At 38.8% G+C, this 72,089-nt stretch overlaps 1 protein-coding gene and 2 long non-coding RNA genes across 3 annotated transcripts; 1 reads left to right on the forward strand and 2 right to left on the reverse strand.

The window, feature by feature from the left end:
- Positions 1-5,418: 5,418 nt before the first annotated feature.
- Positions 5,419-25,317, reverse strand: RIOK2 (RIO kinase 2). The gene is made up of 10 exons (XM_081498855.1): positions 25,180-25,317; positions 20,835-20,973; positions 19,765-19,881; positions 17,547-17,722; positions 14,313-14,401; positions 12,050-12,241; positions 10,447-10,539; positions 9,146-9,670; positions 8,010-8,106; positions 5,419-5,705 (listed from the first exon to the last, which is right to left on the reverse strand). Exons 1-10 carry the CDS (start codon positions 25,243-25,245, stop codon positions 5,541-5,543), a joined length of 1,659 nt encoding a protein of 552 aa, XP_081354981.1. The 5' UTR covers positions 25,246-25,317; the 3' UTR covers positions 5,419-5,540.
- Positions 25,318-25,347: 30 nt separating this feature from the next.
- Positions 25,348-30,514, forward strand: LOC145509635 (uncharacterized). The gene is made up of 2 exons (XR_014056253.1): positions 25,348-26,031; positions 30,232-30,514. It is a non-coding gene; the product is annotated as an uncharacterized LOC145509635 (long non-coding RNA).
- Positions 30,515-37,125: 6,611 nt separating this feature from the next.
- Positions 37,126-48,533, reverse strand: LOC145509636 (uncharacterized). Its single transcript, XR_014056254.1, has 2 exons — positions 48,456-48,533; positions 37,126-39,723 (listed from the first exon to the last, which is right to left on the reverse strand). It is a non-coding gene; the product is annotated as an uncharacterized LOC145509636 (long non-coding RNA).
- Between the last annotated feature and the right edge of the window lie 23,556 nt (positions 48,534-72,089).

The following is a 72,089-nucleotide window of genomic DNA, read 5'->3' on the forward strand; positions in this document are numbered from 1 at the left end:
CCTCTCAAGGTGCCACAGCAGACTTGAGCTCAAGGAAAAAGAACTACTCCTTCAGTATTACCCTGCTTCCCTTCCACCTCCTCCACTCAGAAATTCCACTCAGGGCTTCAGTCTACTGACATGGGTTTTCTTGGGCCTGTGAGAAGATGCAAAGGCTTGTTATGGAAAAATGAACAATGAAAAAACCCCAACCACTTTCTAAAAATGGAGGAACTTTGTGAAAGACAGGACTCAAAGCCTGGATCTGGCTGTGGGGACTGTCTTTTCTCATATCTCCACAGCACCAGGAAGACAAATCACAGTCTGTGGAGCTTAATCATGTGTAGAATTGAGACCCCTGGGCTGGAAACAAAGCTCTAAACCACCCGAGTACACTGCTTCTCCTACCATTGGCCTTGCTGTTAGCATGAATTCGATCTTTTCTCTCACTTCCAACCTTATCCAGTCAATGTGACTTTGGGGAAGTAAGTTTACACCAAAAGATGTTTTCTTAACTCTAAAATAAGAATAAGACAATAAAGACTCCAAAACTCTCGTATGATAGGATTCTATTTCAGATTGTCTTAGTTGGAATACTTAGGCTGAGAACAGGATTAACACTTTAGATTTTAGTTTTCCTTCAATTCACTTTCTAACTTTGACAAAGTTCCCTTAGTTCTACGCACTTCTCTCTTTAAAATCAAATAACTGCACTGCTTAAAAATCTAAAATCACTCATTTTCCTAATACATCAAGCTGAAACTTCAATACTTTGGCCACCTCATGCGAAGAGTTGACTCATTGGCAAAGACCCTGATGCTGGGAAAGATTGAGGGCAGGAGGAGAAGGGGATGACAGAGGATGAGGTGGTTGGATGATATCAACGACTCAATGGACATGGGTTTGGGTGGACTCAAACTTTTTTTTTTTCATATATACAATGGCTGAACAAGGTGCCTACTGTATAGTATTATATTCAATATAAACCAGAATGGGAAAGAATATGAAAAAGAAAAAATATATATAACTGAGTCATTTTGCTGTACAGCAATTAACACAACATTGCAAATCAACTATACTTCAATAAAATTAAAAAAATTTTTCGAAATAATCTTTAATTTGAACTTTTGGCACACAACACCTCTCTCCATGTACATTGTAACAAGCTTACTACATTAATTTCTGTTGTCTGAATTTTCTGCATGATTTCCTCTTCAGTTCAGTCGCTCAGTCATGTCCGATTCTTTGCGACCCCATGGACTGCAGCACGCCAGGCCTCCCTGTCCATCACCAACTCCCGGAGTTTACCCAAACCCACGTCCATCGAGTCGGTGGTGCCATCCAGCCATCTCATCCTCTGTCTTCCCCTTCTCCTCCTGCCCCCAATCCTTCCCAGCATCAGAGTCTTTCCAATGAGTCAGCTCTTCGCATGAGGTGGCCAAAGTATTGGAGTTTCAGCTTCAACATCAGTCCTTCCAATGAATATTCAGGACTGATTTCCTTTAGGATGGACTGGTTGGATCTCCTTGCAGTCCAAGGGACTCTCAAGAGTCTTCTCCAACACCACAGTTCAAAAGCATCAATTCTTCGCTGCTCAGCTTTCTTTATAGTCCAACTCTCACATCCATACGTGACCACTGGAAAAACCATAACCTTGACCAGACGGACCTTTGTTGACAAAGTAATGTCTCTGCTTTTTAATGCTGTCTAGGTTGGTCATACTTTCCTTCCAAGGAGTAAGGGTCTTTTAATTTCATGGCTGCAGTCACCATCTGCAGTGATTCTGGACTTAGCAAGCTCTCTCAGTCTACCTAATCCCCCTTGCCCAAGACAGCTCACCGAAACATTCTGGCGTTTCACTGATCTATTGTCCTTAGAATCTCCTCAGCACTAGACCGATGGTATCAGGCTCTTTAGTATAGTCTACTTGGAGACCTTCAGTAAACAAAAATTTCATAAAAGAGCCCTGTGTACCCCTTCCCCGGATGTCACTTTACACACACCAAACACTCGTAAAACTGAAGTGGATGCTTTCTTTTTCCTAATGTAGGACTCTTAGGTAGAAAACTCTTCTACCAACAGCACAGTTACAGTAAGCAGCGTTTTTTGTTTTTGTTTTTGATTCATTTATTCCAAGTGGTTATATATTTTTTCTAAATGGAAGCACACAATACTGTTGCAAATGTCCTAAATAACACATTTATGAGGTATGCTATTTATGACATTAAAACTATAATGATTTGATTCCAGATGTTATACAGTTACTTAATGTCATCATTATTTATAATATTAACAGAAAAACATAAGATCTTTAAAATATATCAGTATTAGTCTTTTGAGTACTATAGGCTTTGGTTATTCCCACTCCTTTCTGGTTATTATGCAACTGCGCAGCCCGTGACTACTCTGAACTGTACCTCATCCCCAGCCTTATACAGTTGCGAAAGATGGTTCCAATACTTCATAAAGCACGTCAAGGTCAAACTAAGATGGCCCCATGCTCTCTCGGGAGTCGTTCTGAGGAAGGATGAAGAACAAAGGTGGTGAACCTTAGCCCACCCCGAGCACTCAATCTGCAACATTAAACAAACCTACAGCTCAGTGAAATGCTCTCCCTGAGAACCTGAACTCAACCCTCTATCCTGTGGAAGCGGCTGATAAACCTACGAGGCAGCAGCTTTACCTGCGGAGTTTTTAAATTAGGAAACTATGTGTTTTGTCAGAAGATTTACTGAGCACTTAACTAAAAGAATGATTATCTTGAGCTACACTAATCTTCCAGTTAGTACCTTTTAAAAGATCTTTATGGTTCTGGAGAAAGCTCAGCCAGCCATCTGTGCGCCGAAGAGCAGACCAACGGCTACCAGCACCACAAGCTTAGCACAGGTTACAAAACGTGTTATCTCACAGGAAAAGCTTATTTCAAGGGGACACCAAGTAGACAACTTAAGGCTGCAGGCAAAGCCTCTGTGCGCCTTGGTAAGATCAGCTGAAACACCGTGAAAAAAGATTCCTTTGGACTCTCCTTTTTGGTAACTTTAAGTCATTCGAGTAATACGTACTCTCAACACTCAGCCCTCCATATCTTTAGAGGCAGAAACCGCTGAGAGGCAGTCCACGTGTCTGCACATTTATGAGGGACTTAAACAAGAGAGGATTTTGATATCCACAGGTGGTCGTGGAACCAATCCCCAGAGGATACCGAGGGACAACCATAATGTATCAAGTCCTGTGCTAAGCTCCCGTCAAGTGTTGCCTCATTTTGTCTTCAGAACAACTTTAACACAGGCACCATTACATGTCTTCATTTACAAATCAAAAAAGTGAGGTTAGAGAGGGTATGGGAGGTACCTGAGGGAAGTGGCAGAACCAAGATTTATATCTCAAATTCCCAGGTTCAACAAGCATTTTGAATCACAATAGTTTCACTACATTAGTAGTAGCAGACTTAAAATTCTTCTTCTTATTTACTATGGATGCTTTAAAATGTGAGGGTTACATCTTGTCTGATAAGGCAGTCTCTAAATTCTAAATAAGTGTCACTTGAAAACATCTTTTAAGAATCATTATTGTGACTGAACCCAGAATCAATTTTATGTTTGTCTATTTGACTAATAGGAAATCTTAGGCTATTAAAAATAAGAACTATGTTTATTTGCCTTCTAAGTTCCTCAAATTGTAGATTGTTAGGTAACAGGCACCCAAAAGTAGACTGATCAACTGAATAAAGCTGAGTAGGGTGAAGTCATATAGTTTCATTCCCAATTTGTCTTTGAACCTTTTTAATATAATATGTATTCCAAACCAGTCTGTGGTTCTATTACATTGTCTTCAACTTTGTTATTAAAATGCTAGAGTAGATAGATTATAAAACAATGAATACCTGCACTTAAAAACATACCTAAAATTCAAAGCTACGTAAGTACTTTCAAAATTAGTATAATTATCAAGGGACTTGGATTTGACACTTTCTTGCATTTATATGATTATTAAAGTGAATTTATCAGATAGGTTTACTGTGAATGGACAGTAGAACTAGTTTTGCAAGGGTTAAAGGGAATCTGCTGCCTTTATCAAGCTTGGAAAAGAATCTGCTATATTATCTCCTGGCCAGTGGTAACTACAGATTCAAGTAATTCAAGGTCATCCCGGCTGGCGACTGTGGGGTGACACTGCCATCTAGTGGCCATCTCCACTGCAGGAGACACCTCTCTTCCTGGCCATGCTGATGCTGAAGAGACCGGATTATCATCATTGGAAAAGACCCTAAAGCTGGGTAGGATTGCGGGCGGGAGGAGAAGGGGACGACAGAGGATGAGATGGTTGGATGGCATCACCAACTCGATGGACATGGGTTTGGGTAGACTCCGGCAGTTGGTGATGGACAGAGAAGCCTGGTGTGCTGCAATTCATGGGGTCGCAGAGTCGGACACGACTGAGCAACTGAACTGAACTGAACTGAACATGTATCCAAGAACCCATTTTCACATCTCACAGGACAATAAAGTCTTTGAGGGAGAAACCATGCATTATGTATTTTTTTTTTCCTGGGGGAAACAACCCCCAAGACAGCGAAATATCCACCTGTAACTTTACAGTCATCCCTCCCACACCTGCAGATTCAGCCAGCCTCAGACCAAACAGGATCGTAGTATGTATTTACTGGGGAAAAAAAAAAAATTCATGTAGAAGTGGACCCTCGCAGCTCAAACCCATGTTGTTCAAGGGTTAACTACATTTGTTAACTTTGGTGTGAAATATGTTCTCGACTCACCCAGCTAAGGATATCAGGAAGAATTTTCCCTTCACATCCTTTCTATTCCTCCCCACCCTTAAGTCTACTTGTGCTCAGGCTGCATAAAATCCAGAAACAGTAAAAAATCACGGTGGGACTATCTCAAGTTTCTGGTCCCATTACCATGTTACCGATTTAAGTAATGGAAAACAGACAGACATTACTGGCTTATTATCCTTAATACTAGAGACTAAAAGAAACAGATGGCAGTGAATTCTTCCAGGGGCTAAATGAAACACAACCAAGTCATGAGCAACTTTTCTGAAAGACAATCATCATTATAATTGTCACTTGAAAGTGCTGGGCATTGTTCCAAGTGCTTTCTGTGTGTTCTCTCACACAGTCCTGAAAACAATGCTACAAAGCAGTTATAAACCCAATTTTAACAGTATGAAAACTGAGGCAGAGAAGAAAAAGAGGGAGAGAGAAATGGGACTCGCTTAAAAGTTCCCACCGGTAAACGGAAAAGCTGATGTGAAACCAAGCAACGTACTGGTAGAGAACAAAGAAACAAAAACGCTGTGATATTTAGATTTCAGAACATACCCAGATATTCCTAACAAAAATAACCTGGAAAACTGTGTTGCTTTAGCAGAGAATTACTCTTAACTATTTTTTAGAAAACATGTATTGAATGAGTCAAGTTTATCGATGAAAGAAGGTTTATTTACCTATTTATATATCTGCCTTGGTCCAAAAAATACTAAAGGTGGCTTAAAAAGGGATTATAGTAACTTTTTGCAGTATAGTCAAGGTCTTAAATATATTACTCTCCCCAAAAGCTAGCTGCTTCCAAACTTGATTTAATATTTTGCATGTTTTCTCGCCTTTGCTTGGTAAATACATTTGCTTCTCCCTTCTGTAATCGTCGTCTCACAGCTGATTTTTGTTGTTTTGTCAACTGACGTTTCACCTTCTGTTTCACCAATTCCTGGAAAGATATTATGAATTAGTATCACTGAAAACTGATCATTTTGATAAGGAGTAAACGGTCAATAAAACAAAGATTTACACTGCTAATATTTTAAAATTTTCTGTTAAAAGCTTGAGTTTAAAAAGTTCCAAATACTGACAGTAAACTATATTAACCAGCAATAAAACAAAACATTGAACTGCTACAAAATAGGAGGAATAAAGTCCTAACTGAAATACAGATTACAGCAAAAAAAAAGGGTATAGCAGCACAGCAGTGAACAGGCACAATTCTTTGAGCAACAAATCATTATAGTGCCTCCTAGTGTCACTAGGAAAACTGGGAAAAACCAAACCAGCCAAACCAACCCCCCAAACCCAAACCCAACAAAGTGGAAAACAAAACCACCACCACCACCACCAAAAAAACCCCAAGACAAAAAAAAATCTACTTATTCCTTTGCTTTCTAAGTAAAAGTAGGCATGGTTCTGTAGCAGAAAATTATGTTTGAAAGCATTTACTACTGGTCAAATACACACAAGAGTACCTTCATAACTTTAGGTACAGAATGGCAGTAGTTACTCATGGAAAAGTCCTCATACAGTTTCTGGGAGAAACAGTATGTTTTCACATGATGAATGATCATAAATTCAAATTATTTCTTTATCACTTAAGACACAGGCTGCCAATGCCAAATGACGTGCAAGATGAATATTGTGTTCACAGCAACCCTTTTCTTTCCCTCTGGAGTACTCAGCCTGTTATTTAATCATATATAATCTTACATCATCTAACCTCTCTCCTAAAAAAAGAAGTTGAATGGTGAAAGGATTGAAGCAAGGGGCTCTTCTCAATATGCCTCACCCTATGTTAGGCACAAAGAAGTATTTATTAAAAATCTGTCATTAAAAAAAAGATGAATGGACGTGAGAGGTAAAAAGGAGCTAGGAAAACTAGCCTTCCTAATGCACTGTTTCCTGGACTATGTGTATTAGTGTAAAAATCTAGACGAGTCGAGTTAAATGCAGACTTTGGATTACTTCACATAGTTAGGCAGACAGGCTTTAACAAGTTATCCCCGTTTATATCAGTCTGATGATTCTCAGTAGGAAGAAAAGTAAAAGAAGAGAAAGGGAAACAAGAATCAGAATGCACGTTCCTGCAGAGGCTGATACCCTATGAGCTGCAGTCTCAGGAAAGTCAGAGTTTCAGAACCACCTGGTTGGTACTGGAGAAGTTTCATGACTGAAAGCATTAGGACTGGCTGAAAGTTTAACATGGGAGTGACTTTTTTCTATCTCAGGAAACTACGCAACTGTTCCTCACCCCAGGAGACCAGAAACCTGAATCAGATCAGCATCATAAGATTGGTGTCTTAACTTATCACCAAGACAATTGAGCAACAACCTTCAGAATTCTGAAGGTCAGTTATTTCCAAATCACAACTCTAATACTTAAACTCTCAATCAGGTGTGAGAACAGGATAAAAAGACATTTCTAGTAATAAAAAGTCCTCCTCCCGCCTACCCAAATAACTACTCAAATAACTACTCAAGTCCGTAGTGTCCCATAAAAAAGTAAGCTTGGTACGAAAAAAGAGATAAAACTAGGAAAGAAAGCACTAAACAGACAGGAGACTGGGACAACTGTAGAACATGTACCATGTTTAAACTAGAGTTCAGACAGAGGCCTCCAACATAGCTCCAAGAAAAGAAAAAATCAATTTGTTTTCTAAATATTCTGCTTGAACTTCCCCTTGGTTCTTTACTTCAGCAAGACCATAAGATAATCATATCAAGCAGCTAAAGATAATAAGGAGATAATGAATTACTATGCATGCATGTCCTAATTTAGAACAATTTACAACTACAAATTTAACTTTTAAGTTAAAAATAAGTGGGGAAAAAATGGACATTAGTATATTTAAGAAAGAATGATGAAATGGGAAATAAAATACAGCTGACCCTTGAACAATGAGGCTGTTGTTAGGGGCATGGACCCACTTTACAGTCAAAAATCTGAGTATAACTTGAGAGTTAGCCGCCTGCATCAGAGGCGCCTCTGCAACTGCAGATTCAACCAACTGCAGACCGTGTGGTTCTGTGCGTGCTCAGTCGCTTCAGTCGTGTCCAACTCTTTGCGACCCTATAGACTGTAGCTTGCCAGGCTCCTGTCCATGGGGATTCTCCAGTTAAGAATACTAGAATGGACTGCCATTTATGTCTCCGGCATTGATAGGCAGGTTCTTTACCACCAGCACCACCTGGGAAGCCCACAACAGTGACCCAGTAAACATTCTGGAAATGTTGAACGAATGGTTACCGGAGGAATCGTTGAACAGCTTAAAACACTGCCCACAGAAGTGACACTCAGAGTTCTTGTTCTGTGTCGATTAGTATCTTCCACAGTTTCTTCATCTCTAAAAATAAAATAAAAATTTACCTAGTTAATTCTTAATAGGTAATTATGCTTGATTAATTTATAGATTACTATCAATATTCTGAAATAAAGCTATTTCATTAAACTACCCCAAATCTAAATGTTAAATTTTATATCTTTTGCTATCTAAGCCGAGGCTGATTCACGAATATGTGATATTTGTCCAAAAAAAGATCTTACAAGAAAAATAATGTAATGGTAATTTTAATTGTACATTAACAAATAAGTACAGAAGTTTCAAAGTACCAGAGAAATTCATTTTAAGTATGTATTTTGAGAGCACACTTACATTTTTATTAGACTATACATTAATCAAACATACATTAGATGAATAATTATTAAAAAATGCAAATAATTCATACATCTAAAACCTCATCAATTTATTATTTGAAAGTAATCATTTGAATTTTAAGACAGAACTGCTTAAAATGGAATACATGTGGCAGCATCAAGTCAATGGTAGATAAGAGTTATTTGAATTTTAACAATAAAAGTGATATTTGCTTTCATTCTGCGCATGAAAGTGAAAGTCGCTCAGTTGTGTCCGACTCTTTGCGACCCCATGGACTATACAGTCCATGGAATTCTCCAGGCCAGAACACTAGAGTGGGTAGCAGTTCCCTTCTCCAGGGGATCTTCCCAACCCAGGGATCGAACCCAGGTCTCCCACATTGCAGGCAGATTCTTTACTGGCTGAGCCACCAGGGAAGCCCAAGAATACTGGTAGCCTATCCCTTCTCCAGCGGATCTTCCCAATCCAGGAATTGAACTGGGGTCTCCTGCATTGCAGACGATTCTTCACCAGCTGAGCTACCAGGGAAGCCCCAAAGGAACGTTGCACCCGAACAGGGTCTTGAACCCTAGACACTGAGATTAAAAGGATGCTCTACTGACTGAGCTACCTGCACATACTGATGCAGAATATAACTGTCATGCCGTTTGAAAACAACACTCATTTACCAGAATCAAAGTATAGGTCGCCAGATTAAAGTAAAAAATCAATCAACAAAAATCTATACCTGAAAGGCCTGAATTCTTTGTTCAACAATGACGAGGCAATCAGATGAGGGCACTCATTTCCATCCTCCTCAGGGCCCACGAGGACCCCACGCTGCCCTGTCTCACCATCTTGCCTGGTGTCGTGTTCATGTCCGCTGTTCTCCCCAGAAAATTCAGTTACGGCGCTGTTTTCAACAACCTGCCCTTCTATTTCTCCTAAAGCTTGACCGAGCTCAGTCATTTCGACACTGTGTGCATCAGCACTGTCCTCTGACAGACTATCTTCCTTTATTTGCTCAAGGTTTTCAAATGATCTGCAACAGCAGTCAACTGATTCACCTACAGAGTTTCGTCCACTTTCATTTTCTGATCTACAATCCTTGGCTCTTTCTGACATCTCTTCATCAGAAAATGAGAATTCAGATCTCTCCTCTGTTTCAATATTTTTATCATCTGGACCTGCTGGATGAAGTAGTTCATCGTCTGCCTGCATTTCCTTTGTGTAGCCGCTGGCAGAAACCTCTACGTCAAGAGAGTCCTCCCTCCTAGGAAAAAAAAATGTTATGCATTTAGAGAGAGAAAAAAAAACCCACCTGACATGGGTAAGTATATTCAGTATGACTCTCAAATGAGTTTACAGTTCATAGATTTTAAAGGTTTTTCTCTGCCTAAAAGGCTAGTTGTCATTTAAGAATAAAAGGACTGTGAAGGGCAACAGATACTAAGAAAAGTTACAGAAATTTCAGTGCATACGGACTTAATAAATTAACTTCCAGAGGGGGCTAACAATTTTAAGTTAAGTCAATCATCCCAAATCAAAAAACAGTATCTTAACTGAGCATATAAAATGAGAAAATTTGGCTGTGAGAATTATATTCCATGAATCAAAAGATAGTTTCTATAGTGAATAAAGGAAAAACACAAATTCTAATAAACACTTGACTTTATTCCTTAAAAATGCGTTATTCACAGAGTATCCGCTATTGAATAAGAGTTAAAGGAAAAACACAAATTCTAATAAACACTTGACTTTATTCCTTAAAAATGCGTTATTCACAGAGTATCCGCTATTGAATAAGAGTTCTTGAATTTATAAGAAACTAAGTATGTTCCTCCTCCAAATTCAGTAAGGTTAATGGACCACAGGCAGGCATAGTTTTTAAGTTTCATTTGTATATTACCAGCAGTGATACTGAACAACAATTATAATGTACCAAAGGTCACTATTTGAAAAATTTTTAGATAAAAGTGTTAACTTTTGGGTAAATAAATCAGGTATTTTAACAGAATTCTCTCATTTTATGCAATACAGTGTACAAACCTTATATCACTAAAGGTTGGGAAAAGCTCACTTTCATAGCTGAAACGTTTCATGAAGAAATCTCTAATGCATTTCACATCTCTGTCAAAATACCTGCAAAAGCAAGAATCATTTTTTTTATACAGACTTTGTTGCTCATCTTTTTCCTTATTAGCCAATGACAACATCCCTGCTATTTGTTATGACACTCTTATCCTTACATGAAAGAGAAAAGGATGTTACTCAAAAGAAAAATTAAATCAGTTGCCAGTATGTGAAAAACTAAAACTAAAAGCAGAAGAACTAACAAGGACTGTAAGCTGTCAAGGGCATACAGTTCCTATGGTTAGAATAAACTCGAGGTTTTCCCATACTGTGACAGATACACATATGAAACCTGGAAAAGAAGATACGGGTCTGCAGTTTGGGGGCCGATTTCTACTTTTCAGTCTGTCTAATTATAGTTCCCATCAGCTACGTTCACTAGAACCTCTAGTCAACTGGGAAAGTTGAAGACAAAAACAGACTAGTGACTCATAAGAAAAAGTTTGGGGACTAATGAATGTTATGGTTATATTATCTTTAGTACCCATTAGCTAATATGCAGTAAACATCTATAAGAGGTTCATAATGCTATGGCTTATAAATAGTAACCTGAAGACATGTTCATCTGGGAGTAGAAGGACCTCTCGAGTATCAGGATGCTTTTTAGATAACCATAAAGTAGCAGGAACAGATTGAATTCTCTAGAAGGTGTCCAGAAAGGGAGAATTAAGAGACAGGATGACATGGAATTGAGAGAACAGGAGAGAAAAGTACTCAACCTTAATTTGATTATGCTCAGATGCATCATGGGACACAAACACATAAAGGAAAATGTTCTGTCATATTTCACAATTGGGCTTGTTCAGACGGTCAAGTAATATGAGAAATAAGATTATCACAGTATATAAATTGATTCTGCTCTGTGTCAGGATGAGGTTTTATGTGAATTCCTTTCTCTTAACAAAATAAAAGCTAAAAATGACAGGAGGTGGTATCATTATCTGTCTAGTAACTGAGGTTCAGTATAAAACCACAACTTTCATTAAGGCCATAAAAAATTATTAAATTATGCTTGGTGAAATCTCTTGGAGGCAACTATGCAACAGAGAGAAAAGCAGAAAAAGGCAGAGGATGGTGTCTAGGGTCCCCCCTTCTGTGTCCCTACTCCTTCTGGGCAGGCTTTTGTTTTAAAAATTGGGCTTCCACCTAAAAGTTTGTTTGAATAAAATAGTTCCATCACTAAGAAAGTGTGACTTTTCAAGTCTGTCAACTTACAAGAGTAATTCAAATTCTTTTGATGATTTACAAAAGTAGACAGTTTCTTCAGACTTCTAATAAACAGCATTATTTTAATGAATGAAGAAATCTTAAAAACTGGATAAATGTGCATTTTTTTTCCCTTTAAAATACTGAGAAGTAAGACAAGTTCTTAGGTAGAAAGATCCTAGCACTTTGATGTCCTTATCAGCCACTTCAAAACAGTTATTAACCCAAATGGCAGTATGACAAGGCTGAAAACTTAGTAATAAATTAAAAAATGACTGCAGCAGACATAAACACAGCCATGTCCAGTGTATACCATTCAGCATTGGGATGAGAAGTTGAAACCATTTGTGGAAAATCGATCATGGTAATGTGGTCATCTTTATCCAAAATGAGATTGAATTCATTGAAATCTCCATGAATCAGTCCATGATTTGCAAGTTTAACAATTAGTTCCATAGCTTCATCATATACTGATGCAGGATCTTCAACATGGTGTATCTGACATCTGAAAGTATGAAAATGGTTCATTTGTCCTCATTCATAATTTTAATGAAAGCAAGGATGGGTGTATTAACATATAAATATTATTTCCATTTCAAGCCTCTCTAGCCTCTCTTCACTCCTATCTGCATACAGACATGATATAATACTTATTAAAAAAAAAAAGCTACAACCCACTCCAATCTGCATCTTCTTTCCACTATAGCACATTCTTTGTTCCACATTCTTTATAACCAATCCCCTCTACTTTTGCTTTCTCCAATTTTTTTCCTCCCATTCTAATGAACCCATTTCACACAGGCTTTCACTCATCCTGCTCCAATAAAATAGCTCTTTGCTCTATCCAGTGGTCAGTTCTTGATTGTCATCATAATCTGGTCAATTAGCTAATCTCTTTCCAGTCCTTAAAGCAGATCCTTTCACTTGACCCTTGGCCTACTAACTCTTAAGGCTGTCCTCTTGCTGCACTGATCATTCCTCCTCAGTCTTTTTAGCTAGTTTTTCAGCTCTTCCCTGACCTACAAATTTTGGAGCTCCTCAAAGGTTAATCCTAAAACCTATTGTCTTAACCATTCTTGGTCTCATTCACAGACTTCAATATAGACTTCCCCTGAGCTTCTAGCCATCTCTAACTTACCATGTCCCCAAGTAAACCTCTGACTCTGCCCCACCCTCTAACTCCCAACTGTCTTCCTGCAGCCTTTCCCATTTCTGTAAATGGCAACTTTATCCCTCTAATTAATTCATTATTCAGGCCCCAGACCTCTCCTTGCCACTTCCTTCTTATCAATATCCAATCTCAAACAAATCATGCAGGCCCTGACTGTAAAACACACCCAGAATCTGACACCTTTCCCTCACCTTCACATCTACCACTCTGACTACATCATCTTTTGCAAGGATTATAATAATCTCCTAAATCTGCTTCCTAATCCTGTCCTAGTCTTCCTTTAGTCTATTTTCAATACAGCAGCCCGAGTTGATCCCATTGCAGCATTAGTCAGATCATGTCTCTTCTCAATTCAAAAATCCTCCAGTGAAATGGAGTTCCCTGGCAGTCGGTGATTACTACTGTCACTGCCACCAAAATAATCCTCCAATTGCTTCCTGTCTCAATCAAAATGGTCCCTGTAATACTGTCTCAATGGCAGTCATGTAAGGAAACCGAAGTGTATCAAATCAACCTTAAAAAGTTACTCAACGTTGGGCTTCCCTGGTAGCTCAGATGGTAAAGAATTCACCTGCAAGGGGAGAGACCCGGGTTTGATCCCAGTGTCAGGCAGATCTCCTGGAGAAGGGAATGGCAACCCGCTTCAGAATTCTTGCCTGGAGAATTCCATGGGCAGAGGAGCCTGGCAGGCTACAGTCCGTAGGACTGCAAAGAGTCCGACATAACTGAGCAACTAACACTTTCACTTTCTTTCATATTTAAATATATCCTCTACCAAAATAGTCTGCTGCCTCTGCCATCTCATCACTTACAATTTTTCCCCCGACTCACTCAGCTCCAGCCACAGTGGCCTTCTCACTGTTCCCTGAACATGAAGGTATGCTCCCATTTCAGGACTTACATTTGCTCTTTTCTCTGCCTAGAATATTCTTAGATATCTGCATCATTTCCACTCTCGCTTCTTTCAGGATTCTGCTGAAAAGTTCCTTTACCAATGAGAATTTTCCGGATCACCTCAGCCTCCTACATTTATCTCAGTATTTCTTGTCCCACTTATCCTACTTTATTTTTATCCATAGCATTCACCACTCTCTGATGTATCATATAATTCCTTGTTCAGCTATTTATTGCAAGTTTCCTTCCATTAGAACGTAAGCTCTGTGAGGACAGGGACTTTGTTTATTGGGGTGCCTTGAACAGTGCTTGGCATACAATAGATTGTTAATAAAAATCCACACTGTCAGAATGAAACTGAATTTTCAATTTGCCTTTAAGTCTACTGCTTTATGTTAATTTCTAACTTCCCCAAAGTCATACTCCACTCAATGTGAAAAACTTATTTAAAAAAACTGAACCTTACAACTATTTATTAGAACTCACGGTTTTAAGAACAATAAATACTTACAGAGGATAGCCATTTATGAGTTCCATGACCACTGCATGGCGATTATAATCAATTGGCTTTGGAACTGGAAATTTCCTTTCATACAATGCCTAAAATATAGCAAAACAGGTAAGAAGTAATGAAGAAGTCATTAATTTTTAGGGAACAATAAAGTTAAGTGTACTTGTCCAAAACCAGGAAAAAAAAAATCATAACCTTCACAAAATTACAATTAACACATGATTATGTATGGCTTATTCACAGTGCAGGATGAGCTGTACATAAAAATAAAATTGGAAATCAGTTATGTAATTCACTTTTTTTTTTTTTTTACTAAATATTCATTTATTGAACATTTACCAAATATACATTGTGCCAGGGTTACAAAAATGAGTGTGAAAATGTCTCTGCCTTCAAGTTTAGTCTCTTAGGATATGTATATCCTCTTCTATTTTGTAAGTTTCTGTCATTTACTGAGTGTGCTTAAAAAATTCAAATGGAAATAAATTGTGATTTAGAAAATACTGTCTTCTGGTATATCAGGAAATGAAATATTTCAGTATACTGGACATTTTATAGAGCACTGACTTTTTTCTTCAGACCACAATATCAATCTATTATGTGACAAAGAGTCACTGTAGTCATAACACTGGTAGTCTGAGTCAAATGTTACTACCCACCAACCATAAATTCATTTTTATCCCTATGCTTAACTTCTCCTATCCTACTGCTTTCAAAGTCGTGTTGTTATTACTTCCTTCAAAATATCTTAGTTTTCTGCCGTTTGGAATGCTGTCATCTCTAACAGGGCTTTGTCATCGTCACCCCAACCACATCAGCAATGGTTCTAGCTCTGCACACCAAACCTTTCTTCAGTGTACCAGTACCAACTAAGATGCTTGTGTCAATGCTCCATTTTAAAAAACCTACGATGCTGTAAATATTGATTTCAGTCTGAATAATTTTTCCTAGTTTTCAAAACTCTTTAATCCACTTATCCAGTCCTAGTTCTCTTCAATACTCTGTCCAATAAACACTCTAGAGTGTGATCCTAACAGCCACCTCAGTGACTGTTATCCGTACGTACAAGGCTCACACTCACATTCACGTCTTCGTCATTCTGGTTTCTTCGGAAAAGTATACTGTCTTGTCTTTTCCTTATAGACAAGTCATATGCAGCTCCCATTCAAGAAACCTCCTTCTACTCTATGTATTCTACTCTACAAAAGTTTCTCTAAATTCAACATGATTTGACATTTAAACTGTTTTTTACTTTATTTTTTAATTGAAGGGCAATTGCTTTATAGAATTTTGTTTTCTGTCAAACATCAAGAATCAGCCACAGGTACACCCATGTCCCCTCCCTCCCCATCCCACCTTTCTAGATTGTTACACAGCTGCTGTTTGAGTTCCCTGAGCCATACAGCAAATTCCCAATGGCTATCTACTTTACATATGGTAATGTAACTTTCCAAGTTACTCTCTTCATGCATCTCACCCTCTCCTTCCTCCCGTTCCCCTGAGTCTATAAGTCTGTTCTCTATGTCTATTTCTCCATTGCTGCCCTGCAAATAAATTCGTCAGTACCATCTTTCTGAGTCCATATATACGCATTAGTATATGACATTTATATTTCTCTTTCTGACTTACTTCACTCTATAATAGGCTCTAGGTGTGTGTTCACGTTACCTTCCTAATTTTCGGACAGACTGTTGTTCCTTCACTGTTCACTTCCACCCTCCCACTCCTGTGCTGCAAAACACTCAACAGAGAGGCAGGCACATAGCTGACATTCAGTGTATGCTTTAGCAGGGTTACTTTTATGAGGCTGTCTACTCTTTCCTACCTTCCTTAGACAGCAACTGAACTACTTCCCACTCCCGAATGACTGTCTGCTCCGTTGTATATTTTTCACTTTTAAATCCAAATGGTTTTGGATATGAGCCTTGGCAGCTCACGAATATATAATAACTTTAACTAATGTCACAGTGGTTTAGCCCTGTGCCACAACCCTTAAGTTATAGCTCAATCTTATTTTTACTTAGGAAAAGAGAGAATAAACTTATGAAGCATATTTATGTACAACCAGACTCTATTCCTGTATCTTCCTATAAACACACCAAGAAAACATTTAATATAGTTTGGGAGGAAATGTGTAGCAATTCCTCCCAAACTGCTTACTCACATTACTGATGAGTAATGGTTTGTGGTCACAGGACACAAACCATTGGTATAAGACAAAAAACACAGTATGTATGATATTAGTAGCACTTATTTATACTGTCTTGAGGAGTCTTCCCTTATGATTACTAAAAATTTAAGTACATGAAACTCCCAAGAAACAATAGGTCATACAACTGTTAATAATTCAAAATTTTAAAAAGTTATAACAAATAAATCCTACTGGCGAGAATAATAAAAATGCAGTTACTTTTTAATTTAATTTACTAGTGAAGACAATTAACTTGGTTATTTTTAAAGATACTTAATAAATCTATATAAACTTATTTTGAAAGGTAAAAGGTTAAAAACTAAGATTTTTACTGTTTCTAATATACATACAAATTCATAAATTAACATTTCTCCCATTATGGGGAAAAAAATTATAGTCAACTTATCTGAGACACTAAGGTTTCTAAAGAAGGTAACTATATGGTATTTTTAATTAGCTTCTGCTACTGCTGCTAAGTCCCTTCAGTCGTGTCCGACTCTGTGCGATCCCATAGATGGCAGCCCACCAGGCTCCCCAGTCCTTGGGATTCTCCAGGCAAGAACACTGGAGTGGGCTGCCATTTCCTTCTCCAACGCATGAAGGTGAAAAGTGAAAGTGAAGTCGCTCAGTTGTGTCCGACTCTTCGCAACCCCATGGACTGCAGCCTGCCAGGCTCCTCCGTCCATGGGATTTTTCAGGCAAGAGTACCGGAGTGGGGTGCCGTTGCATACATATATACACTGAACAGTTATACATGCACGCACACACACACATTTACATCATTAATTATTTCAGGCTACTCCACCTTGTTAACACTGCTGCATAAAAGTTGCCTTTATGCACATAGAAAAACTAAAAACACCTTTGCACAGAAGGAAACCACCAGAAAAATAACAGAAATAGTCAAACGAGTTAAAAGTGACTGCCTGCGAGGACTGGGACATGGAGTAGGGAGATATGGAGGCAACGGACTGATGCATGTCACTACAACCTTTTAACTACACATATTGTTTGGTTAATAATTTAAATTTAATTAAAAGTACCTTCATATAAGCAAATTCTTTCATGGCAGAGAGACGAGATAAATAAAGCCAAGACATGTTATGCCTGTGTTTATGGTAATCACGCTTGTTTTTCAGATTTCGAAAGGAGGTTCTTCCCAGTCTGTGAAGCTTTAATGCAAACTGCTGCCCTTCTTCATTTGCAACAATGTAAATATCTAAAGTCAAAATTTTAAAAGGATCATTATTATATTTTTATTGCAGTAAGTTTAATCAATTCTAATTTTCTAGCTTTGATTTTAGTTGTACCAAATTTTATCTTTCTCAATAACTCGAAATACTTATTCGGAAAAACTCTTTATTTTAGTTACAATTCAAAGTGATGACATGTATTAATATCTACTACAAAGAAAACAGGGGTGCAAAGGTGTCAAAAGTTATTGCTTCCAAAGGTGTTTAATGCTCAATTCAATTTAGTGAGAATACATCTAATTGTTCTTTAGTGTCCTACATGTATGAGAAGGGATTAACATCTTCCTTTACAACATGGGACTTCCCCAGTGGCCCAGTGGTTACGACTCTACACTTACACTGGCTAGGAGCTAGTCCTACATGCTGTGAGGCGAGGCCAAAAAAAAAAAAATTAAAAAACAAAACAAAACACCCCTTCCTTTTCAGCAATGTGAAGTTCAATTCTTTAACTGCTTCAATAAATAAATACTGAGTGTCAGAATATAATCCTATAGTAATCAGAATGGAGCAGATCTTCCCATAAATATTCTATTTTATTACTGACATTTAGAATATGTCCTAATTACTCATGAGACAAACAGCCTCTCTCTCAAGTTGGATAGATTATAAATTGACCAAAATTGGAGGAAATTTGGTAATACCAAAATTCTTAATGTACCTAATAATTTCTAAGAATGTAATAGTTGACAACTATGAGGAAGACATCTATGCTGATATGAAATGTCATGGATGCACCAAATGGAAAAAAAAATCAAGGTGTAGAATTGTTAAGGACTGCTTGCTTTCACCTATGATTAAAAAAGATACATACATCCTCAGTACATTACATACTTGTATTCACAGAGAATATTTCTAGGACATATAGGATATTAAATAAACAGTAATAGCTTTGGGAAGTAATAACAGGAGATGGAGACTTGGGTTAGGAGCTAAGATTCACTTTTCATTGTACTCTCTTCTATACTTCATCATTTTGCAAGTAATGAAGTTCTTAAAAATGAAAAAAAAAAAGCCACTTTTTTGATTGAAAAAATTGGGACATAAAAAACATTAAGAGGAAGTGTATCTCAAAGTGTTTCATTACAGCATTTTATACATGTCTACATACCTTCTCATATTTAGGAATCTAACACTACTTGTATGTGTGTGTGCTCAGTCACCTCTGACTCTTTGTAACCCCATGGACTGCAGCCCACCAGGCTCCTCTTTCCATGGAATTTTCCAGGCAAGAATACTGGAGTGGGTTGCCATTTCCTATTAGAGAGGATCTTCCTGGCCCAGGAATTGAACCTGAATCTCTTGCATTGGCAGGCAGATTCTTTACTGCTGAGCCACCAGAGAAGTTTGCACCACCTGGGAAGCCTTATTAAATATAAATAGTTTGGATAATAATATACTAGACATCCAAATCACATGAAGTAACCAAAACAACCTTCTTTCAAATAGGTTTTCTAATAGTTCTTTTGCTTCTAATTTTTTTGCTCTCTCAGTTTAAACTATGTAACTATACAGGATAAACTATGTAGGACAAAAAGCAGTGTATAAGAGAGCATGTCATAAAGAAAATCATCCCGTTCTTTATTTTTATCACACATAAAAAAACCAACGCTATTTCAGAATTTTTTTCTGTGTTCTATACATACTTAACTTTGCCTTGTTGCTCATACTGCTGTTATGAAAAAATGTGGTTTTTAGAACTTCCTTGTAGTATTTTAAAAAATTATTACAAATGTCCAGTTTTTCAGATATTAAAGCAAGAACAAAGTTTTTGCCAAAGACTTCAGTTAGTACAGGAAAACTAATTCTTGGTGTAACTGAACTTTCAGTGATAGACTTAGGAAAAAACAATTTACCAAACTAAGGGTAATTTCAAAATCCATATTGCTTCCAAACAACTTTTCAACTTATTGTTTAGTTGGAAAAACTGAAAATTAAAAAGATGAATCCTTTTCAAAAGGGAATATAAACTAAAGCAAATAATGCACTCAATAGTACTATTAGCACTTACCAGATTCTTTGCCAACACCCATCTGGTTTCCAACAGACTCAACCACCTGTCTAGAAGACAACGTTTTCAAGGCTAGGTAATCATAGCCTGCGTTTGTCAATCGATAGCCCTGGACAGCTAGACAAAATCAAATGAGAAAGATCATATTTTAGTTATATTGTGCTATCAAGTCCCATGTCGAGAGAAGAATTTAAACCTGGGAAGTCTTAGCTGGAAAAAGACTGGCTACCTAGTCTTATGAGTTTTGGCATTTCTTGTAATTTTTACTTCTTTTCTAGAGCAGCGTTACTCAAATGGAATTCTCCAGGCCAGAATACTAGAGTGGGTAGCCTTTCCCTTCTCCAGGGGATCTTCCCAACCCAGGGATCAAACCAAGGTCTCCCACATTGCAGGCGGATTCTTTACTAGCTGAGCCATCAGGGAAGCCCAAGAATACCGGAGTGGGTAGCCTATCCCTTCTCCAGCAGGTCTTCCCAACCCAGGAATTGAACCTGGGTCTCCTGCGTTGCAGCAGACAGATTCTTTACCAATTGAGCTAGCAGGGAAGCCCTATCTATACAAACTGAAATTAAGTGGTTAAGTTAAAATATTTTTGTATCAATGCTACAAAATTATTTTGTTTTTAATTCTAACAAGAAGGAATATGTGCCTGTATTTTGTCAATTCTTTATTTCATCTTTCTAGTATTTATATTATTTTATAAAGGTATGGACCCTTTATAAAGGTGGAAAAGAGAACTCATCCTTCACCATATTTGAGAGGTAACGCTCTAGAGTCCTTTGGCAGACTGTACTTTCCCAAGACAGAAGCAACAGTATCTCTACCTACTTGCTCTTCTGCACCTGGAACTTCCTAATCCCTTATCAGGAAGTTGAAGTTGTTTCTCTAACTTCTTTGATCTGGGTGGGCCCGGTGATTGCTCTGAGCAGCAGAACATAGTAAAAAGTGTGCTGTGTCAGTTCTAGGTCTAGTGCTTTCTTAGCCTGACAACTTCTACCTGCCTTTTGGAATACCTGCTCTAGGGGAAGCCAATTACATGGAAAATCACAAACGGTGTCTCAAATACTTACTTTTGGTTCGCTCCCAAGCTATGAGTTTATGTTTTACTAGTTCTCTTAAGACTTTATTACAACCACCATGTTTAAGGCTGGCTATAGAAGCAACCAAACTGCAGGGAACAATTTCATGGTTCTTCATGCCCATTTCAACCTGAAATTGAAGAAATCAAAATGTAATCATAATCAACATAGAGTTGCTGTCTATCAAAACCTTGTTAAAAACTTAACTTTTTCAAACTTCTCTGACCATGGAGTTCTGGAACCAATTGTGAGACACAATTATTACCTTCCCTAGTCATATTTTATACTGATGAAAGTCGGAAACTCATGAAGATGTTTAGTCAAGGGAAATACATGAAAACAGTTGTTTAAGAACATTAATTTAGCAGGAATATGCAAAACAGTTTAGGGAAGGCAAAAACTGGAGGTGGTATACTGGAGAACAAAGACAACAGTCTAAGTCAGAGAAGACAGAAGCCAGACTAGGGAAGAGGTGATGGGAATGGAGGGAAAGAATTGAAGAAATTAGTATGGGAGAGACTGGTACTTGATCAGTTCAGTTCACTCACTCAGTCATGTCCAACTCTTTGTGACCTCATGAATCACAGCACGCCAGGCCTCCCTGTCCATCACCAACTCCCAGAGTTTACCCAAACTCATGTCCATCAAGTCGGTGATGCCATCCAGCCATCTCATCCTGCCGTTCCCTTCTCCTCCTGCCCCCAATCCTTCCCAGCATCAGGGTCTTTTCCAGTGAGTGAACTCTTCACATGAGGTGGCCAAAGTATTGGAGTTTCAGCTTCAGCATCAGTCCTTCCAATGAACAACCAGGACTGATCTCCTTTAGGATGGACTGGTTGGATCTCCTTGCAGTCCAAGGGACTCTCAAGAGTCTTCTCCAACACCACAGTTCAAAAGCATCAATTCTTCGGCGCTCAGCTTTCTTCACCATCCAACTCTCACATCCATACATGACCACTGGAAAAACCATAGCCTTGACTAGACGGACTTTTGTTGGCAAAGTAATGTCTCCGCTTTTTAATATGCTATCTAGGTTGGTCATAACTTTCCTTCCAAGGAGTAAGCGTCTTTTAATTTCATGGCTGCAATCACCATCTGCAGTGATTTTGGAGTCCAAAAAAATAAAGTCTGAAACTGTTTCCCCATCTATTTCCCATGAAGTGATGGGACCAGATGCCATGATCTTAGTTTTCTGAATGGTGAGTTTAAGCCAACTTTTCACTCTCCTCTCTCAATTTCATCATGAGGCTTTTTAGTTCCTCTTCACTTTCTGCTATAAGGGTAGTGTCATCTGCATATCTGAGGTTATTGATATTTCTCCCGGTAATCTTGATTCCAGCTGGTGCTTCTTCCAGCCCAGCGTTTCTCATGATGTACTCTGCATAGAAGTTAAATAAGCAGGGTGACAATATACAGCCTTGATGTACTCCTTTTCCTATTTGGAACCAGTCTGTTGTTCCATGTACAGTTCTAACCGTTGCTTCCTGACCTGCATACAGGTTTATCAAGAGGCAGGTCAGGTGGTCTGGTATTCCCATCTCTTTCAGAATTTTCCACAGTTTATTGTGATCCACACAGTCAAAGGCTTTGGCATAGTCAATAAAGCAGAAATAGATGTTTTTCTGGAACTCTCTTGCTTTTTCGATGATCCAGTGGATGTTGGCAATTCGATTTCTGGTTCCTCTCCCTTTTCTAAAACCAGCTTGAACATCTGGAAGTTCACGGTTCACATATTGCTGAAGTCTGGCTTGGAGAATTTTGAGCATTACTTTACTAGTGTGTGAGATGAGTGCAATTTTGCGGTAGTTTGAGCCTTCTTTAGCATGGCCTTTCTTTGTGATTGGAATGAGAACTGACCTTTTCCAGTCCTGTGGCCACTGCTGATAGGGAAGGGTAAAGTGAATGAAGAGTGAAAGTTAAAGAAGAGGAAGGTTTATTAAGATAGTAATAATCATTTTAATGAAGTTTGGGAAAGGCGTGAGGAGGTAGACAAAGCTGCTTAATTCTGTTTGAGCACACTGAGTTTGAGGTGTTAGAAGGTCCTTCAAAGAAGATACTTCAAATGAAGATGTTAAGGAAAATTGGAAAAGGTGACCTGCACTTGGGAATGAAGTGGTAACTACAGGAAAAAATGTCAATTATTTGATGAAGAGATACAGTCATGAAAGGGTGTGATCGTTAATCAAGAATATAATGGGAGAAAAAGGAGGGATGAGGGACAGAACTTGGGTGGGAATTCACACCAAAAGGTTAAGGGCAGCCAGTCAAAGTATGATTATTGATATAGGAGGCACCAGAGAAATAAAGGGAAGAAGGTCAAGGAAAGGTGGTCACCTATATCAAGACTGGTAAGACTCAAGTGAGACTGAAATATTTTAACAAGTAGGCCGCTCCTTGGTGAGCTTCAAAAAGAACTTAAGAATTGCAAAAGTCAAGGTTTTGGAAGATAAATCTAGCATCGTTCTGATGTTCCAACCAGAACCTTACACTTTAAACTTAATTCACCTTCCATGCTTTGTTCTGTTTCTCTAACATTCTCTTGTCTCCCCTATTTCTGACAGATTCATTAAGGGGTGAGTTAATGTGCTGACCAAGTACAGAACGAAGGTATCTTTTGTCAGTAGGTATTTACAGGAAGTCTACCTGCATTTCAGAATCTATGGGAGGACAAAAAATTGTCTTCCAAATTTTTACAATGAATTTGCATTTCACAGTTTAGTCCTTAAGCAATGTCTATTTAAGCAAAAAGTAACAGCTCCTAAATAAATGTGTTTTATTCTGCAAATGCCTAATCTATGTGTTGATCTTTGTGCTCTAAGACTAAGACCATAAAATCAGTTTTTGTCACTTTTCTGTTTAAAAACATTCACGGGCTCCCCTATACTTAGAATTTATTCCAAATTCTTTACCAAGCCTGTATGGCTCTACATCTATAGCCTATCATCTGGCTCTAATCTTTTCCAGTTACATCTCCAACTCTTCAGCTTCTTACTTATTATGCTCCAGCCAACCTGGCCTTTCTAGTCTTCAAAAGTTGTTCCTGCCTCTGGGTCTTTGCACTTAACCACTGCAGTTTTCTCTCCCTTCAATTCTTTGCAAGGACTTGACTTGGCCAGTTCCTTTCTATTCAGCTATTATGTCCGCCTCGCATTCTTTCTTTTACTTAGCAAGTATTTATTCAGTACCAAGTGCCAGGAACTAAGATTCTTGCACTCAGGCAGTCTTGTCTAACTGAAGAGTTTAAAACCAGTATTCACGCCCCCTACCCCCATCATGCTGAGTTTCTATTTTATTATCCTCTTATCATCTTCATAGCACTTTTTACCTGATATCCCTCTTATTTATTCGTTTACTGGATGATTTCTCTCCTTCCTCTTATCTGTCCTGTACCCTCTGCAATTCCCTAAAACTGTTACTAAAAATCCATTAAGTATGTGTTGATTGAATGAAACTGAAGGAATGCTATGTGACTGAGTATGCTAATAGGAAATGCAGTTAAGTTCAGCCGCTCAGTCATGTCCGACTCTTTGCAACCCCATGGACTGCAGCACGCTAGGCCTCCCTGTCCATCACCAACTCCCGGAGCTTGCTCAAACTCATGTCCATTGAGTGGGTGATGCCATCCAACCATCTCATCCTCTGTTGTCCCTTTCTCCTCCTGCCCTCAATCTTTCCCAGCATCAGGGTCTTTTCAAATGAGTCAACTCTTTGCATCAGGTGGCCAAAGTATTGGAGTTTCAGCTTCAGCATCAGTCCTTTTCCAATGAACAACCAGGACTGATCTCCTTTAGGATGGACTGGTTGGATCTCCTTGCTGTCCAAGGGACTCTCAAGAGTTTTCTCCAACACCACAGTTCAAAAGCATCAATCTTTCCGCGTTCAGCTTTTTTTATAGTCCAACTCTCACATCCATATGTGACTACTGGAAAAACCATAGCCTTGACTAGTTGGACCTTTATTGGCAAAGTAATGTCTCTGCTTTTTAATATGCTGTTTAGGTTGGTCATAACTTTTCTTCAGCTACCAATTAATCCTCTTCAAGAAGCCCAGGGTCAGAGAAACTTCCCAGGCCACAGAGACTGGAATGTGGTTGTGGAGAAGGGGAGCAGAAAGGAAGGACAAGAGGGGGCCTTTGCTTTAAGTGGGGGAAAATAAAAGCTTGTGGACAAAGGCTTTTGAAAAACCCGACTCTCCGATCTTCTTTTCCTCAGTCCCAACATCGGCTGCGTTCCGGGGACGGAGGGCCCTGATCAGGTCCCAGCAAACTTGTATCAAGAGGAAGGGCACGCGCGGCGGAAAAAGACAGAGGGGGGCGGGGAAACGGGGTACTTCTTACCGCTGTCAGGACCCTGAAGTCATCCCGGCTCATGTAACGCAATTTGGCCACATTCACCTTCCCCATGGCGGACCGGAACTCAGCGAAACCAGGGAGACCAGGAGCGCAGTTAAGGAACCTTCTCACGCTTTTCACCCCGGCCGGGCGGCTCGCGCACGCGCAGTTTATGCCGCAGGTCCTTGTCACTAAATAGATGTTCCGTTCTCACTGACTTGGGGCAGTGAAACATCTTCTGAGTCTGATGAAGCACACAGTATGGAACAAAGCCGAGTACTTTTTGTAAAGTGATTTTGTTATGTCGCTGAAGTGGCTGACTCTTTAAATGGTCTCGAGATCATACGCCATATTTTTTTCATATCTGTCAGGACCGGCTAGCTAAAGGCCCTCGACCTGCCTCTTAAGACCAGAGTGGTAATTTAACGAGAAGACCAAGTTTTATCTCCAAACAGCAACTCCTTCTTTAGATGAAGTGAGTTACATCAAGAGAGGGACAAAAAGAACCTGAGCTGGACTCAGGAAAACCAAGGCCTTTCGGTAAGCGTAATCGCAGGAGCCGGTCCGTGTCGAACTGCGCATGCTCAGGGCGGGCCGCCATTGTGGACGAGAACTCGGGCGTCACTTGGCGTCCTTGGTCGAAGTTGCTCCCTGAGACTCCCCAGTGCGCCTGCGCTGCCTGGGGGTGGGGTGTGGAGTGACGTGGGAGAGCGTGGTTGCAGTCGGCGTGTCTCCCGCGCTTTTCCAGAGAAAGGGCGCACGTGGACGGTTCCCCGTGGAGCTACGCCGTTGGTATCGAAGGCCTAATTTAAAGGCTTTCGGAGAGCTGCAGACACAAGCCCTGGGACTTCGCCCTAGGTAAACAAGAATGTAACCTGAGCTGGACCGTTAACAGCTTGCACCCCAACAAAAAGGGTGCCTACTCTGTTTTTTACAGCAAAGATGACAAAACTTGTACGATAATGTTTGCCTTTTTGTCTCATCTCAAGAACTATAGTTTAAGCCTTTCAGTTCAGTTGCTCAGTCGTGTGCATGGACTGCAGCACGCCAGGCTTCCCTGTCCATCACCAACTCCCAGAGCCTGCTCAAAACTCATGTCCATGGAGTTGGTGATGCCATCCAACCATCTCATCCTCTGTCGTGCCCTTCTCCTCTCGCCTTCAACTTTCCCAGCATTAGCATCTTTTCCAGTGAGTCAGTTCTTTGAATCAGGGGGCCAAAGTATTGGGAGTTTCAGCTCCACCATCAGTCTCTTCAATGAATATTTAGGACTGATTTCGTTTAGGGTTGACTGGTTTGATCCCCTTGCAGTCCAAGGGACTCTCACGAGTTTCCTTCAACACCACAGTTTAAAAGCGTCAATTCTTCAGCACTCAGCTTTCTTTATAGTCCAACTCTCACATCCATAGGTGACTACTGGAAAAACTGTAGCTTTAACTAGACGGACCTTTGTTGGTAAAATAATGTCTCTGCTTTTTAATATGCTGTCTAGGTTGGTCATAGCTTTTCTTCCAAGGACCAAGCATCTTTTGATTTCATGGCTGCAGTCACCATCTGCAGTGATTTTTGGAGCCCAAGAAAATGAAGTCTGTCACTGTTTCCATTTTTTCCCTATCTATTTGCCATGAAGTGATGGAACCGGGTGCCATGATCTCAGTTTTTTGAATGTTGAGCTTTAAGTCAACTTTTTCACTCTCCTCTTTCACTTGCATGAAGAGGCTCTTCAGTTCCTCTTCACTTTCTGCCATAAGGGTGGTGTCATCTGTGTATCTGAGATTATTGATATTTCTCCCAGCAATCTTGATTCCAGTTTGTGGTTCATCCAGCCTGGCATTTCACATGATGTACTCTGCATATAAGTTAAATAAGCAGGGTGACAATATACAGCCTTGATGTACTCCTTTCCTAATTTGGAACCAATCTGTTCCATATCTGGTTCTAACTTGCTTCTTGACCTGCCTATAGATTTCTTAGGAGACGGGTAAGTTGGTTTGGTATTCCCATCTCTTGAAGAATTTTCCACAATTTGTTGTGATCTTCGCAGTCAAAGGCTTTGGCATAATCAATAAAGCAGAAGTAGATATTTTAAACCTTTAAAGGCAGTTATTTTGGTTCACCCCTCACGGGAGGTGAGAGCACTGCATGTGATTGAGGAGTATTGTGGGCCACTGCAGGCTTGACCACATTTCAGACCACTGCTGTTCAGCCTCTCTCTGGGTCCAGGCTCAAAACTTTCAGTGTAAACTTTGGAACTCGCTATTTACAGGTGTTCTCTCCTACATCCCCGCTCCTACCCCCTCTGGTTTTCATTGACCCAAGTGTTGATTTTCCTCTTCTCCAAGGTGATCTGGGTTTGTTGCTGTGTTGAAACACAGAACTAGCCCTTTCATAGAACATGCACTGGAATTCTAAGGCACACAGTCAAATCAGCCCTATCTTTACAGCCAGAATAGTTAATATCCTGAAATCAGATAATAAAGAAAGCAGAACAATCCTCTGTCCCTTTGACACACGCTTTGCCTTCTTTTTCATTGCTGAGGGCAGGCTTTCTCTAGTTGCAGCCAGGGCTTCTTATCATGGTGGCTTCTCTTGCTGGGGCCTTCCAGCTCTAAGGTGCGAGGCCTTCAGTAGTTGCAGTGCTTGGGCCCAGTAGTTGCAGCTCTGGGGCTCTAGAGCACAGGCTCAGTAGTTGTGGCGCACAGGCTTAGTTGTTCTTAGCATGTGGGATCTTCCCAGATCAGGGATAGAAACTGTGGTGTCCCCTGCATTGCAAGGTGGACTCAACCACTGAACCATCAGGGAAGCCCTAAATGCAGTAAATCTTTGATTACCTAAGCTCAACTAATGGAAACCTTTATTGAAATGGAATTTTTCTTTCTGTAATTCACGTAAGACAGAAAATGAAAAGTTTTTAAAGAAACCAAATTACTAATTTATGGAGCAAGAATGGGATGGGAAACATGAGTCATTTGAGTGTCTACTCCTAATCCAACACTTTAGCAAACATTGTTAATTTGTTGTGGCACAAATCTTACTTTACTTCTTAACTCTGCTCCAGACAGCGACCATTAATTAATTGGATTTGGCTAGAATTGCTGTGCTGATTCTGGAGTATTCCCTGGGGTTAATCAGGGAATACTTTCCAAATATCTTAAACTTTCAATATGAATATATAGTTTGATATAATCGTCTTATTCAAACTCTTGAAAAGTAAAAGTGATTCAAGTACTCTTCAGTATTCTGGTCTATTCTACCGTACCTTGCTTGCTGCTGCTGCTGCTAAGTCACTTCAGTCGTGTCCAGCTCTGTATGACCCCACAGACGGCAGCCCACTAGGCTCCCCTGTCCCTGGGATTCTCCAGGCAAGAACACTGGAGTGGGTTGCCATTTCCTTCTCCAATGCATGAAAAGAAAAGTGAAAGTGAAGTCGCTCAGTCGTGTCTGATTCTTAGCGACCCCATGGACTGCAGCCTACCAGGCTCCTCTGTCCATGGGATTTTCCAGGCAAGAGCACTGGAGCGGGGTGCCATTGCCTTCTCCGATACCTTGCTTAGTAATGACTAAAATACAAAAATGCACAAATCTTCTTCATTCAACTCATTTACCCTTCATCAAACATATGTGTCAGAATTTTTCTCAATCTTGGGGAAACTCAGTCCCAATCGTTAAGCCTTGTGGTGGAAGGATATGAGTACAAAGTTAGAGAATAGTTTAATAGAGGTATGCAAAGGATTTATCACATCATTATTTCTTCCTCCCAGACTTTATCTCCTACCCTTTTCCCCACCACACACAGAGCTTGTCCTCACAAGCTGTAGAGGATCTTGACTGTCCAGAAATTAAAGTTCAGACTTCTTAGGCTGCCATTTAAGATCTTCAATAATTTGTGTCATTAATTCCGAGTAGAATGTTCTCTTACCTAATTGAACTACTTTGCTTTTTACTTTGTACAGCTCCCTTAGTTTTGTCTCACTGCTTTTTCCCTCTGTTTCTAATTCTCACCTTTCCTTCCCTTTTTCTTTTTTTCTTCACAATCATTGTATATGTAGATCCTGCCTGCCATTCTTAAAATGTGATGTATTCCATAAAGGTTTTGTTTAATATCGTTATGTTGGTTTCCTAGTGCTCCTTAACAAATTACCACAACTTGGTGAATTAAAACAGTTGACATTCATTCTTTTATGGTTCTGGACCATGCCCCATCTGTAGTCTCTAAGGGAGAATCTGTTTCTTATCTCTTCCAGTTTCTGCCAGCATTTGGTGACTATTTCTTTCCTTGTGGTTTCATCACAAAGACAGATCTTCTTTCCTTGTGTTTATATCACTCCAGTCTCTGTGCCTCTATATCACATTGACTTCCCCACTTCTGTGTGTCTCCTTCTGTCTGTATCTTATACAAATACATGCTATTGCATTTAGGGCCCACTCAGATTCTTAACCACATCTGCAAAGTCTTGTTTTGTTTTTTTCTTTTTTTGCCATAGATGGTAAATTCATAGGTTCCCTTATATTGTGAAAGGGTAGGATGTGGTGTTTCTAAACCTTTGGTTAATGTAAGTCCCTATAATTAGCCCCATCATCTCCATTCTGCTCTGGTTGAGACTCACTCTCTTCTGTGTATGCCTGGGAACTGAGAATATTTGATTAAGATTTATTTTATGCAAATAATATTACTTTCATACTGATGACTTTGATAGCACCATTCCCCTTTAGAACTACTGGAGGGGTGATCAGTCAGACCAGGTTCAGTCAGAGGAGAGAAACTATATTCATTATTTAAAAAGAAAATTTAATATTAAGAATAATGAACTTGGCATAAAACTAAATAGAAAACTGTAAGGGAAAAAAAGAATAGTAAGACACCACCATTACCAGGAGGACAAAATAAGGATTGGTTAGCAGGTGTTTCAGAAACTGCGAACTAGATTCACATGTTGCTATGAAAGGATGTTGCTGCTGGACTGAAGAAGTATTGGGACAATGCTAACAAGAATGATGCACCTAAAAAGCTTGAAGGAAGTAAGTGAGATGCAGAAAGTTGATTTTTTATCCTTCTAGGATTGCTTTTCAGCAGAATCCAACATGAAGACAGCTGGCAAAACAGAAATGTGGTTTACAGGATCTCAGCTCTCCCATCAGAAAGGGTAATGTAGAAGTCTGGGTTTGGAGCTAAAAGACAATAGCTTAATAACTGACACAGTCTTTGAGATGTTTTTGAGATTTACTATGCCATTTGTTTGCCTCTTAGACCTGCACAGGGTAATACCTGAGTAAGAATCTTATAGTTTGTTTTTCTTTTTTTAATGTACTTTGATTCAAAGAGTAAATAACTTGTTTCATATTCTTGATCTCCTACTTCATTGTCTTACTTGGATTAATGAGTGTCCTTGCTTTAGTTCTGTTCTTTTGTTCTTGTATTTTTTTTTCTATAAGAGTTAAAAATAATCCCATTATTCTAATAGAGATTTTTATTAAGTAAGGGCTTTTGGTTTACCTAAAATAGTGTAATTATCTTGATTCCAAATTAGAACACTTAATGTATTATTCCAAGTTATTCTTTCAAATGGTGGAATTTTAAATGTTTCCACACATTAAATTTTACATAGTTTTATTACTTTTTCTTTGAATATGAATCTGAGTTTTAAAAATATTCTTCAGACTATGGGGTATTTCACTGGCCCTCTGTTAGAACAGCTTTATTTTTAGTCTAAGCTACTGCCTAACTTCCAAACTTGGCTAAACATTCTTATCATTCCTTTTTTAATACGGCTTAATATGCTAGTCTTTAACATGAAAACATTATTTGCTCACAAGGAGTTCTCATGAAAGTAGACTTTATATAAATTGTGATATTAAACTTTCAGTAGGAAATGGTCAAGTAGAGAATATTAACAATGAGGTGTTCAAAAGAGCAATGGTGGTTTAATTACCTGAAAAGTACTTAAAAATGTCTGTTGACATAAAGTAACATGAAAAGGTATTATTTAGTCACTTGTGTTTATCAACTGAAACTTTATTATAAAGAATAATCTATGAAAAAACTTCTTTTTTATATTTTGTCTTTAAGATGTTGTATATCTAAAATTTTTATTTTCTATTTAAAATTTGATGGTCCAAAAATGTACATTCTCTAAGATCCCAGTTGTGAAAATGGGTTCAAGTTAAGCTAATGAAAGGCAGTAACTGTGCCAGACCTCCAAATACTGCAAATTCTTTTCCATAGGCAGATTTATAAATACCTCAATATGCTTTCTCAAAGTCTAGCCTTAACAGGGCAGTTTATACACTGGATTCTTTCATCCTAGCTTTGGGAAAACCACTCTTCTTGAGACACGTTCAAATGGTTCGACTTTTATTACTGTAGGTGTCCCTTTTCAAACAGGTTTCCCAAGGATAAGATTGTTTAGTTACCTTGGAGTTCGCAACTATCTATAATCAGAGGACATCTGGAAACTTTGGAATTAGCTTTTTAAAATGTGACTGGGGTTACCATAGTCACTAATACTCTGATAGTCCAAACTCATTTATTAACATATGAGGGATTTCCTGTCAAGGAAGTCAGAAGTTGGCTTTAATTGATCTGTGGTTGCCGCCTGAATATTAGTTCATGTTGAACTGATTTGTTTTTCTGAACACATCTTAACATATGTTAAGCCTGTATGGAATAAAGCTGACACAGTATAGTTTAGCCAAAAATAACCTGTTAGCTGGTAGTTTTTAGAACTTTCACTATTTCTATAAATATTAGAGGTGGTGCCTTATAGTACTTAATACATGGTCTCTTTATAGTCACTGGAGGAATTGATTATTTAGTTTGTGAATGAACAGTACCCTTTTCTTGAGTTTTTCCTCATAGTTCCCACTCTAGGCATTTTCCTACCTGTTTAAGTAAGGGTAGGTAGATTAAAAAAAATGAGGTGAAGTGAAAACTATGTTATTTTTATTGTTTTAATTTTATTGGCTTTGGTAAAATGGTTCAGAGTTTGAAAACATTGCACTAAAGGTCCTGGCTCATCTGAGGATCTTTTTTTGTTGTTTTCAGTAGTAGATTTCAACATTATTTTCTTAAATATTAAGGTAGATTATAATTTATGCAAATTTAAATTAAAGAAAATTTTTTAGTTCTAAAAGTATATTCTGAATGTAACATTTCATGTTAAAGTTTTTCAGTAATTTCATTTTAGCATTATTTGAATTTTGAACTTATTTATAAGTGATTGTTAGCAGAATCTGCTAATTATCCCAAATGTCTTTCCTGTCTAGCAATAGAATCTTCTAACTTCCAGCCGGGCACATGGCCCCCAAGCCAGAGATTACATTTCCAAGCCTTGTTAGTGCTCACTGTGATTACAGGTCTAAGTTTTTCTTGTGTCATGTGAGTACAAATTATAAACATGCTTTCGGAGTCTTGCCTTTAAAATATTGGGTACGCAGATACCCCTATTTCATTCAGTTTTTCTGAAGGCTCTACTTTGACCATCACAATAGTGAGCCAATGTCAACTATGCAGGTGTGGGCAGTACTCTGAGGGAATGTCTGAAAAAAAGAGATGGAAGGGTCCTGGCCCTAGGTGACATCATGGAGCAAGCTATCCTGCCATGAAGTCGAAGTTTATTCTTCCATAACGTAGAAGTTTTTTACTCTCTTAACAGGAGAGAGTAGTAAACCTCGACCTTATTTGAGTTGCTGCATTTTGGGGTCTTTTGTTATAGAAGATTAATTTATACCCTACCTAATACAGGTAGGATTTTAAGTGAAAACTTTTCCTTATGACTTTAGGTTTCAGAGGAGGCTCTAGGGATCAAGGCTTATAAATGCTACATATAAAAAGGCTGAGGAATAGTGAAGATTGAAAGATGACTGCCTGTATTGAGTATTTCTTGGGAGAGAAATGTCAACGTTTAACATTTCCTCTCTCACCTTTTCCGCAGAGAGGAGAGTGGTACTGGCCTGTACCTCAAGTCAAGTGATGGGGCCTTGAAGAGACCCATTTAGAGAACTTCACATTTGGCACTGAAAATTTAGAGTATACAGGGCCTGGTGACTGTCTCACTTCTAAGAGTCTTAAGTTAAAAAATTGGTGGGAGAGGTCTTCATGAAAAACAAAAGGAGAGGGGTGTATTGAGGCCACCCTGTGCTTCCAGAGTTTAGTTGGGCAGCGCTCAAGGGGGTTACAGAATGTTGCCCATTTACACCTGAATCATGCCAGGTGGGTCTCTTTGTAGTCACCACTTGTTGAACATGAACTTGCGCATAATGTCACATTCTGTAATGCCATGTTCATGGGCTATGCATCAGGTTTTACTGAAGACAGTGAAACTTATGACTCAGTCAGAGTCTAGTCAGGAAGCAGGAACAGTACCAATTATTTTTAAAGGAGAATTTTATGTAAATAATTATTAACTAAGTATTAGAGAACAGATAACCTCTTTAAGGGAGAAGGCAATGGCCACCCACTCCAGTACTGTTGCCTGGAAAATCCCATGGACAGAAGAGCCTGGTAGGCTGCAGTCCATGGGGTCGCTAAGAGTCAGACACGACTGAGCGACTTCACTTTCACTTTTCCTTTCATGCATTGGAGAAGGAAATGGCAACCCACTCCAGTGTTCTTGCCTGGAGAATCCCAGGGACGGGGGAGCCTAGTGGGCTGCCGTCTGTGGGGTCATACAGAGCTGGACACGACTGAAGTGACTTAGCAGCAGCAACCTCTTTAAGTCAGGGGGTACAAAAGGGAAGAGGTTGGTATCTTAAAGTCTTAGAGAAGGGAACTTGAGCAGGGAGTCAGACGTCTGAGGTGGAGTCACTGTGGAACTTTAGGAATGTGGAGATTGGACCAACAACTCTGGTGAGGGGTGCTGGCCATCTGGTACTGACCTGTCTGAGGGATATAAGGAAGGTGGTTTTGAGAGTGAAACTGCCACCCACGACTGCTTTAAGATCGACTGTTTCTGCTGAGAGTCAAGTGTCATCGCTGGAAGATGCTGACAGAAATAGGGCGCACACAGGAAGAGGCCAATTCACTTCTTCTTCCTTTCCTTTAGTTTTCTTCAGGAGATCCTATGGACAGAGCGCAGTAGGGGGCCAAGTGTTGCTTTTGGATAGGATCTTGGTTTGAGTGATTCCCAGCTAACATCAGTTCAGTCGCTCAGTCGTGTCCGACTCTTTGCGACCCCATGAATCGCAGCACGCCAGGCCTCCCTGTCCATCACCAACACCCGGAGTCCACCCAAACCCATGTCCATCGAGTCGGTGATGCCATCCAACCATCTCATCCTCTGTCGTTCCCTTCTCCTCCTGCCTTCAATCTTTCCCAGCATTGGGTCTTTTCAAATGAGTCAACTCTTCACATCAGGTGGCCAAAGTATTGGAGTTTCAGCTTCAACATCAGTCCTTCCAATGAACACCCAGGACTGATCTCCTTTAGGATGGACTGGTTGGATCTCCTTGCAGTCCAAGGGACTCTCAAGAGTCTTCTACAACACCACAATTCAAAAGCATCAATTTTTTGGTGCTCAGCTGTCATTATAGTCCAACTCTTATCCCTACCATGAATTCTGTATTTTGTTTTTAGGATTCACACATTTTGGTCACTCATTGAAGGCGAGTGCAGTTACTTCCCAGATGCAGCCCTGTCTATTCTGCTGTCATAATCTGCTTTAGTTTTCTCAGGAACAAGTCATTCAATAGACTATTTTGTCCCCCAACTTCAAGGAATACCTGAGAAGTTTCCAGGTTTTTTTTTTTTCCCCCAACTCTCTCTATTTAGGCTTGGGGTTAAGTGAGGATACCACTCACATCTCCAGAGTGGGTCAGAATGACAACTTTCTTAATGGAAATCCTCTTTGCAAATACTTCCATAATCCTCATCAACAAAATTCTTTATAAAGGTGAGTTTTCTATCCATTTCTCAGCTACCTATTTTAAAATCTTGTAGTAATATGAAGAAGCAGTTGTTGAACGTACATGTGAAAAGTTTGAATAAGATTGTTTCATCAAACTCTAGGTGGAACAAGGCAATATCTTTAGATTACTGTGTAATTTTGTGTGAAATTTAATATATAACTCAAGTAACTAATTTGATATTGTTAATAGGTATATGGGAATTCCACTTACATAAAAGTTTATATATTTATTTTGGAAAAAATCATTTTAATTGGATTTGCAATTGAAAAAATAGGAGATCACTTATCTTGACCTACATGATGGCACATAAATGTGTCATAAATCACAATTTAATTAGGCAAGGAGCCATGCATCAGTATTTTATTCTCTGCTTGATATTTAAATATACCAAGTAATACAACATTGATGTGTAACACAAATATATAGTTAACATTTCAACAGTTCTTACCCATTGAATTGCTTCCTACTGGTGAGTTTCTGGTAGTTATTATGTAGAGCATAACTATATATAGTAGTTATGCTAGCCAGCATTTAAAATTTAATTTTGATGAAGTATTTTTTATTTTTGGATATTGTATTGTTGATATTAGTTAGCCGTTAAAACCACCTTTGCATAATGACATTTATAATTTAATTTGCACTGAGACATTAGCATACTCATTTGAATCTGTCATCATTGTTGATTTTGATTTAATCTTTAAGAATATTAACAATAATTTTAAAAATATGTTACAGTGTTTAATATTACAATCATCTTATTGGCTTAAATAACTGTGTGTGTGTATATCTATATTTCTAGAACTTTTGGTTGAGTCTTTTTAAGAACAGTTTCCATTTCCCCACAGAACTTCCCCATCTGCTCACTTATTGTGTGTCTCTCTCCAAGTATTTTTGAGTATATTTATAAAGTATTTTCTGCTACCCTCAACATCTGGATATTTTCTGTTGATTCTTTTCTTTCTTGATATGGGCCAGGTTTTCTTGCCTTTTTCAAATATAGTAATTTTTTATTTGACAGTGGACAGTGTCAATGGTAGGGTGTAAGGATTCTGTATTATATTCCTGTATTACATTATTATCCTTTGGGTGTCAAATTTCTTTTTCCTGGCACACTAAATTTGTTAGTTAAATTACTATAAGATTACCAATAATAAATGCTGGAGAGAGTGTGGAGAAAAGGAACCCTCCTACACTGTTGGTGGGAACGTAAACTGATATAGCTGCTATGGAAAACAGTATGGAGGCACCTTAAAAAACTAAAAGCAGAGCTGCCATATGATCCTACAAGGCCATTCCTGGGCATATATCTGAAGAAAACCATAATTTGAAAAGATACATACACCCCAGTGTTCATTTAAGCGCTGTTTGCAGTATTTAAGACGTGGAAGCAACCTAAATGTCTACTGACAGTTGAATGGTTAAAGAAGATGTGTGGTACATATATACAATGGAATATTACTGAGTCATAAAAAAGAACAAAATAATGCCATTTGCAGTAACATGGATGTACCTAGAGATAGTCTTACTGAGTGAAGTAAGTCAGACAGAGAGACAGATATCATATGACATCACTTATATGTGGAATCTAAAAAAAGGCTACAAATTAACTTATACACAAAACAGAAATAGAGTTTACAGATGTAGAAAATATGATTACCAAGGGTAAGGGGGGGAGGGGAAAATTAGGAGTTTGGGGTTAATATATACCTACAACTATATGTAAAATAGATAAACAACAAGGCTCTACTGTACAGCACAGGGAACTCGACTCAGTGCTCTGTAATGGCCTGTATGGGAAAAGAATCTAAAAAAGAGTGGATATGTGTGTATGCATAACAAATTCACTTGGCTGGATACCTGAAACTAACACGACATTGTAAATCAACTGTATCCAAATGAAAAAAATAATAATAAAAGATGTGGTATACTTTTACAATGGAATATTACTTGGTTGGCCATAAAAAAGAACAAAATAATGCCATTCATAGCAATATGGATAGACTAAGAGACTGTCATAGTGAGTGAAGTAAGTCAGACAGAGAAAGACAGTTTCATATGATATCACTTATATGTGGAATCTAAAAAGGAAGGCTACAGATGAACTTATGTACAAAACAGAAATAGACCCACACAGAAAACAAGCTTGAGGTTACCAAAGTCAAAGGAAGGGGAGGGAGAACTTAGGAGTTTGGGATTAACATATAGACATACAACTATATATAAAATAGATAAACAACAAGGATCTACTGTATAACACAGGGAACTATACTCAATATTTTGTAATAACCTACAAGGCAAAAGAATCTGAAAAAAATAGATACATATGTATGTATAACTGAATCACTTTACTGTATACCTGAAACTAACACAGCATTGTAAATCAACTATGCTTCAATTAAAAAAATAAAAAAATGTTTTTCCCATTAAACAAATTGTTAGAAGATCCTTTTGATCTGTCAGAATTGGAATAATGGTTTGTTAGTGTAGGTCCAATTTAGATTTGTCTTTAATCCTAAGGTTTGTTTCTTTTTTGGGGTTTTGGTTCTTACTGTTAAGGCAGATTCTTTTAGGAGTTGCAACTGAGTACCTGAGAAACTTTACAAGATCTTTCCATTCCCTTTGCCCTGAACATTTTCTAACTTTGTGTGAGTTCTCTCTTTTTTTTCCATTCAACTCTTGGTAGCTACTGTCTACTAGTTCTCATGGAGTCTTAGCTTGAAATGCACAGTTCTGGCTGTGGCCAAAGTCCTGAAGGAAACTACAGTGCATGCTTCTATGTTACCTCCTCACCACAACTCGCCTCTCTGTGAATCCTGCCCCATAAATTCCAGTTGCTGCAATACCCCAATCTCCAGTCTTTGCTGTGTCAGCTCAGTGAGAATGATACTTTCTGCTTAAACTCCTCCTCACTGTATCAGGGTGCAGAAAGAGCCCCAGATGCTCACCTGACTTATTTCCTTTTGTACTACAGGCTGTCCAGTTTATAAAAGTAGTCATATATTTTGCCCAGTCTTATAATTGATATGTCCAATACTAGTTACTGTACAGTGACCCAAAACAGAAGGCTGTGTCCCTGCAAATCCTTTCTGTAATTATCTTTTTATCCTTTTTTCACTCAAAATCTGAATTCTTAATGAGTACATAAAATCTTACAAATCTTTTTTTTTTTTATTACTCTGCTTTTACAAAAACTAGAAAAGGAGGAAAAACTTCTTAATCATTCTGTGAAATCAGTATTATTCTGATACCAAAGCCAGAGAAAGACGTTACAAGAAAAGACAATTACAGACCAATATCTCTGTGAATGTACAGCCCCAAATTTCTCAACAAAATATTAAAAAACAGAATCAAGCAAATTTATGAAAAGGATTATATACTATGATCAAGTGGGGTTTATCCTAGGGATGCAAAGTTGATTCAATATACAAAACTGAACCAATAAAATGTTGTTGTTTAGTGGCTCAGTCATGTCCGACTCTTTGTAACCCCATGGACTGCAGCACATCAGGCTTCCTTGTTCTTTACCATCTCCTGCAGCTTGCTCAAACTCCTGTCCATTGAGTCGGTGATGCCATCCAACCATCTCATCCTCTGTCGTCCCCTTCTCCTACCACCTTCAATCTTTCCCAGCATCAGGGTCTTTTCTAATGAGTCGGCCCTTTGCATCAGGTGGTCAAATTATTGGAGCTTCAGCTTTAACATCAGTCCTTCCAATGAATATTCAGGGTTGGTTTCCTTTAGGATGGACTGTTTGGATCTCCTTGCCGTCCAAGGGACTCTCAAGAGTCTTCTCAAACACCACAGTTCAAAAGCATCAATTCTCAAGCGCTCAGCCTTTATGGTCCAACTCTCACATCCATACATGACTACTGGAAAAACCATAGCTTTGACTAGATGGACCTTTGTTGGCAAATAATGTCTCTGCTTTTTAATATGCTGTCTAGGTTTGTCATAGCTTTTCTTCCAGGGAGCAAGAGTCTTTTAACTTGATGGCTGTGGTCACCATCTGCAGTGATTTTGGAGCCCAAGAAAATAAAGTCTGTCACTGTTTCCATTGTTTCTCCATCTATTTGCCATGAAGTGATGGGACCGTATGCCATGATCTTAGTTTTTTGAATGTTGAATTTTAAGCCAGCTTTTTCACTCTCCTCTTTCACCTTCATCAAGAGCCTCTTTAGTTCCTCTTTGCTTTCTGCTATAAGGGTGATGTCATCTGCATATCTGAGGTTATTGATATTTCTCCTGGCAATCTTGATTCCAGCTTGTGCTTCATTCAGCCCGGCATTTCTCATGATGCATTCTGCATACAAGTTAAATAAGCAGGGTGACAGTCTACAGCCTTGACATACTCCTTTCCCAATTTGGAACCTGTCCACTGTTCCATGTCTAGTTCTAATCGTTGCTTCTTGACCTGCATACGGATTTCTCAGGAGACAGGTCAGGTGGTCTGGTATTCCCATCTCTCATAGAATCAATTAAATAGACTATAACAATAGAATGGGCATTGCTGGGTGGCTCATGTGGTTAAGAATCTACCCACAAGGCAGAAGACCTGGGTTCGATCCCTGGGTTCAGAAGATCTCCTGGAGAAGGGCCTGGCAACCCACTCCAGTATTTTTGCCTGGAGAATTCCATGGACAGAGGAGCCTAGACAATAGAATAAAAACCCATGGTCATCTCAAAACACAGAAAAAGCATTTGAAAAAAATCCATGTATTTTTGTGATAAAAGCATTCAGTGTATTAGGAATACAAGGAAGTTCCTAAACCTGATAAAGAGCATCTATAAAAAATTCAATGTTAACATCTCACTTAATGGTTAAAGACTGATAGCTTTACCCCTAAGATTAGGAGCAAGTCGAAGATGTGCCCTCTAATCATATCTATTCAACATTATAGTGAAGGATTAAGCTAGGGCAATTAGACAAGCAAAAGAAATATAAGGCATTCTCAAGTCCTATTTCTGGTGCAGTAAATTTTCAATTCTTAAAGAAATTATACTTAAAATTTTTAACAACTGGCTGGCTGTTACATTATACAATGACACCTCATTTCGCCTGTATCGTAGGATAACTTAGGACTTTTAAAATAACTGAAGCTTAAATTTCAAAGCTTGTACTTTACTTATTTACAATGAAAGTATTTCCACGATGCTTGACTTCCTTGACTTAAATAGTATTTGAATCTCAAAGATTAAACCGTGATGCACTGATACGTTGTTGAATGTGCTGTTTTATTATTCATTAAAACTGAATGCCCGTAGGACTTCCCTGGTGGGTAGTGGCTAGGATTCTGGGTTTTTACTGCAATGGCTGTAGTTCCCTTCCTGGGCTGGGAAGATCCAGCAAGCTATGTGATGTGGCCTCACAAAAAAAGGAAAAAAAAAAAAAAAGAACACCTTTACATTGTATGCTGCTGCTGCTGTATAGCAGAACCCAAAAGAAGACAAGATCTGGTCTATTCTTTCTAGGTTGTCTACTGGCTTTTACTTCTTACTGGCTATTATATCCACATATCATTTATCATGATGTAGTTTACTTGAATGTTGGTGTCTGCATGTGTTAATAACTGTGCCTGTCCTGTTCTGTAAAGTTCATGGGTCTCACAATAGGCCTTCCAGCCGTGTTTTTTTTTTTTTTTCTTTAAACCAACTTATAGAGGAGGCTATAGATTGTCAGAGTTCTGACCTAAGTGGAGACATTATTGTATTTTTATATTTAAACTAAGTTTTAAAAAATGTGACCAGACACTTTGAGACGAGTCTTGCTTATGATCTAAAAATAAACTTCTTATATTTTTGGCAAGTCTCTCTTGCAGAAGGCTTTAGTTGAAGTATGTGCTGTGCTGTGCTGTGGTTGTGCTTAATTGCTTAGTTGTGTCCGACTCTTTGCGACCTCATGGACAGTAGCCCACCAGGCTCCTCTGCAGTGGGGATTCTCCAGGCAAGAATATTAGAGTAGGTTGCCATGCCCTCCTTCAGGGGATCTTCCTAACCCAGGGATCGAACCCAAGTCTCCCACAGTGCAGGTGGATTCTTTACTGTCTGAGCCACCAGGGAAGCTCAAGAATACTGGAGTGGGTAGCCTATCCCTTCTCCAGGGGATTTTCCTGACCCAGGAATCGAACCGGGGTCTCCTGCATTGCCGGCGGCTTCTTTAGCAGCTAAGCCAGGAGGGAAGCACTTGTTGAGGTGTAATACCTTTTATTAAGCACTGTACTTGGCTTTTCCATGGCAAGGCACTTCCTCTCTTGTGCAGATGATAACTATACCTATCCCATAAGGTTTTGAGGGGATTAAATGAAATGTATATGTAAAATGCTTAACACAGTGCCAGGGGCATTACAGATTTACAATATTTTTTTTATCTGAGAGAGAAGGAGGAACTGAAAAAAGGTTAGTATGGATGGAGAAAGGCAGAATGCTGTACCTCTGGAGGAGGAAAAGTAGGCAAGGGCCAGGTTAGGATGTGTTAGGATTTTGGACTTTATACTAGGGTAAGGTGGAATCACTTGAAGATTTTAAGGAAGGTGTGACATAAACAGATTTGTGTTTTGAAAAGAACATAGAGGCCACTGTTTGGAGACTGAAAACTAGAGAAGCCAGGGTAGGTGTTCTTTCCTTTGGACAGTATGTCTGTAAGTTGAGTATCTTTGATTTAAATCTGTGGTTTTAAATCCTTCCCATAAGTACATAGCAGGAATCTTGGCTTCTTTTATTTTGACATAGTCGTGGTACACTTGCATGTCACGAAGCTCCTATGTTGTTGGTATTTTATGAACAGCTTGTCTATATAGGGCCACCCACATTTGGCAGAGAATAAGCAGAATGCCAAGGAGCCCGCCAGCCTTTCATTTGACTCTACAGGATAATGTATGCTACTTTTGACTTTCTTTTGGCCTCCTGGATTCTTAGGTAATGCCTGCCTTTTACATGGAAGCTAAGTTTCCTTTCCAGGTTTTATTAGTTTGGCAACTCTGTGGCATAGGTGCTACCATTTCCCTATTCCTCACCAATCTTGGATTTTTTTTTTGCATCTTTTGATTGCCAAAATCTTTATAAGATCACTCCAGGTAGCTATCAAATTGTTAGAGATGGCAAGAACATTAGAACTTATCAACATTTCTGATACAGACCCTTGGCAACTATTGACATCATCTCACTGCTGCCTTACTCTGAATGCAGGTCCTAACTATTTTATCTATGTCTGACTGCATCCACTGTAAGTGCCTTTGTTTTTTTTTTTTTTTTTTTTTTTTTACTATCTTTTGGTGTGCAGCCCTTGGCTCACTTCTTATAGCCGTGGAAGACTTGCCCTATCATATCTAGATCTGGAATGTCTGTTCTGGTCCTTCCCATTAATTCCTTACTTTATTTAACTAATCTGATTCTATTGTTGCCCGTTTCCCAGATTGATCTTATCTGGTTCATCCTGACTATCTTTCTTCAGGGGTTAATTACATAGGAAGAAAGTGAAATATTAATTGGTGAAGCAATGTGTTGTCTCAGATTTTCTTTTCAATATCCATGCAAAACTACTAAACAGGAGTGGTAGAACCAAAAATGAAAATGACAAGATCAAAATATGAAAGTCTGTTGATACTTGTTAAAGCTGGGTGATGATTATATTATTCTATTCAATTTTGTGTATGTATGGATTTTCCATAATAAAAAATGAAAAAGGATGACACATGGAGAATTCTAACATATTAACTGTCAGCCAAATAGAGGTCCTGGACAGGTGGGACAGAAACAACTGAGTGATGGCCACAAAGAAGGTACCCTGTGTTTTCTCAACAAATTGGACAGGCCAATCATATTGTCTCCTAATACATGGACCTTTTCTGGGGGACTCTTTATGAGGATCACTATTTATTGTTCTGTTAGACCCTGCTCTTCTGTGCAGAGCTGACTGACCCAGGGAAGGGGTCTTAAACAAAGTCATATGTCTATATAGCAGTGTCTCAGTCTGCGCATTATTGATATTTTCAGTTCCGTTCAGTCGCTCAGTCATGTCTGACTCTTTGCGATTCCATGGACTGCAGCACGCCAGGCCTCCCTGTCCATCACCAACTCCCGGAGCTTGCTCAATCTCATGTCCATTGAGTCAGTGATGCCATCCAACCATCTCATCCTCTGTCGTCCCCTTCTCCTCCTGCCTTCAATCTTTCCCAGCATCAGGGTCTTTTCTAATGAGTCAGCTCTTCGCATCAAGTGGCCAAAGTATTGGAGCTACAGCTTCAACACCAGTCCTTCCAATGAATGTTAATAGTTTAGACTGAAAAAAAAAAAATAGTTTAGACTGGATAGTTTTTTGTATGGAGTTCTGTCCTGTACATTGAAGATGTTGAGCAGCATTCCTGACTACCCACTAATACCAGTAGTGTCACCTTCCCTCCTTCTCAGTTGTAATAACCAAAAAAATGTTCCAAGACATTGCCACATGTCCCTGGGGGGCAAAATTTCCCCTAGTTGTGAACCACTGAAATATGTGAATAATGTGAGTTTTTAGTTAGGCTCTATCCTTGTGGCTGCTGGCCAACTTGATTTGGGTTTTTAGGTGTTAATAATTTTTCCACGCTGTATCAAAAGGCTGATTGTAAGTAGTATAAATAAATAATAATTTAAAATAGAAAATTTCAGGCTCTCCCAACATGTTTGTCTCCCTGTAATAATATAAACTTGTTTTAATCCCAAGCCCCCCTGGTTTTTCGTGTTAATCATATGCAGTCTTGACTTTTTTGCATAAAAAGTTCTTAGGGTCATTATTTCCCTAATCTCTGCGTGCAATACTTTATTTTACAAAATCATTTGTACGTTATTTTTTCATCATTTACAAAATACTGTTTTTCTCCTTTTCTGATTTTTAGGTATAATCATGTAATGCTAATTTTTACTTTTTAAAATTAAGATGAATCCTACAATGTCTTTGGAAATGTAGCCTTTACTTGGATGGAAGAGTCTGAAAATTTATTTGATAAATTTTGTGGTTCTGGGCACAGTGTAAATGAAACATTTTCAGGTGCTACAGTATATAAATATATGAATGTTTTTCCTGGCTCAGTTTTGTACCATAACTAGCCAACAACTCTTGTATTAACTTCTTCAACTGAATGGAAATGTACTAGTACATACTTTTGATTTAATAAAATCCTCAAAATAGGTTTTTGTGCTAATATATTTATAACATGCAGGTGTTTGACACAAGGACATAAATTACATGTATATAAAATTGATTCAGGGAAATACTGAAATGTGCTGGGAGGATATTAAAATATATATTTGAACATATATTTTGTAATTTAGCTTGAACAGTTTTCAGAACAGTTAGGGAGTTCATAGCTCTATTATATGGTTCATTTTTTTTTTTCTGTTAAACATTTCTAATCTTATATATTTTTTAACATTTCTCTGTTTTCTTAAGTGATTTTATTTTGTTAGTCTGGTTGTATAATTTCTTATTTTTTGGAGCATACACAGAGATATGAGAACTAAAAAATTCATGTAATTATTTCCAAGAATCTTATTTCTCAGCTCTTTTTATTATGTTTTCCTATAGAAATTCGCATAGTTTATAGTTATCTTACTTCTCAAGAAACACAAATCTTCTGGTCTCCTTAGAATGGCAGTCATATTTGTATGTTGTGCTAAAAAATATTGGTCACCCATATGAGAATTTAGAGAAACAATTCATTTAATAAAATGAATTATTTTAAAAAGATATTTAAATTAAGTGAAAGATCATCTCTGAAATTTCAATATGCTAATTTAATTTGCCTCTTCAGTTCAGTTCAGTTCAGTCGCTCAGTTGTGTCTGACTCTTTGCAACCCAATGAATTGCAGCACTCCAGGCCTCCTTGTTCATCACCAACTGCCGGAGTCTACCCAAACCCATGTCCATTGAGTCGGTGATGCCATCCAGCCATCTCATCCTCTGTCATCCCCTTCTCCTCCTGCCCCCAATCCCTCCCAGCATTAGGGTCTTTTCCAATGAGTCAACCCTTCCCATGAGGTGGCAAAAGTGTTGAAGTTTCAGCTTCAACATCAGTCCTTGCAGTGAACACCCAGGACCCATCTCCTTTAGGATGGACTGGTTGGATCTCCTTGCAGTCCAAGGGACTCTCAAAAGAATTCTCCAACACCACAGTTCAAAAGCATCAATTCTTCGACACTCAGCTTACTTTATAGTCCAACTCTCACACCCATACATGACTACTGGAAAAGCCATAGCCTTGACTAGACGGACCTTTGTTGGCAAAGTAATGTGTCTGCTTTCAAATATGCTATCTAGGTTGGTCATAACCTTCCTTCCAAGGAGTAAGCGTCTTTTAGTTTCATGGCTGCAATCACCATCAGCAGTGATTTTGGAGCACAAAAAAATAAAGTCTGACACTGTTTCCACTGTTTCCCCATCTATTTGCCATGAAGTGATGGGACCAGATGCCATGATCTTAGTTTTCTGAATGTTGAGCTTTAAGCCAACTTTTTCACTCTCCTCTTTCACTTTCATCAAGAGGCTCTTTAGTTCTTCACTTTCTGCCATAAGGGTGGTGTCATCTGCATATCTGAAGTTATTGATATTTCTCCCGGCAATCTTGATTCCAGCTTGTGTTTCTTCCAGCCCAGCATTTCTCATGATGTACTCTGCATATAAGTTAAATAAGCAGGGTGACAATATACAGCCTTGACGGACTCCTTTTCCTATTTGGAACCAGTCTGTTGTTCCATATCCAGTTCTAACTGTTGCTTCCTGACCTGCATACAGGTTTCTCAAGAGACAGGTCAGATGGTCTGGTATTCCCATCTCGTTCAGAATTTTCCACAGTTTATTGTGATCCACACAGTCAAAGGCTTTGGCATAGTCAATAAAGCAGAAATAAATGTTTTTCTGGAACTCTCTTGCTTTTTCGATGATCCAGCGGATGTTAGCAATCTGATCTCTGGTTCCTCTGCCTTTTCTAAAACCAGCTTGAACATCTGGAAGTTCACAGTTCATGAATTGCTGAAGCCTGGCTTGGAGAATTTTGAGCATTACTTTACTAGCGTGTGAGATGAGTGCAGTTGTGCAGTAATTTGAGCATGCTTTGGCATTGCCTTTCTTTGGGATTGGAATGAAAACTGACCTTTTCCAGTCCTCTGGCCACTACTGAGTTTTCCAGATTTGCTGGCATATTGAGTGCAGCACTTTCACAGCATCATCTTTCAAGATTTGAAAGAGCTCAGCTGGAATTCCCTCATCTCCACTAGCTTTATTCATAGTGATGCCTCCTAAGGCCCACTTGACTTTGAACTCCAGGTGTCTGGCTCTAGGTGAGTGATCACACCATCGTGATTATCTGGGTCATAAAGATCTTTTTTGTATAGTTCTGTGTATTCTTGCCACCTCTTCTTAACATCTTCTGCTTCTGTTAGGTCCATACCATTTCTGTCCTTTATTGTGCCCATCTTTGCATGAAAAGTTCCCTTGGTATCTCTAATTTTCTTGGAGAGATCTCTAGTCTTTCCCATTCTGTTGTTTTCCTCTATTTCTTTGCATTGATCGCTGAGGAAGGCTTTCTTAACTCTCCTTGCTATGCTTTGGAACTCTGCATTCAGATGGGAATATCTTTCGTTTTCACCTTTGCTTTTTGCTTCTCTTCTTTTCACAGCTATTTGTAAGGCCTCCTCAGACAGCCAGTTTGCTTTTATGCATTTCTTTTCCATGGGGATGGTCTTGATCCCTGTCTCCTGTACAATGTCACGAACCTCTGTCCATACTTCATCAGGCACTCTATCAGATCTAGTCCCTTAAATCAATTTGTCACTTCCACTGTATAATCATAAGGGATTTGATTTAGGTCATACCTGAATGGTCTAGTGGTTTTCTCTACTTTCTTCAATATAAGTCTGAATTTGGCAATAAGGAGTTCATGATCTGAGCCACAGTCTGCTCCCGGTCTTGTTTTTGCTGACTGTATAGAGCTTCTCCATCTTTGGCTGCAAAGAATATAATCAGTCTGATTTTGGTGTTGACCATCTGGTGATGTCCATGTGTAGAGTCTTCTCTTGTGTTGTTGGAAGAGGGTGTTTGCTATGACCAGTGCATTCTCTTGGCAAAACTCTATTAGCCTTTGCCCTGCTTCATTCTGTACTCCAAGGCCAAATTTGCCTGTTACGCCAGATTTGCCTCTCATTTATATTTATTAAAAATATGTTTATGAGTGCTCACTAAATGACAGTGTTCTTTTTTATCAGTGTTTCTCATAAATTACCTGAGACAGATTTTTTTCAGTAAGAAGGAGTAAGAAAAAATTGATAATGATTAACAAGAGGCTTACAGAGAATTAATTAGAATTGAGAATCAGTAATTGACAAATTAAGAAAATTATTGATTATGCATCTATTTTTAGAATGATAGTCACATAGCCAAGTTTCTCCTCTCCTTCAAATCCTCCTCTAAATATTCTCTTTCCAATGGGACCTACCCTGACCAACCTATTTGAAATTATAATCTTATCCCCACCAACTCTGTACTCACAATCTTCCCATAGTCTGTGGTCTCTGTCTCTTTTTCAATATTTTTAATTTGCTCTCAGTTTATAAAGCACTTCTCTTTGGCTGTGCCAGGTCTTAGTTGTGGCACACTGAATCTTTGATCTTCTTTGCAGCATGCAGAATTTTTAGTTGCAGCATATGAACTCTTAATTGTGACATGTGGGATTTAGTTCCCTTACCAGGGATCAAACCCAGGTCCCTTGAATTGGGGGTGTGGATTCTTAGCCACTGGACCACCAGGGAAGTCCCTGCATGCTCTCTTTTAGTAGCACTTATCACTTGCTGGCATATAACACATTTATAATTTTATTAATGATTGTCTGTCTCCTGGCCCCCTTTCCCCAACTCCGACCAGGTATAAAGTTCAAGAGGTTTTTGTCTGTTTAATATGCTTGTCATGCAGATGTCTGGTGCATAGTACATCAGTGCATTAGAAGAGTCGTTAGTTATCTAGAATTCTGGCAGGTAGATCTCTGCTAACTGCCATTTCTGCTATTGTTTTGTTGTTATTACTTCAAACTAAGAACGCTGAAAGATACTGAAGTATTATAATAGAGCAGGGCAGTGCGCAGCCCTTAGCACTTGGCCTTTGCTGGGCACCTCACAACCGGTTACTGGGCAGTGGTCACAGGTGGCGCTAGTGGTAAAGAACCCGCCTGCCAGTGCAGAAGGCATAGAGATGCGGGTTCAGTCACTGGGTTGGGAAGATCTCCTGGACAAGGACATGGCAACCCACTCCAGGATTCTTGCCTGGAGAATCCCATGGACAGAGGAGCCCTGGGGGCGGGCTACAGTCCATAGGGTCTCAAAGAGTCAGGCGGGACTGAAGCAACTTAACACACACACACAGTAATGCAGGAGCGTTAGAGGAGTTAGAGGTCCCATTCAGCCATTTGGTCAGCACCGTGGTGGGCCCCGCCCCCCAAGCAAGCAACTGGCAAAACAACGGCCGTTAGTGGTCCTGCTCAGCCATTGGTCAGCTCCGCTTCCGTTGAGTCCCTCCCCCAAGCGACCAACTGTCAAGGAACGACCGTTAGAGGTGCCGTTCAGCCAACAGTCAGTGGAGTGGCGGTCGTCTGGCGGAGAGTGAGGAAAGAGGTGGAGCCCAGCCTTCTCCTCAGGGGCTTCCAGCTCACGGAGCCTCAGGCCAGCGGGTGAGCTGGGGGAGCCCAGGGAGCAGGCTGGGGGCTGTGTCCTGCAGGGCTCCAGAGCCCTCACCAATGCCGCCTACTGGCTGACCCCAGGCCTTGAGGCGAGCTGCTACCCCATCCCGTCTCTACACCTAATGGTAGTGGCAGTCTGCATGGGATCCAGTCTGAGGGAATTGGCTTCTGCGGTTTGGGTGACCTGAGGAACCTGAAGGCCCGCTGGGCGCTGGAGGCCTGGTTCCCTCAGAGATGACAGTTGGGCAGAGTCTGGGGCCCTGGCCCCAAGGAACTGCCAACTAGAGACCTGCCTCCTCCTCAGGCAGGATCTGGACCTCAGAGGGTGAAAGTTTTGTGGTGGAGCCTTGCTCTTGTCATAACAGAGAATCACATTTGTTTGGTAGAGACTTACAGAAACTTGGTTACGTAACTATGACCTAACTTTAAGAACAAAGGATCTGACACCAAGAAGTTGGCAATAATCAACCCCGCTCCTCCCTCACCTTTCCTGGAAAAGGGTTTTTCTGAAAGTGTTCAGAGAATTTGGGGGTTTTAAAGCATGAGCCACCCATCTCCTGGCATGGCCCTCAATAAACCTTTCTCTGTTCTAAATGCAGAGGTCTTGGCATTGTTTGGCTTCACTATGTGTCAGACACAGGGACTTCCATTTTCGGTAACAGTATGATCTGAATGAACAAAAAACACCTAAAACTTTGTTTGGTGTGGATTTTATAGTTTCATTTTTTAAAAATTATTATTTAAGGAGGAGAGCAGATGATAATAACTATCACTTTTGATCAAATGATATTCTACGTACCTCACATGTGTTTTCTGCTAGCCCTCTTGCCTTCTTTAATGAGGTGGGTAGACAGTGTTACTCCCATTTTATCAATGAGGAAAACTGAAACTCAGAGAGGTTAGGTAACTAAATGGCTGATCTAGAAATTAAACTCATCAGCTTGAATTCAAAGTCTGTGTGTGTGTTTAAAACTGTCTCTAACTTAAAGGGAACTTTTCTATTAACAGAATTAATCAGGAGTCTCATTCCATTACCAAACTAAATAAAATATTTAGCTAAGTTTATAGTATAATTGGAGGAGATGGCAACCCACTCCAGTATTCTTGCCCAGAGAATTCCATGGACAGAGGAGCCAGGTGGGTTACCGTCCTTGGGGTCGCAAAAGATTTGGACCCAACCGAGCGACTAACACTTATAGTATAATTATTGGCTAGCACACAATATGCTTACTTATTTCACATACGTATTAAAGTAGTTGTGTACTGCCATGTGCTAGGTGCTGGGTATGTCACAATGAAGTAAACAGACATGGATCCTGCTATTTATTTATTTATGGCTGCACTGAGTCTTTGTTGCTGATCTGGCTTTTCTCTAGTTGCAGAGAACTGGGGCTTCTCTCTAGTTGCAGTGTGTGCGCTTCTAATTGGAGTGGCTTCTCGTGTTGCAGAGCACAGGCTCTAGGGCTTGGGGGCTTCAGTACTTGCAGCTCCCAGCCTCTGGGGCACAGGCTCGGTAGTTGCGGCACTCGGGCTTAGTAGTTCCGCAGCATGTCGGATCTTCCAGGATCAGGGATGGAACTCGTGTTTTCCTGCATTGGCAAGTGGACTCTTTACCACTGAACCACCAGGGAAGCCTGGCTCCTGCTCTTAAAGAACTCGTAGTCTTCTGAGGAAGATAGAGGTATCGCCGGAGATTCAGAACTACACTCCACCCCTCATCCCTGAGCCCTGCTGCCATCATTGCCTCCTTATCACTGGGAGTAGAAAATACTCAGATTACATTCAGATTTTATTCTGTTTTACCAGCATACATGGGTAAATTTTTATTTTATCAAGAGATATCACCAGGGTCGTATGTTCTCATCACCCTGAAACTTCTTACTTTCTTGAGTCTTCCCCCACCCTACATCTGTAAAGGAAAATCCAAGCAACAGCAGTGGTAGTTTGTTTTTAATGCTTTCTTTTATTCTGTTACGATGAGAGAAAAGTTTGTTATATTGTCATAGTTTGTTTCTGAAAATATTTCAATTCTGAAATACCAGATTAAGCATAAAAGAAGCATACTGATCATTTTTAGGTCATTCACATATTGATCTGTTCAAACTGTGATAAATTAATTTATTAATAATTCATTTTGAATATGTTTAACTATCTCCTATTTAATTTACCTTCATTGAACTTTTTCAGGTCAGTATTTTCATTCCTACTGGATTGTGACCAAGTCCTATATGCAGATGAATTCTGAGTAATAAGGAATGTTAATCATGAAATGCAGGATTTAATAAAGATTTCTTGATTTTTCATTCCACTGTAGTATCCTAAGTTGCAGTGTACAGAATGATATCCTTGATTTAGTATGACTTAATGTTTTTTTATTTCATAAATATCCCATCTGTTTGTTTTTCTTATGCATGAAAGAGAAGCAGCAGAAAGAAAAACTAAGGCACTCATCATTAGCTCTTAAATTAACTTTGGCTGTTTTTCTCTTTGTGTTTGCATTATAATTCTCTCAACATTCAGTTGAGATTATCATTTTTAAAAGGACTTTTAAGTAATCTCATTAATAGAATGTAGATTTTAAAGTAGAGTATTTTTACCATTTGGGCTTTGACATCATCCAAGTATAAATTCTGATTGGATGTTCTAATTAGGGTTTTTATATCTTTTACTCTTTTAGTATAGTTTAAGATTGAAAACACTTCTAGATTAATGTTCCTTGAGAAACACATGACATAATAGGGGAAAACCCATATACAGGGCCATGGAATGTATCAAGGTTCCATGTATCAAGGTTCTCCAACCTGGGAAAGTCAAGAGTTGAGAAAAAAAACCAGTTAACATTTCAATGGTTTTGAGAAGTTGTATTAATCTGAATACTTGGATCCTCAGCTCCTAAATTTCTTGTGCAGGGCTCAGAGGGAAATAAAAAGTCGAGATTTGAAATAGCCGGGTTTGTGCTGAGTCTGGCCTACAGTTGTATTTTGTTTGGCCTGGATGGTGTTTTTTACAAGTGTGAATTAATGGCAAGTACTTTACAGTTCAGAAATTTTGCACAAAAATGCAAGTTTCCAACCTCTGGAAAATTAAAATATCTGACTATGGTGAACCTGCTCCCCACAAGCAACCACTGGCTGAGTTGAGTGACTGGATCTTCTGGACCGTGCTCTGGTTTGCCGTAGTTCCCACCACTCCCTCTTCTCCCTGCACGCTGACTGGTGGTCATTGTGCGTGCACTGCTGCTTTTTCTTATATTTGGTCTGGAGTCATGAGTTTGCATCCCTTACCACAACTGTTCTTCCTAGAGAGACTCTCCCTGGAACCCTTTTGGCAATTTTTAGTGTTAGACCCTCTCTTCCCAGTGCTTGTGTAACTCCTAGTCCATACTTCCCTTTAATATTTACCATTTTTTATTGTAAGTGTTCATTTGATAACTTTTCTTGCTAGACATGAACTTTCTAGAATAAGTGTTTTGTGTTGTATTCTCAGGGGAGTCAGACACTTAAATAGTACTGAATTTTTACTTGTTTTTTGGCAAATGAGGTAAATTTTAAATATTTCCTGGAAAATATAAAATCTAGGATACAAGTGAGTTTTTAGGAATCTTTAGTTTCTTATGAGGTTCTAATGTATGTCAGTAAAAATTTTTTTTGCTTCTTTTGAATACTTTTAAAAAAATTTTATTTGTTTTTTAATTGGTGGAAAATTGCTTTACAATTTTGTGTTGTGTTCTGCTGTACAACAATGCAAATCAGTATATATACACACATATATATATATTTATTTATTTATACCTTTCCTCTTCCTCTCCTTTCTCTCCCCTCACCCTACTCCTCTAGGTCATTACAGAGTGCCAGACTGGGCTCCCCGTGTTCTTTAGCAACTTTCCACTAACTATCTGTTTTACACATGATAGTGTATTTATGTCAATGCTACTTTTTCAATTTGTCTTACCCTCACCTTCCCCTGCTGTATCCACAAGTTCGTTCTCTACTAGGTTTATCAGTACCAGTTTTTTTTTTTTTTTTAAGTTTACTATTTTTAAAATTTTTGGCTATGCTGGGTCTTTGTTGCTACACACAGGCTTTCTCTAGTTGCAGCAAGTGGAGGCTACTCTCTACTTGCAGAGCATGGGCTCTTGTAGAATTGTGGTTTTCTTAGGGTATATGCCCAGTAGTGGGATTGCTGGGTCATGTGGTAGATTTATTTCTAGTTTTTTTTTTTTTTTATTCCTAGTTTTTAAAGGAATTGCTATACTGTTTTCCATAATGGCTGTATCAGTTTACAGTCCCACCAGCAATGCAAAAGGGTTCCTTTGTCTGCACATCCTCTCCATTTGTTTGTAGATTTTTTTTGATGATGGCCATTCTGACTGGTGTGAGGTGATACCTCATTGTAGTTTTGATTTGCATTTCTCTAATATTGAGCAATGTTGAGCATCTTTCCATGTGTTTATTGGCCAATTATATGTCTTTTTGGAGAAATGTCTGTTTAGGTCTTCTGCCTGTTTTTTTGATGGGGGGGGGATTGGATTGCTTGTTTTTCTGATACTGAGCTGTAGGAGCTTCTTATGTATTTTGGAGATTAACCTTTTGTCAGTTGCTTCATTTGCAGTTATTTTCTCTCATTCTGAGAGTTGTCTTTTCATCTTTATACTTTCCTTTGCTGTGCAAAAACTTTTAAGTTTTATTAGGTTCCATTTATTTATTTTTATTTCTATTAGTCTAGGAGGTGGATCAGAGAGAATCTTGCTGTGGTTTATGTCAAAGAGTATACTGCCTATGTTTTCCTCTAAGAGCTTTATAGATTCTGGCCTTAAATTTAAGTCTTTAATCCATTTTGAGTTTATTTTTGTGTATGGTGTTAGAAAGTGTTATAATTTCTTTCTTTCTTTTTTTTTTTTTTTAACACATAACTCTCTAGTTTTCTCAGCACCACTTATTGAAGGGGCTGTCTTTTCTCCATCGTATATTTTTGCCTCCTTTGTCAAAGATAAGGTGCCCGTAGGTGTATGAGTTTATCTCTGGGCTTTCTATCTTTTTCCATTGGTCCATAATTCTGTTTTTGTGCTGGTACCATGCTGTCTTAATGGCTGTAGCTTTGTATTATAATTTGAAGTTACGGAGGTTGATTCCTCAAGCTCCATTATTCTTTCTCAAGATTGCTTTGGCTATTTGACGTCTTTTGTGTTTCCATACAAATTGTGAAATTTTTAAATTGTAGTTCTGTGAAAAATGCCATTGGTAATTTGATAGAGATTGAACTGAATCTGTAGATTGCTTTGGGTAGTATAGTGATTTTGACAATATTTATTCTTCCAATCCAAGAACATGGTATATCTCTCCATCTGCTTGTGTCATCTTTGATTTCTTTCATCAGTGTCTTATAGTTCTCTGCATACATGTCTTGTGTCTGTTTAGATAAGTTTGTTCCTAGGTATTTTATTTTTTTTGTTGCAATGGTGAATGGGATTGTTTCCTTAATTTCTTTTTCTGATTTTTTATTGTTAATGTATAGGAATGCAAGGGATTTCTATGTATTAATTTTATATCCTGTGACTACTAAATTGATTGATTAGCTCTAATAGTTCTTTTTTTTTTTTTTGGTGGTGTTTTTATGGTTTTCTATGTATAGTAACATGTCATCTGCAAACAGAGTTTTACTTCTTCTTTTCCAATCTGGATTCCTTTTATTTCTTTTTCTTCTCTGTTTGCCATGTCTAGGACTTTCAAAACTATATTGAATAATAGTGGGGAGAGTGGACACCCTTGTCTTGTTCCCAATCTTAGAGGAAGTGCTTCCAGTTTTTGCTGTTGAGGATAATGATTGCTCTGAGTTTGTCATATATGGCTTTTATTACGTTGAGGTAGGTTCTTTTTATGCTGATTTTCCAGAGATTTTTTTTTATCATAAATGCATGTTTTTCAAAAGCTTTGTCTGCATCTATTGAGATGATCATATGATTTTTATCTTTTAATTCATTAATATGGTGTATCACATTGATTGATTTGCATTTATTGAAGAATCCTTACATCCTTGGGGTAAAACCCACTCGATCATGCTGTATGATTCTTTAAATGTGTTGTTGGATTCTGTTTGCTAGAACTTTGTTGAGGATTTTTGCATCTGTGTTCATCAATGATATTGGCCTGTAATTTTTGTTCTTCGTGTGTGATATCTTTGTCTGGTTTTGGTTACAGAAATGGTAAAAATTTGATCATGGTCTTCAGCATAGTATAAGTACATAATGGGTCCTTTATTGAGAAATTTTTTAGTGATACATACTTTGTCAAATTAAATCTAAGGATATGGATTCACTGGTGGTAGAAATAGTCTGGAAAGCATCATTAACAAGTTTGGCTTCTATCTCTCTTCTATTACTTCCTAGCTGTGTGACCTTAAGTAAGTTGCTGAAGTTCTCTAATCTTCAGTTTCCTTACTTGTGAAGTGAAAGTGTTAGTTGCTCAGTCATGTCTGACTCTTTCCGACTGCATGGACTGTAGCATTTCAGGCTCCTCTGTCCATGAAATTCTCCAGGCAAAAATATTGGAGTGGGTAGCCATTCTCTTCTCCAAGGGATCTTCCGAACCCAGGGATCAAACCCGGGTCTCCTCCATTTCAGGCAGATTCTCTGCCATCCGAGCCACCAGGGAAGCCCATCTTTACTTGTAAACTATGTAAAACTTTGACCTCCCAACCTCATAGACTGTTTGTGATAAAAAAATGAGAGCTAATGATAAACAAAGTATGATATATCATAAAGCATTAGATATATTCATGATATTTTGAGCATTAAGTATTACTTGTCATCATAGGAGCTCATTGGATTTTTAATTGTTTTATTAACTTCTTTTATCTTAATAGCATTTAGTCATTGATTTTCTCCTCTAAAAGTATAGGACAGGGTTATTTTAATTATTTTAAGATAACAGTTCTACTTGAAGGAACCAAAGGCACTGCAGGGCTGTTCTGGGATGTGGATATTATTGAGGAAATTATGGGGACAAATTTGAGGCTGTGGACACTTTCTTCAGATCCTTGTGATCAGTTCAGTTCAGTTCAGTCACTCAGTCTTGTCTGACTCTTTGCGACCCCATGAATTGCAGCACGCCAGGCCTCTCTGTCCATCACCAACTCCCGGAGTCTACCCAAACCCATGTCCATCGAGTTGGTGATGCCATCCAACCATCTCATCCTCTGTCGTCCTCTTCTCCTCCTGCCCCCAATCCTACCCAGCATTAGGGTCTTTTTCAATGAGTCAACTCTTCGCGTGAGGTGGCCAAAGTATTGGAGTTTCAGCTTCAACATCAGTCCTTCCAATGAACACCCAGGACTGATCTCCTTTAGGATGGACTGGTTGGATCTCCTTACAGTCCAAGGGACTCTCAAGAGTCTTCTCCAACACCACAGTTCAAAAGCATCAATGCTGCGGCAGTCAGCTTTCTTCACCATCCAAATCTCACATCCATACATGACCACTGGAAAAACCATAGCCTTGACTAGACGGACTTTTGTTGGCAAAGTAATGTCTCTGCTTTTAAATATGCAATCTAGGTTGGCCATAACCTTCCTTCCAAGGAGTAAGCGCCTTTTAATTTCATGGCTGCAATCACCATCAGCAGTGATTTTGGAGCCCAAAAAAATAAAGTCTGACACTGTTTCCACTGTTTCCCCATGTATTTCCCATGAAGTGATGGGACCAGATGCCATGATCTTAGTTTTCTGAACGTTGAGCTTTAAGCCAACTTTTTCACTCTCCTCTTTCACTTTCATCAAGAGGCTCCTTAGTTCTTCTTCACTTTCTGCCATAAGGGTGGTGTCATCTGCATATCTGAGGTTATTGATATTTCTCCCGGCAATCTTGATTCCACCTTTTGTTTCTTCCAGCCCAGCGTTTCTCATGATCTACTCTGCGTATAAGTTAAATAAGCAGGGTGACAATATACAGCCTTGACGGACTCCTTTTCCTATTTGGAACCAGTCTGTTGTTCCATATCCAGTTCTAACTGTTGCTTCCTGACCTGCATACAGGTTTCTCAAGAGACAGGTCAGATGGTCTGGTATTCCCATCTCGTTCAGAATTTTCCACAGTTTATTGTGATCCACACAGTCAAAGGCTTTGGCATAGTCAATAAAGCAGAAATAGATGTTTTTCTGGAACTCTCTTGCTTTTTCGATGATCCAGCGGATGTTAGCAATCTGATCTCTGGTTCCTCTGCCTTTTCTAAAACCAGCTTGAACATCTGGAAGTTCACAGTTCATGAATTGCTGAAGCCTGGCTTGGAGAATTTTGAGCATTACTTTACTAGCGTGTGAGATGAGTGCAATTGTGCGGTAGTCTGAGCATTCCTTGGCATTGCCTTTCTTTGCGATTGGAACGAAAACTGACCTTTTCCAGTCCTGTGGCCACTGCTGAGTTTTCCAAATTTGCTGGCATATTGAGTGCAGCACTTGTACAGCATCACCTTTGAGGATTTGAAATAGCTCAACTGGAATTCCATCACCTCTACTAGCTTTGCTCGTAGTGATACTTTCTAAGGCCCACTTAACTTCACATTCCAGGATGTCTGGCTCTAGGTGAGTGATCACACCATCATGATTATCTGGGTCGTGAAGATCTTTTTTGTACAGTTCTTCTGTGTATTCTTGCCACCTCTTCTTAATATCTTCTGCTTCTGTTAGGTCCATACCATTTCTGTCCTTTATCGAGCCTATCCTTGTGGTCAGCCAGTTACAAACAGAGTGATAAATCCTTACTGTATACGCTGTTTTTTTTTCTTCTTTTTATTAAAATATTTATTTGGCTGTGCTGGATGTTAGTTGCAGCATGCTAGACCTTTAGTTGTGGCATTTGAACTCTTAGTTGCAGCGTGTGATGTTTAGTTCCTTCACCAAGGATGAAATCTGGGCCCCCTGCATTGAGAGTGTAGTCTTAGCTACTGGACCACCAGTGAAGTCCCTGAATACACTGTTGGGAGTGAATAAGGTTGATGTTAGTGGAAAAGAAATATTGGTCATCATTTCTTTGTTGCCTTGTGGACATTTGGGAAAGAAAGGAGAAATAAGGAGGAAAGGAGTGGTGATGTTAGAGTGCTTTTCTTGCAAATACATTGTTCTTGTGCTACATTTTATAACAGAGAATATTTACTTGTTAATTTTGTTTTTTATGATTTGTGCTTTCCAAAGCCCTTTTATTTCTAGTGCTTTGCACCATTGCAAAGAGTATTTATCCTATTCAAATTGCAAACAATAAATTCATGTGTTATAAGAAATTGAGAACTTAATGTTACAGGAAAACTGCAGGGTCATAGAATTTTATAAGGATTTGTTTAGACTAGAAAACAACATTGGGATCACATTTATAGAGTAGACCTTATGTGTACTGATTTATAGTAAGTAAACAAAAGATAAATGCTGTTATAGATAATATAAATAGTCTATTTTTTATTTAGAGTTTTTCTGGGGAAAATATCTATGATCTTTACCAAGAAATCTGTTATTCTGTTGACCTGGCAGCAAAGTGTGACTCATTTGATTTTTTACATGATAAGGGCAAAAATATCAGGAAAGATTTTACAAGTCTGTATCATGGTACCATGGAAGACAAGAATAGCAGAATTTCACAAGTCAGATGAGATGGACATCTAATGTCAATATTTGTGTACTGATGATGTGAGTTGTGAAACTTAGCTCCAATTACCAGATGCTTTAGAGCTCTGTAAATTACATTAGTGAAAACTAATGAACACAAAATTTCTATTAAAAAAAACCGTCCTACCCAACTTGTACACTTTTTGATAAAAATAACTTTAGATAGTTTTGGCAACTGCTGATTAAATATTTGAATCTGGTTTTGTGCACACAGAGCACATTTTATTCATTACATTAACCACATGGTAAATAAAGGAATACCACAGTCATTTACTTTGCTTAGTATGACTAAAAAGTTAAGTATTGAGTGTGTAATAAATATGTAGAAATGAAAAAGTAATGAGGAATACTATGTACAAAAACACAACATTCTTATATCTGACCATTACATACTTCTTGTAATTAAAACTGAGGAATCCTAATTTTGTTTTTTTGTATAATGATTTAAAATGTTTTGGTTTCAAATAGAATTTTGATTCATTCCTTCAGTTTCTTAAACTGTTTATTTAATATTCCTTTAATTTCTAAGTTAATACTTGTGCTTAATTGTCCTTGTTGATAAGAAAATTTTTAGATATTGAGAGAAATTTTAATTGTCTGTCATTGACTTCAGATGTCTTTCCTTCTGACATAAAACTCTTCTAAGTATTATTACAAGTGTGAAGGTAAACAGCTAAAGTCACAGTTTTAAATTTTACACAGAAATAATGTATTATCTGAACTTTAATCAAGTGGCACTTATCTCAGAGTTGTTTTCCCTTTATAAAAATGTTTTTTACATATTTTTGGTGGTTACATATTAGAAGGAATGGAAGTGTACCTTTGATAGACATCTGGGCATGGATGGGTATTTTAGTCTTCATTAAAACTGAAAAATTAGAATTTTAAATGACATTTTCAATGATAATTAAATTTCATATTTTTTGCCTTAAATAAATGTATGTATAATTCTCACTTAAAATTAAAAATGAAGAGTTGAGTTATTTGAAGGGAACGTTGGTAGCAATAGTTACTGAATACAAATAAAATGATGTAAAATTTAATAATATAAACATAAAATAAATCTAAAATTATACTGATGATAACAATATAGTCAAGACCTCTAAACAAGCTTGTGTGTAACATTCTGTATAAGAACTACAGTTGATGAACTTACCTTTAAGCTCATTGCATAACTAAGATATTTCAGGAAATTGATGTTTACAGAAAAATTAAACTTAGACACATTTCCTTATCTATTTCCATCGGTACCATTATTGGAATATAACACAATATAGAGTAAGTCCCTTTTCTGCAGTAATTATAAAGAGCTGTGATTCAGAGGCTTTTTTGTTTCAAAGATCTATCATACTTTTAAGAAAAGGAGAAGTAAAAAGCTCCACATTTGCTTTTCCTTTCAGGATGAGAATTGAAAAATTTAGCCTGGTATGATGTCAATGATCAGAATATATTATGCTTTAAAGTTTCCCATGGAATGGAAATGATTTAGTATTAAAAACTTAAATCTGGAATTGAATTCTTAACCAAGAAGAAGTTCGTTTGAAGGACTTGAAGGGAACATCTTAGTTAAAAATCACAATCATAGTAAGAAGCTATGTGTAAGTGTTAAGTGTTAGTCGCTCAGTCATGCCCAACTCTTTGAGACCCCATGGGCTGCAGCCCACCAAGCTCCTCTGTCCAGGAGATTTTCCAGGCAAGGATACTGGAGTGAGTTGCCGTTTCCTTCTCCAAGAAGCTATGTGTAGTCATTATTATATTTCAATAAAATGTATATATATTTCAAAGCCATTTGACAACTTATGTCCAAAATAGGGGTGAATTTATGGTTAAAATAATGAAGTTTAAACTTTAAGGATCCTCACTTGAGGGGGCTTTTTAAAAGACTGACATGCTGAAATAAAAGACCAAGTTAGATTTCCTGTCTTCATAGGAAATGATGTTTTAAATGATTGACATTTTAAGAGTGGTTAGAGGGTATACAGCAAAAAAAATATGAAAAAAAGTATCATGGCAAAGATAGATAATAAAAATATATTGTCTTCATTGTTTTCAAATTTTTGTTGTATTTTTAAGCTTTTTAAAATCTATAATTTGTTGTGATTTCCAATTAAAAAAAATTTTACATTTGTTACTTTTTGTTAAACAGGGGCCTCATATTGTAAAATTTCAGGCTGGTCAAAACCCTCAGATCAAAGAAAACTCTTTATCGTTGATAGATTTAAGAGTAATGCAATTTCCAAAGTCAAATTCTTATAAAGGATGAGTTATATTTTTAAATAGTTTATGTGGATTTTAGTTGTCCAATGTAGTACCATATGGGCCATTTTCAAATCAATCTCTTTGATAGTGCCATGAAACACATACCTTTTTTAAGAAAAGTAAACAGAAGAGTTATGTCACATGGTAGCTTCAAGTTTTATACTATTTTTCCTGTATAGATATGTCATATGTTTTTCCAAAAATTAAGATTTTTGTTTTAATAATTAAGGGTGATATTTTCTGCTTTAATTCCAAGTTAAGTTCCTTCACATTCTTTGCTCCTTATTTTACTTTTACAGTTTGAATTTTTAGAAATTTTCAGGAATGGAAAAACTTACCTTTAGGAATGTAAAAGGTTTCCACAAAATGTGGAGGAACTTAGAGTCATCTTGAAAAGACAGAGTTCTTCAAGTTCCAAGTGTAAGAATCCTTTCTCTGTTTTGAAAATTATATTAAGAATATTTGTAGACTATCAATTTCAAATATTCCTTCTTTTATATTGAGAGAATTTCTAACTGTTTCATTTCACTAGGGTCTCTTTTCATTTATTTAAAATACTTATTGTCATTCTAAAGAATATTATTATGGTGCTGTATGATTTTTAGACTAGCTTTCCAAGATGGGGAAATCTGTGCAGTATCTTTAGGATCTAAGTACACATGTCCTCAGACTTCTCTGAGACTTTTCAAGGTAGTTGGGGCCCACAATAGACTTGTTGTTGTTGTTTAGTCACTAAATGAGTTTAAATCCTGGCTCTGCCACTGGTGAATTTAAGTAAATCATTAACCTGTCTGTGTTTCTCTTCTTTGTCTTTAAACTGCTCATAATAATCATCCCCTGAAGATTGGTTAACATATAAAAAGAAGTGCTTTTATAGCGCTTACTATGTGGCACACAGTAGCTACACAATAAACGTGACCTCTTACTAAAATGGTTCAAGAATAATAGATAATTTGGTTCTCAGTAAGGGATAGTGGATCATAGAAAAAGCAAGAGGATTACAGACAGGCATCTCCTTCTGCCTCATTGACTACCCCAAAGCCTTTGACTGTGTGGAGCAAAACAAACTATGGAAAATTCTTCTGTTCAATTCAATCGTTCATTCCTGTCTGACTCTTTGTGACCCCGTGGACTGCAGCACTCCAGGCATCCCTCTCCATCACCAACTCCTGGAGTTCTCTCAAACTCATCTCAATTGAGTCGGTGATGCCATCCAACCATCTCATCCTCTATTGTCCCCTTCTGCTCCTTCCCTCAATCATTCCCAGCATCATGTCTTTTCAAATGAATCAGTTCTTTGCATCAGGTGGCTAAAGTACTGGATTTCAGCTTCAGCATCAGCCCTTCTAATGAATACTCAGGACTGATTTCCTTTGGGATGGACTGGTTGGATCTCCTTGCTGTCCAAGGGACTCTCAAGAGTCTTCTCCAACACCACAGTTCAAAAGCATCAATTCTTCGGCACTCAGCTTTCTTTATAGTCCAACTCTCACATCCATACATGACTACTGGAAAAACCATAGCTTTGGCTAGACGGACCTTTGTCGGCAAAGTAATGTCTCTGTTTTTTTTTTTTTTTTGTCTCTGTTTTTTAATATGCATTCTAGGTTGGTCAAAACTTTCCTTCCAAGGAGTAAGCATCTTTTAATTTCATGGCTGAAGCCACCATCTGCAGTGATTTTGGAGCCTCCAAAAATAAAGTCTGTCATGGTTTCCATTGTTTCCCCATCTCTTTGCCGTGAAGTGATGGAACCAGATGCCATGATCTTAGTTTTCTGAATGTTGAGTTTTAAGCCAACTTTTTCACTCTCCTCTTTCACTTTCATCAAGAGGCTCTTTGGTTCTTCTTCGCTTTCTGCCATAAGGGTGGTGTCATCTGCATATCTGAAGTTATTGATATTTCTCCCAGCAATCTTGATTCCAGCTTGTGCTTCATCTAGTCCAGCATTTCTCATGATGAACTCTGCATATAAATTAAATAAGCAGGGTGACAATATACAGCCTTGATGTACTCCTTTCTTGATTTGGAACCAGTCTGTTGTTCCACGTCTAGTTCTAACTGTTGCTTCTTACCTTCATGCAGATTTCTCAAGAGGCAGGTCAGGTGGTCTGGTATTCCCATCTCTTTCAGAATTTTCCACAGTTTATTGTGATCCACACAGTCAAAGGCTTTGGCATAGTCAATAAAGCAGAAGTAGATGTTTTTCTGGAACTCTCTTGCTTTTTCGATGATCCAGCAGATGTTGGCAATTTGATCTCTGGTTCCTCTGCCTTTTCTAAATCCAGCTTGAACATCTGGAAGCTCATGGTTCATGTACTGTTGAAGCCTGGCTTGGGGAATTTTGAGCATCACTTTGCTAGTGTGTAAGATGAGTGCAACTATGTGGTAGTTTGAGCATTGCTTGACATTGACTTTCTTTGGGATTAAAATGAAAACTGACCTTTTCCAGTCTTATAGCCACTGCTGAGTTTTCCAAATTTGCTGGCATATTGAGTGCAGCACTTTCACAGCATCATCTTTTAGAATTTGAAATAGCTCAACTGGAATTCCATCACCTCTACTAGCTTTGTTCGTAGTGATGGTTCCTAAGGCCCACTTGACGTCACAGTCCAAGATGTCTGGCTCTAGGTGAGTGATCACACCATCATGATTATTTGGGTTGTGAAGATCTTTTTTTGTATAGTTCTTCTGTGTATTTTTGCCACCTCCTCTTAATAGCTTCTGCTTCTGTTACATCCATACCATTTCTGTCCTTTATTGTGCCATCTTTGCATGAAATGTTCCCTTGGTATCTCTAATTTTCTTGAAGAGATCTCTAGTCTTTCCCATTCTATTGTTTTCTTCTATTTCTTTGTATTGATCACTGAGGAAGGCTTTCTTAACTCTCCTTGCTATGCTTTGGAACTTTGCATTATGAGTATATCTTTCTTTTCTCCTTTGCCTTTCACTTCTCTTCTTTTCACAGCTATTTGTAAGGCTTCCTCAGAGAACCTTTTTGTCTTTTTGCATTTCTTTTCCATGGGGATGGTCTTGAACTCTGTCTCCTGTACAATGTCATGAACCTCCGTCCTTAGTTCTTCAGGGACTCTGTCTATCAGATCTAATCCCTTGAATCTATTTCTCACTTCCACTGTATAATGGATTTGATTTAGGTCATACCTGAATGGTAAAGTGGTTTTCCCTACTTTCTTCAATGTAAGCCTGAATTTGGCAATAAGGAGTTAATGATCTGAGCCACAGTCAGCTCCCAGTCTTGTTTTTGCTGACTGTATAGAGCTTCTCCATCTTTGGCTGTGAAGAATATAATCAACCTGATTTCAGTATTGACCATCTGGTGATGTCCATGTTTATGCAGAATCTTCTCTTGTGTTGTTGAAAGAGGGTGTTTGCTATGACCAGTGCGTTCTCTTGGCAAAACTCTATTAGTAGCCTTTGCCCTACTTCATTCTGTACTCCAAGGCCAAATTTGCCTCTTACTCAGGTATCTCTTGACTTCCTACTTTTGCATTCCAGTCCCCTATAATGACAAGGACATCTTTTTCAGGTGCTAGTTCTGGAAGGTCTTGTAGGTCTTCATGGAACCGTTCAACTTCAGCTTCTTCAGCATTACTGGTTGGGGCATAGACTTGGATTACTATGATACTGAATGGTTTGTCTTGGAAACAAGCAGAGATCATTCTGTCAGTTTTGAGACTGCATCCAAGTACTGCATTTTGGACTCTTTTGTTTACCCTGATGGCTACTCCATTTCTTCCAAGGGATTCCTGCCCACAGTAGTAGATATAATGGTCATCTGAGTTAAATTCACCCATTCCAGTCCATTTTAGTTTGCTGATTCTTAAAATGTCGACATTCACTCTTGGCCATTTCCTGCTTGACCACTTCCAATTTGCCTTGATTCATGGACCTAACATTCCAGGTTCCTATGCAGTATTGCTCTTTACAGCATTCGACTTTATTTCCATTACCAGTCACATCCACAACTGGGTGTTGTTTTTGCTTTGGCTCTGTCTCTTCATTCTTTCTGGAGTTATTTCTCCACTGACCCCCAGTAGCACATGGGGCACTGGAGATCATAGGCCAAACTATGGTGGAGGTAATGAAGATAATGAAAACCTCCTTCAAAAGGTCCCATGCACACACTGCTACACTCAGTGACCCCAACCCTGCAGCCGGCCACCGGTGACCCACACCTCCACCAGAGACTTCTGGACACTCACAGCCAAGTCTCGGTCAGTCTCTTGTGGGGTCACTGCTCTTTTCTCCTGGGTCCTGGTGCACAAGGTTCTGTTTGTGCCTTCCACTAGTCTGTTTCCCTAGTCCTGTGTAAGTTCTGGCAGCTCTATGGTGGGGTTAATGGCGACCTCCTCCAAGAGAGCTTATGCCATACCCAGGTGTGCTGCACCCAGAGCCCCTGCACCTGTGGCAGTCCACTACTGACCTGTACCTCCTCAGGAGACACCCAATACAGTTCTGTCTCAGTCTCTGTGGAGTCTCAGGGTCCTGGTGTGCACAAGGTATGTTTGAGCCCTCTGAGCTTCTCTGGTGGGTATGGGGTTTGGTTCTAAAAGCGATTTCATCCCTCCTATGGTCTTGCTGGGGCTTCTCCTTTGCCCTTGGACGTGAGGTATCTCCTCAAAGTTGCTCTAGCGCTGCACAGCCGCTGTTCCAGCACCTACTGTCTTTTCCAGCGGAAAATTCTTCAAGAGATGGGAATACCAGACCACCTTACCTGCCTCCTGAGAAACCTGTATGCATGTCAAGAAGCAACAGAACTGAAAATGGAACAACAGACTGATTCAAAATTGGGAAAGGAGTGTATCAAGGCTGTATATTGTCACCCTGCTTATTTAGCTTATATGCAGAGTACATCATGTGAAATGCCGGACTGGAGGAAGCACAAGCTGATATCAAGATTTCTGGGAGTAATATCAATAACCTCAGATATGCAGATGACACCACCCTCATGGCAGAAAGCAAAGAGGAACTAAGGAGCCTCTTGATGAAAGTGAAAGAGGAGAGTGAAAAAGCTGGCTTAAGTCTCAACATTGAAAAAACTAATATCATGGCATCTGGTCCCATCAGTTCATGGCAAAGAAATGGGGAAACAATGGAAACAGTGACAGACTTTATTTCTGGGGGCTCCAACATCCCTGCAGATGATGACTGCAGCCATGAAATTAAAGACACTTGCTCCCTGGAACAAAAACTATGAGAAACCTAGATAATGTATTAAGAAGCAGAGACGTTACTTTGCTGACAAAGGTCTGTATAGTCACAGCTATGTTTTTTCCAATAATCATGTACAGATGTGAAATTGGATCATAAAGAAGGCTGAGCACTAGAGAATTGATGCTTTTGAACTGTGGTACTGGAGAAGACTGTTGAGAGTCTCTTGGACTGCAAGGAGATCCAGCCAGTCAATCCTAAAGGAAATCAACCGTGAATATTCACTGGAAGGACTGCTAGTCAAGCTGAAACTCCAATTCTTTGGCCACGTGATGCTAAGAGCCAGCTCATTGGAAAAGACCCTGACACTGGGAAAGATTGAAGGCAGGAGGAGAAGGACACAGCAGAGGGCGAGATGGTTGGAGGGCATCACCGACTCAATGGATGCGAGTTTGAGCAAGCTCTTGGAGATGGTGAAGGACGGGGAAGACCCATGGGGTTGCAAAGAGTCGGACACAACTGAGTGACTGCATAACAATAAGGGGATAGTGGGCTTCCCTAGTGGCTCAGTGGTAAAGATTCCGCCTGCATTGCCGGAGTCACAGGTGATGCAGGTTTGATCCTGGTTTGGGACTATGCCATGGAGGAGGGCATCGCAACCCACTCCATTTTTCTTGCCTGAAGATTCCCATGGACAGAAAAGCCTGGCAGGCTACAGCCCACAGGGTAGCACAGAGTCGGACACAACTGAAACAACTTAGCACTCACGCCCACACACACTCATATGCAGGGGATAGTACCAGGCCTCCTTTCTTTCCAGGATAATTTGGGTGTTTTTGGAACACCAGTATCCATTGTATATTGTTTAACCTGTCATGCAGTCATTCACACATTGAGGATTTGATCATATTTAGGGAGACCTTTAAAGGGCATGATTAATTTTGAAAATGATTTATTGAAGATAGTGTAACATTATCGCATCTTCCAAGCTTGTGTGAAAAGAAATCATGGATAAGATTTGAATAGACAACTGGGTTGTGACAGGAATCACTGACTAATTTTAAACATCAGTACTCAATATTTTTTGTAGAAATTTCTGATATACAATCTTATTCTTCTCTAATTCTTTGTCTATTCTAATTGCGTTTTTGCTTAGTTATATCAGATATTTTCTCAAGTGAGAGAGTTATTTTCATATCCTGTATGTGAAGACAAATTATTTGGCAGTAGAGAAAGATGAGGTGACTGAGTTGTGGGGAAGAAGGGATTTAGGGCTAGCCAGGTGGGTTTCGAGGAAAGGATGGGGTAGGTTGAAGATTGAGCAGTGATAGAGTTGGACTCAACTGGTTTGATAAGAAAATAGAAGGACTTGTGAAACGCTTGCTAACTGCAAGTTTAGAAGAGTAAGCAACTTCTGCAAATGTCAGGAGAAAGTGGAAGGGATGTTCTAAGACGTATTTAAGAAAGGTTTCATTTCTTCTGTGATGGCACCACCACATCTGATAACTGACTGGTGAAAGGAGGATGAAAACAGACCAGGGTTATCATAAGTCTTAGCCAGTTTGGATTCCCTGATTCCAAGTAATTATTGTCCTAAGATTCCTTACGCCCTAGTCAAAGAATCTTTGCATTCCAAACAAGTAACTGAAAATTTTACAGTATGGTTGAATTTCAAGATGCAATAAAAGAGACTGTGTTTTCCAGATCCTGTTCTAAAGAGTAGTTTAATCCTTTGCTGTAGTTTAATCCGTTGTGGATCATAGAAAAAGCAAGAGAATTCCAGAAAACATCTACTTCTGCTGTATTGATTATGCCAAAACCTTTAACTGTGTAGATTGCAACAAACTGTGGAAAATTCTTAAAGAGGTGGAAATACCAGACCACCGTACCTGCCTCCTGAGAAATCTGTATGCAGGTGAAGAAGCAACAGTTAGAAACGGACATGAACAACAGACTGTTTGCAAATTGGGAATGGAGTGTATCAAGGCTGTATATTGTCACTCTGCTTATTTAACTTATATGCAGAGTACATCCTGCGAAATGCTGGCTGGATGAAGCACAAGCTGGGATCGTGATTGCTGGGAGAAATACCAATAATCTCAGATATGCAGATGACACCACCCTTATAGAGAAAGTAAAGAGCCTCTTGATGAAAGTGAAAGAGGAGAGTTAAAAGTTGGCTTAAAATTCAACATTCAAAAAATGAATATCATGGCATCTGGTCCCATCACTGCATGGCAAATAGATGGGGAAACAATGGAAACAGTGACAGACTTTATTTTGGGGGGCTCCAAAATCACTGCAGATGGTGGCTTCAGCCATGAAATTAAAAGACTCTTGCTCCTTGGAAGGAAAGCTGTGTCCAACCTAGACAACATATTAAAAAGCAGAGACATTACTTTGCTGACAAAGGTCCATCTAGTCAAAGCTATGGTTTTTCCAGTAGCATGGATGTGAGAGTTGGACTATAAAGAAAGCCTAGTGCCAAAGAATTGATGCTTTTTAACTTTGGTGTTGCAGAAGACTCTTGAGAGTCCCTTAGACAGCAAGGAGATCCAGCCAGTCCATGCTAAAGGAAATCAGTCCTGAATATTCATTGGAAGGACTGATGTTGAAGCTGAAACTCCAATACTTTGGCCACCTGATGCGAAGAGCTGACTCACTGGAAAAGACCGTTACGCTAGGAAAGATTGAAGGCAGGAGGAGAAGGGGACAACAGAGGATGAGATGGCTGGATGGCACCACCCACTCTACGGACATGAGTTTGAGTAAACTCCAGGAGTTGGTGATGGACAGGGAAGCCTGGCGTGCTGCAGTCCATGGGGTCGCAAAGAGTTGGACACGACTGAGTGATTGAACTGAATTCTTTGCTTGTGTAAAATCCACAGAGAGAGGCAAACCAGAAACTTCTGCTGGCAGTTTCCCTCTGTAGTTCCTTAAAACCTTTCATCCTGCTGTTTTGTGGCATATCCGTAGGTCTGTAAATATTGAAGACATTTATAGTATGTAAATATACCATGGAACTCTGGAGTAAGACAGAAGAACGTGCATGTGTGCTAGATTGCTTCAGTTGTGTCAGACTCTGTGCGACCCTATGGACTGTAGCGCGCCAGGCTCCTCTGTCCATGATCCTCCAGGCAAGAATACTGGAGTGAGTTGCCATGCCCTCCTCCAGGGGCTCTTCCCAACCCAGGTATTGAATCCTAGTCCCTTGTGTCTCCTGCATTGGCAAGTGGGTTCTTTACCACTATCGCCACCTGGGAAGCCTAGAAGGAAAAGGGACACACATCTAATTATAAAAATTGTGTGAGATAGTTGCCAGGTATTTGTTGAGGAAGAAAAATGCCGTGTTACAGTAAAAAGCCTTGTGCATCATATAGTGTGTTTAGACCCCATTGTAAAATGTTCTGTGTATTTTATGAGAGCCTTTTGTTAATATGATGTAGAATATGTCTATAATGCTGTGTTTTGCTTTCATCCCTTTGTGTTAGGCTTGGTTTTGTGCAAAGTCACTGCAGTTGTATCTGACTCTTTGAGACCCTATGGACCATAGCCCGCCATGTTCCTCTGTCCATAGGATTCTCCAGGCATGAATACTGGAGTGGGTTGCCATTTCCTTCTCCAGGGGATCTTCCCGACCTGGAGATCAAACCCACGTCTCTTAACTCTCCTGCATTGGCAGGCTGTTATCTCTCCTTTTAGGAAACAGACTGAAGCAACCAGATCTTCACTGTTGCCAATGCTGGAGAGACGAAAGTAAAAGAAATAGTTATGCAATTGAAGAAGGAAATGTAAAGAGCCAACAGTTTTTTTAGCTGCCTTTTCTTCTCTTCTTCCCTCCTCTCTCTCCCTCTCTCCCTCTTTCTTCCTTTCTTCTTTCCCTCCTTTCCTTTCTCTTTCCTTTTTCCCTTCCCTTCTTCATTTTTAAAGCCTGGAATTGTTTAGGTGTGTGTGAAACCCTAACAGGAAGATAAGGGAAAGTCTGTTCTGGCGGAAACATGGATGAGACGTGCCCGTTTAGGGAGAATAATTTGAGAATAGCTGATTAATTATGTTAAAGGCAGAGACCCAGATGTTTAAACAACTTGCTCTCGCTTCTGATTTTGACTCTTGGGGGAATGTAATTAGGCTGAAAATGCTTCTGGTAATAGGGAAATTCTTGACATGGATTGCCAAAATAGCCATTGAAATTTTACATTCTCTTCTATTTTTTCACTTGCTTTTAAACTCCCTAAATATTAAGGTTGAATATGGTTGAAAAATTATATGGGTCAGTTTTGTAGTCACTTTATAATTTAATATAAGATCATATGTATTGTACATACACATGGTTCTGTTGCTTTAGTAGCTGGTTAAAAGTCTACCAGACTTTCTTAGATTTAAATCTATACATTTTAAGAAAACTAAAAATTCTCCATTTTACAAGACAGACCTTTATTTCATGATTACAGTGCAAGTACACTGGTTAAAGGTTTATAAAGTAATGTACCAAATATTAGAGTTTACCAAACTCTTGAGAAATTCTAAGTTTGTTAAAAAAATTTTTTTAGCACTTCCTACACCAAAGCTATTTTCTATTTCTTTGCTGTGCCCCATAGAAGAACATAAACCTGAAATTAGCAGGACAGTATGTATATAACAACATTACATTATTATGAAATAGTTGCCTGGTCTAGAAAGCTCTTTTAATCCTCTAGAGGGCAATGCTTCACTTTTATATCACTAATCCAGAGAAAAATTTTAGAACAGCTTTATTTCTTAAGAGACTAGAAATGGTTCATTTTACTCATTCTCTCTTTTAAAATATATTGTATAGCTGAAACATTTAACAAGGTATGCTTTTAACCAGAAAATGTCCAAGATAATTAGAACTTCCATAAACTAATATTGGATTTGTATTTTTAGGGAAGATTTCTTTGGCTCTCCTTTTTTATTTTCTAAGAAAGCGTAGAAAGAGCTTGACTTATACTCTAAATTTAGATATAATTGAATTCTCTTTTTCAAAAGATAAACTTTATTTGTTTTCAAAAACATTTTGACTTAAGGTTCCAGATTTGTCACTTGATTTGCTAAAAAACAAAAAGAAAAATCCAAAATTAAAGCTAAAAACCCAGACTATTCTCTTTGTTCTACTTTTTAATTTCTGTTTTCCATGCTGTTTAAAACTTTAGACTACTCTTCTTGTGTCATAACTTTCATTTTTTGTGTGTTATTTCCACAAAACAAATGGATTTGTTAGGAAACAGAACCCTTCTCTATCTCCTTCAACCCACTTTTACTCTATCCTCCTTAAAAGCAAAACCAAAAAATATTAGAGTAGTAGACTGAACTCTAAGATGGTCCTTAAGATTTCTGGTCCCTGTGTACATGCATACATTCACCTAGTTATTCAATCAAATCAAAGTGAAGGGATTTTGCAGATGTAATTAAGATCCCAAACAGTTAATCTTAAAACAGGGAGGGGTTATCTGAGTGAGTCTGACTTAGTCATATGAGTCCTTTAAATATATGAAGGGATAAAAACTTCAACATGTGAATTTTTTGAGGTGGGTATGAGTCAGCATATAAAAGCATGTTTACTTCAAGTTTGCTATGGAGCCAGCCTAATATGGTGGCTATGGGAATTGAAGGGAATAGCCTGGCCAGTAAAAAGAAGAATCATTAAGATGAGTTATTTAGAATGCAGGATAGAGACATTTTTTAAACTTTTGTTTTTATTTAAACTTTTTAAAAAAATGGGAAAACCTTGTTTAGAATAGAAGGATGTGTTGAATCTATTACTTTTTGAGGCAATGGAAGGACTCAGAGTGTTCTGTAGGTAAATAGTGTTGGAGGTGTGTGGAAATGCATCTAAGACAGGTCTAAACCCAGGGTCTCCTGAGATATGCCTGCTGTTTCTTCTAGTCTCACAGTGAACATTCAGGAATGTGTTGTATTGTTTAACACCAGCCTCTAGCTGGGTTCGACCCCTGGGTTGGGAAGATCCCCTGGAGAAGGGAAAGGCTACCCACTCCAGTGTTCTGACCTGGAGAATTCCATGGACTGCATAGTCCATGGGGTGGCAAAGAGTTGGACACGACTGAGCAACTTTCACTTTCTAGCCTCAATGAGCTAGTAAGCACAAAAAGAAAAATCATGTGAGGCAGTGGCAAGGATAGCAAGGCTGAACCACTCACCTTTGCAACTTCACTCTTTGTTTTTATGAGGATTTGGGGGATGGAAACCTTATTCCCTTAATAGGA

The sequence above is a fragment of the Giraffa tippelskirchi genome, chromosome 6, assembly GCF_054371585.1.
Source record: "Giraffa tippelskirchi isolate mGirTip1 chromosome 6, T2T-mGirTip1v1.2.pri, whole genome shotgun sequence".
Classification (NCBI taxonomy): Eukaryota; Metazoa; Chordata; class Mammalia; order Artiodactyla; family Giraffidae; genus Giraffa; species Giraffa tippelskirchi.

What these genes read in the sequence shown, in the direction of transcription:
- RIOK2 (XM_081498855.1), bottom strand. Translation starts at nt 25,245, where the DNA reads ATGGGGAAGGTGAATGTGGCCAAATTGCGTTACATGAGCCGGGATGAC. An exon ending in ACTTCAGGGTCCTGACAGCG is followed by an intron (nt 20,974 to 25,179) that starts GTAAGAAGTACC and finishes CTTCAATTTCAG; the next exon opens with GTTGAAATGGGCATGAAGAA. An exon ending in AGCTTGGGAGCGAACCAAAA is followed by an intron (nt 19,882 to 20,834) that starts GTAAGTATTTGA and finishes GATTTTGTCTAG; the next exon opens with CTGTCCAGGGCTATCGATTG.